The sequence below is a fragment of the Erinaceus europaeus genome, chromosome 17 (genome assembly GCF_950295315.1).
Source record: "Erinaceus europaeus chromosome 17, mEriEur2.1, whole genome shotgun sequence".
Lineage (NCBI taxonomy): Eukaryota > Metazoa > Chordata > Mammalia > Eulipotyphla > Erinaceidae > Erinaceus > Erinaceus europaeus.
Window position 1 is genome coordinate 66,369,772 of NC_080178.1, and position 70,652 is coordinate 66,440,423.

The 70,652-nt window shown below is 39.9% G+C and overlaps 7 protein-coding genes and 1 pseudogene across 7 annotated transcripts; 1 reads left to right on the top strand and 7 right to left on the bottom strand.

The window, feature by feature from the left end:
- Positions 1-2,242: 2,242 nt before the first annotated feature.
- On the bottom strand, positions 2,243-4,462 carry LOC103122871 (olfactory receptor 51I2-like). The gene is made up of 2 exons (XM_007533489.3): positions 4,283-4,462; positions 2,243-3,247 (listed from the first exon to the last, which is right to left on the bottom strand). The coding sequence occupies exons 1-2, from the start codon at positions 4,310-4,312 to the stop codon at positions 2,243-2,245; spliced, it is 1,035 nt and encodes a 344-aa protein (XP_007533551.3). The 5' UTR covers positions 4,313-4,462.
- Positions 4,463-11,823: 7,361 nt separating this feature from the next.
- LOC103122872 (olfactory receptor 52Z1P-like) lies at positions 11,824-12,786 on the bottom strand. Its single transcript, XM_007533490.1, has one exon. The coding sequence runs from the start codon at positions 12,784-12,786 to the stop codon at positions 11,824-11,826; it is 963 nt and encodes a 320-aa protein (XP_007533552.1).
- A 10,542-nt stretch (positions 12,787-23,328) lies between these two features.
- LOC103122873 (olfactory receptor 51V1) lies at positions 23,329-24,252 on the bottom strand. The gene has a single exon (XM_007533491.1). It carries the CDS (start codon positions 24,250-24,252, stop codon positions 23,329-23,331), a length of 924 nt encoding a protein of 307 aa, XP_007533553.1.
- A 10,742-nt stretch (positions 24,253-34,994) lies between these two features.
- LOC103122804 (hemoglobin subunit beta-like) lies at positions 34,995-36,510 on the bottom strand. The gene is made up of 3 exons (XM_007533423.3): positions 36,352-36,510; positions 36,024-36,246; positions 34,995-35,246 (listed from the first exon to the last, which is right to left on the bottom strand). The coding sequence occupies exons 1-3, from the start codon at positions 36,441-36,443 to the stop codon at positions 35,118-35,120; spliced, it is 444 nt and encodes a 147-aa protein (XP_007533485.1). The 5' UTR covers positions 36,444-36,510; the 3' UTR covers positions 34,995-35,117.
- Positions 36,511-38,769: 2,259 nt separating this feature from the next.
- LOC103122805 (hemoglobin subunit beta-like) lies at positions 38,770-39,323 on the top strand. Its single transcript, XM_007533424.3, has 2 exons — positions 38,770-38,917; positions 39,023-39,323. The coding sequence occupies exons 1-2, from the start codon at positions 38,832-38,834 to the stop codon at positions 39,306-39,308; spliced, it is 372 nt and encodes a 123-aa protein (XP_007533486.2). The 5' UTR covers positions 38,770-38,831; the 3' UTR covers positions 39,309-39,323.
- Positions 39,324-48,738: 9,415 nt separating this feature from the next.
- LOC103122806 (hemoglobin subunit beta) lies at positions 48,739-50,235 on the bottom strand. Its single transcript, XM_007533426.3, has 3 exons — positions 50,081-50,235; positions 49,753-49,975; positions 48,739-48,994 (listed from the first exon to the last, which is right to left on the bottom strand). The coding sequence occupies exons 1-3, from the start codon at positions 50,170-50,172 to the stop codon at positions 48,866-48,868; spliced, it is 444 nt and encodes a 147-aa protein (XP_007533488.1). The 5' UTR covers positions 50,173-50,235; the 3' UTR covers positions 48,739-48,865.
- A 4,822-nt stretch (positions 50,236-55,057) lies between these two features.
- LOC103122874 (hemoglobin subunit beta-like) lies at positions 55,058-55,555 on the bottom strand (annotated as a pseudogene).
- An 8,406-nt stretch (positions 55,556-63,961) lies between these two features.
- On the bottom strand, positions 63,962-65,254 carry LOC103122807 (hemoglobin subunit epsilon). Its single transcript, XM_007533427.2, has 3 exons — positions 65,149-65,254; positions 64,808-65,030; positions 63,962-64,208 (listed from the first exon to the last, which is right to left on the bottom strand). Exons 1-3 carry the CDS (start codon positions 65,238-65,240, stop codon positions 64,080-64,082), a joined length of 444 nt encoding a protein of 147 aa, XP_007533489.1. The 5' UTR covers positions 65,241-65,254; the 3' UTR covers positions 63,962-64,079.
- Positions 65,255-70,652: the final 5,398 nt, after the last annotated feature.

The window sequence follows — 70,652 nt, forward strand, 5'->3', positions numbered from 1 at the left end:
TTAATTCTTTAATATAACTTAAGGCATATGGATAGAATTTTGTCAAATAAATACTTTCACTGTTAAGGGTCTGGGTGGTGGCACACCAGGTTCAAGTCCCTGGTTGGTCACCACCTGCAGGGTCAAAGCTTCACTAGTGGGGAAGCAGTATTGCGGGTGTCTCTGTGTCTCTATTTCCCCATTCCCTCTGTCTTTATTTCTGTCTCCATCTAAAAAATAAATAAAGGTAATACAAAATTTAAATAATAATTTTATTGTTAAAATTTTTATTTTAAGATTAAGATATTGAACTAACATTAGACATAAAATTTGACTATGTGATTCATACATCTTAATCAAATTGATTAACATAATAATATCCTAGTATGTGTTGAATAAATTATATCAAGAATTTTTAATTGCTTTTAATGAATATCATTCCGCTTATTTTATGCCATCAAAGTTAAATCCTGTTCTCTATATACAAGGAATGTAAAATCATGTAGCTCAAATCACAAGTAAGCTTTGATATTAATAGCGAGATAATTAGCATTTAGTCTGAAGTACATCTGATTTAACTGACCAATATCAGATTGCAGCTAGGTTCTTGAAAATATAGCTTTTTCTTTTTCTTCTTCTTTTTTTTTTTTTCCTTTTTTCTTTTTTTGCCTCCAGTATTGTTGCTGGGGCTTCGCGCCTGCAATCCTACATTAGGAATCCATGGTTCCTGGAGGAAATTTTTTCCCATTTTGTTGCTCTTGTTGTTGCTATCATTGCCATTGCTATTGTTGCTATTGGATAGGACACAGAGAAATTGAGAAAAGAGGGGAAGACAGATAGACACCTGCAGCCCTGCTTCACTGCCTGTGAAACGACTCCACTGCAGGTAGAAAGCCAGAGGCTGGAGCCTGGATCTTTATGCCAGTTCTTGCACTTGGCATCATATGCACTTAACCGCTGTGCTACTGCCAGCCCCCCCGAAATTACAGCTTTTTATAAACACATGTCTTATATCAATTTAACTAGTTCCTTTGATTTTTTTATTTGTACATAGAGAATTATACAATTTAAAATATTTTCATGAAGATGGACATTATTTTAACAGAAAGCCACCCAAAATAATCTGAAAAATTAAATCTGGGCTATTAAAACAATTTAATCCTTCTCCATACACAATTTTCCATGTTCAAAGACAGATACAAGACAGAGCTTGTTTCCATAAGTTGAATTAATTACACAAGAAAAATGTGATATATGTCACTCTGTCCAATGCCATATACAAATACACATCCTACAAACATACATACATACATACATACATAGAGTATATAGCCACAGATGTGGATATTACACAGAGCACATATTTTTGAGTTAATTCTTTCTATTCATATGTATACTTTATAAATTGCACATGCCTGAAAACACAAACAAATTTTCATAAAATGAGAAGAATTTGGTAGGTAAACGGTATGCTCAACAGAAAAAAAAAGTTCAGGTCTTAGTTAAAAACTCAATTAATTGATTTTTAATTCAACATAATTTCATTAGTGACTTAATATTGGCATAAATCACATCACATTCATCACCGATAATCTGTGTCTCTGCTCCCATTAACTGACTACCACAATTCTCACAAAGCCTTAAAGATGGTTTGGCTACTTCATGATATATTTTTTTCAAGTTCAAGTGTGCAATGCTTTATTCTACATACTATTGAAAACATCTAGTAGTTGTCTTTAGCTTCCTTACATCAATTAATAAGTATAATCATATGCTAACAAGTCAATTTTGTCTCAAAGAATACAGTATCTTCTCTTTTTTGTATTTCAGAATTCTATTCCATTGAATAACTCATTAATCTGAATGAACTAGACATATTTCATAGTGACAGTTATATAAGAATTTCCTGGGCTGAGGAGACAGCATAATGGTTTCCATGCCTGAGACTCCGTGGTCCCAAATTCAGTCTCCAGCGCAACTATAAGCCAGAGCTGATCATTACTCTGGTCTTTCTCTCTGTGTTTGTATCTCTGTCTCTCCCTCTGTCGTCAAAATAAAAATAAATAAAACATGCACTTTTAAAAATTTCCTTGCTTCCTTCTAAGAACTACTTCAGCATAGCAATAGTCTCTATTTCCATGAAGAAAGGATGGGATTGTCATTATTCATCTACTAACAACTCATTCATAAGCAGTAATAAACTATGGGATATTTCCCATTTCCAAGACAAATATCTAGACAACCAGAGCGATAGATGCCTCTCTTAGACTTCACCCCTCCTTTTAGATAGTGTACGAACAATGCTGTGGCGAATTTCTTTGGTTTTTATGCTGTAGACAATGGGGTTAACCACAGGTGGGAAGAAGAGGTAGACATTAGCCATGGATGTCTGGAGAAACCGAGGCAAATGTCGCCCAAAGCGATGAACCAAGGAGAGACTGACCATGGGTACATAGTACACAAGGACAGCAAATATGTGTGACACACAAGTGTTGAGTGCCTTCTTCCGCCCCGCCCCAGACGCTATCCTCAGTACTGTATGAAGAATAAGTATGTAAGAGACCACAATGAGCAATATATCTGGCCCGAATGTGAAGGTAATGACAAATAAACCCAGAATGCTATTGGGGCGTGTGTCTCCACAGGGCAATTTGATTAAATCTGAGTGGAGACAGTAAGAGAGTGTGAGGGAGTTATGGCCACAGAAAGGTAGACACTTCAGGAGAATGACAAGTGGTAGCATGAGCAGGAGACTGCGCACAGCAATGAAGCAGCAAATCCCAGCAATTCGGGGAACTGTCAGAATGGCTGTGTAGCGTAGTGGGCTGTAGATAGCTAGAAAGCGGTCTACTGACATAGCCAGGAGCACGCCTGACTCCATGAGGGTGAAAGAGTGCATGGAAAACATCTGGAGCAGACACCCACCAAAACTGATATCGTTGATACCAAATAGGAAGATGCCTAGCACAGTGGGCATGGTAGAAGTAGAGACACTCAGTTCAACAAAGGCTAGCATTGCCAGGAAGAAGTACATAGGCTGGTGCAAAGCTGGATCCGTACGGATGACGTGAAGTATGGTGCCGTTCCCTAGGAAGATGATGGTGTACATTACGCAGAAGGGGATAGATACCCATCTATGCTCTGCTTCCAGCCCAGGGATTCCAACAAGAGTGAATGTTGCAGGTGAGAACTCCGTGGAAATATTAAAAATGTCATGGTAAGACCTCATTGGAAGATACTGGGAAGCTGTAGAAGATATCACTGGGAACTAGAAGAGAGAAAGAACATGTCTGTTACTATACATCAACTTTTGTGCTCTTGACAGCTACATTAAAGACATTTCCATACAAAAGAGACAGCATGTTTCTGAAGCAAGAGTTATGTAATACACATCACTGGGAGTAACACCTCATCACAGACCCCTGCAAGCGTCAACCCGGCTTTGACCTAGCACGTTATGATTGGGCCCTCCTCAATCGCTATCAAACAGGCCATGGCCGGTGCACTGCTATGCTCCATCGCTGGGGAGCCAGAGACGACCCGAACTGCCCCTGCGGCTACAGACAGACTATGACCCACATAGTCAACGACTGCCACCTCTCCAGATTCAAAGGAGGTCTCGAAACTTTACATCAGGCTCAACCTGACGCTGTTAACTGGCTACGGAAGAAGGGCAAACACTAGAAGAAGACTGGGAGTAAGAGAAAATATTTGTATGAAAAATGTTCCTACATGAACTACGTGACAAAATGTTTTTAATTTTTCTCTTATTACCTTTATTTATTTATAGGATAGAGACAGCGAGAATCTAGAGGGAAGAGGATGGTAGAGTTAGAGAGAGACAGAGAGATATCTGCAACACTGCTTCACCACTCGTACAGCTTTCCCCCTGCAGGTGGGGACCGGGGCCTCAAACCTGGGTCCTTGCATTGTAATATTTGCGCTCAACCAGGTGTGTGATCATCCGGCCCCCACAGTATGCTTTAGCAGAACTCTGAGCTGATGGATCATTTGTGGTAGTGAAAGACAACTTTCTGAATAGCTTTATAGAAATGACTGAATAGCAAAAGAAATATAATGAAATTATAAATGCAACCCATGTTCTAACAATTCAAACAGAATTCTAATCTTGAGAAGACAGTTAAGTCATCCGTGATCCCAGCATTTGATTAATACTAGTGACATGAGATCATTACATTTTTAGCACCGTAAATATTGAACACTTGAAATAAATATACATGTCAGAAAACAGATATACTTTCTCCCAGTTTTTTGCATTTTCCAATTTATTTTAAAAACTTACTTGTGCACTCTTTTTCCATCTGCTATCCATGGGTGAGGTAGAAAGCTTCTCTGTATTTTTAGGACAGTCAGGATCTCCTGCTGAGAGCGATGCTAGATATCAGGGTTTCATGAGCTGAGTATGGAACTAGGGCTTAAGACCTACTGTTATTTATTGAGTTCTATGTTTACTGATATTAAAATCCTACTCAGAAGGACTTTGGTTGTCCAGATTGGAGGTCAATGATGAAATTCAGGATGAGTAGGGCTCGGGTACAGAGATGGTGACTGAAAATGAAGTCTTCTTTGCCTAGTAGACTAACGGCTCCAAGTCCCACCTGCAGGGGGAAAGATTTGCGACTGGTGAAGCAGGCTTGAAGGTGTCTTTCTGTCTTTCTCTATCTCCCCCTCCCTTCTCGATGTCTGGCTGTCTCTACCCAATAAATAAATAATGATACTACAAAAAAAGTTAAAATAAATAAATAAAATGTCCTTATGATGCCAATTTCATTTTTATTTATTTTCCCTTTTGTTGCCCTTGTTTTATTGTTGTAGTATTATTATTGTTGTTGATATTGATGTCATCATTGTTGGATAGGACTGAGAGAAATGGCGAGAGATGGGGAAGACAGAGAGGAGGAGAGACAGACACCTGCAGACCTACCTCATCGCCTGTGAAGCGACTCTCCTGCAGGTGGGGAGCCGGGGGCTAGAAGGGAATCCTTACCCTGTCCTTGCGCTTTGTACCACGTGCGCTTAACAAGCTGCGCTATTGCCCGACCCCCCAGTTGCCAGTTTCTTTCATCTAAATGTTCCAGTCTCCAGCTAGCACCAGGAAAACTGAAATGCTCATGATCATATTTCCAAGTTGGTGCAACCAATCCCAGTGTAACTTCAGATTTAACTACGGTTGATCTTAGCTAGGAAATGATTACCTATCCAGGAGAAATTGCGAGCAGAGACATCCATGCGTGCATTGCCCTTCTTGTTGCTTCCTTTAAATAGACTTTGGTGATAGTAACTATCTCTCTTCAGAGGCGCACTGCAGCCCAGCAGATGAGGCAGTATTCTTCAAGGAGCAATTAACAAAGAATAAGTGTTCTCAGCTGGGCCTCAGTGAAAGAAAAAGGATAATTGATTTCTTCAGTGTATCTTTTTTGTTTGTTTGTTTAGGATGATGAAAACGCCTTGGAATTTGTGCTCATGTTTACACAACATTATGGCTATTATTGCCACTAAACTGTACAAGTAAAATTATCAATTGGGATGCCTGAGAGCCCAAGACCACAGGCCTGATACCCTGCACCACACTGCACCGAACTGAGTGGTTCTTGGGCAATCTCTTTCTCTCTCACTCTGTCTCTCTCCTCATTATTCTTTCTCTCATAGTATAAATGCATAAATAGAATTTTTATTGAGGGGCATTAATGCTTCATACTGCAGTCATCCTCACATATATTTTAGCACAATAAAATTGGGTTAAAATTAGCATGTAAAGTGCAACAAATTATATTACTACCATGGTTTTCTATTGGGAGAGAAATGTCACTACAATGCACAAGATGCAGAGAGCAATTTCTATGTTTGTTTCAGTTACTTAAGCATTTATTACCTATTACCATTTTGAATTAGATAACTTCATTTTCATTTTCCCATTCATTATCATTATGGTAAAACATGATTGATGTTAACTCCAGCTTTATTCAGGTATAATTAATAATCAGAACTTATATGCATATTCAACCTGTAAATAGTATAAAATAATGTTATTTTTACATTTAAAACAGGTATATATTTAACACATTCAGCTTGATGGCTTGATATTGTGAACGATCCACCCAAACTGAAAACGATCAGCATATCCATCAATTCACATATGTACCATTTTCCTTTCCTTGTGTATTGGGATAATCTAAGAGCTACCCTGTCAACAAGTTCAAATACATAACACAAATATAGATCATGATACGTATAGTGTTCCTGTAGAAATAAGTCAATTTTATTAAAGTTTATAACTCATCAATCATATAATCTGCAAAATAAATAATAATGTCAATAAACAAAGTTCACATTTGCCCTTCCCCTTAAATTCTGTAATGATTTGATTTTACTGTAGGTAAAACTTCAGGTATAACATTATATCAAGGATTCTCCTCATAGTATCAGTCTTTTAGCTTGCTTAAAAATATGCATGGGGGGCTGGGCACTGGTGCACCCTGTTAAGCACACATAGTACTGAGTAAAAGGACCAGCTCAAGGATCCAGGTTCAAGGCCCCAGTTTCTCACCTGCAAAGGGGAATCTTCCCAAGTGACAAGGCAGGTCTGCTGCTGGTGTTTCTCTTCCTCTCTCCTTCTCTCCAGCTTCCCTCCCCTCTCAATTTCTCTCTGTCTTATCTAATAATATGGGGGGGAAGGCCACCAGGAGCAATGGATCCATACTGCACAGCTCTAAGCTCCAGTATATTTTATATACACAGGTATTGAAAAGCATGCTGGTTTTTGACAAATTCCTTCAGAAGTTTATACATCCATGTTGTGATAGCCTATCTTTCTCATGGCTAACTTGCAGATTTAGTGGTCAAGAAAAAAAGATATATATATATATATATATATATATAGAGAGAGAGAGAGAGAGAGAGAGAGAGATTGAGAATGGGATATGGGAAGCTTTCTTCAGAGATTCTGGGGCTGCAGTTCAGTGGTAGCATTCTGGAGCTAAGTGTAAATGAAATATAACGACTTTCAGAATCAACGAAGTCCTCCTGAACCCTCAATCAGAGCTTTTGGTTTGTTTGTTTGTTTCTTTGTTTTGTTTTTTAACAGCTTTATTCAAAACTACCAGAACCCGAAAGCCACAAAATGTCCTGCAGGTGGTTAAGTGGTACAACTGTGACACATCCAAATAATAGAGTATTATTCAGGGCTAAAAAGCAATCAGCTAACTATCAAGCCATGAAAAGACACAGAAGACACTAATGAAAATTACTAATAGAAAAATTGACCTACCAATGCCCATATTCAGCGTGGAAGCAATTACAGGAGCCAGACCTTCTACTTTCTGCATCCCACAGGGACCTTGGGTCCATACACTCAGAGGGTCAAAGAATAGGAAAGCTATCAGGGGAGGGGATGGGACCCAGAGTTCTGATGGTGGGAATTGTGTGGAGTTGTACCCCTCTTTTTCTTTAAAAAAAAAACACTTTTTTTTAGTTTTTTTAAATGTTTATTTATTTATTCCCTTTTGTTGCCCTTGTTCTTTTCTTGTTGTAGTTATTATTGTTGTTGCTGATGTCATTGTTGTTGGATAGGACAGAGAGAAATGGAGAGAGGAGGAGAAGACGGGGGCGGGGGGGGAGATAGACACCTGCAAACCTGCTTCACCGCTTGTGAAGCAACGCCCCCCCCCCCATGCAGGTAGGGAGCTGGGGGCTCGAACCAGGATCCTTACTCTGGTCCTTGTGCTTTGTGCCAACTGCGCTTAACCCGCTGTGCTACCCCCTGACTTCCCGGAGTCGTACCCCTCTTATCCTATGGTTTTGTCTGTGTCTCCTTTCTATAAATAAAAATTAAAAAGAAAAGTGAAACAGAAGATTACACCCTGAATGATTCCAACTAGATAACACTCTGGAAAAGGTAAATTTATGAAGAGCTTAAAAATATTGGTGGTTGTCACAGATTAGAGGGGAAATAGAGCCAAACAGAGGATTTTTTAGGACAATGAATCTATCAATACAATAGTGGATACATGCTATTTATTCCATTATCAAAACCCAGAGAATGTATAAGACTGAATAAATCTGAAGTGGAGTGTGGACTCGTGGTGGTTGTGATGTGTGGACAGAGGCTCACCCAAGTAGCAAGTGCACCATTTTGGTTGAGCATTTGATAGTGGACAGTGTTTTAGAAGTAGAAGGAATGCATAGCAACTCTGATTTATCATTAAATTCTTCTAAAACTGCTTTAAAAATAACACTTATTAGAGTTGGTCGGTAGCGCAGTGGGTTAAGTGCATGTGGTGTGAAGCGCAAGGACTGGTATTAGGATCCTGGTTCGAGCCCCCGGCTCTCCACCTGCAGTGGAGTTGGTTCACAGGTGGTGAAGCAGGTCTGCAGGTGTCTTTCTCTCACCCTCTCTGTCTTATCCTCTCTGCATTTCTCTCTGTCCTATGTAACAACAATGATATCAATAACAATAATAACTACAACAACAATAAAAAAACAAGGACAACAAAAGGGAAAATAGATAAATATAAATTTTAAAAATCAACAAAATAACACTTATTAATAGTTTATATAAAAAGAGGTAAGACTGGTAAAATTCAAGTAAGGTCTGTAGTTACTAGAGGTGTACCAAGTTTAATTTTCTAGTTTGGTAATATTTTACAGGTAAGGAAAAGGTCACCACTGGAGGACACCAGGTGATATCAACAGAAGACCCAAAAAAATTCCAACTTTTTGCTAAGTCTAAAATCTGATTATTACTTTTTAGTTTCAAAGGTAGAAGTAAGATTTAGCAAATGAAAATATCTACTATCTATTATTTAAAAACTACTGAACCAAACCAAGCCAAAGCAACACATTATATATAGATATATTATTTATTAGTGTTTTAAAAGATTATAAAATCACAAGGACATAGTTCCAAATCGCACCCTACCACCAAAGTTCTCACAGAGTCTTAGAGACCATTTTCTAATCCACTGTTTATTCTCCATGTTTTAGGGGGTGGGGGGAATGGAAGAGACAAGGAAATACAATTCTTCTATCCATGGAGTCCCTTGGTCTGTGATATTTCCATGTGGAGACCTAATACCTTTAAAAAAAAAAATCAGAGTGCTTATCAGCTCTAGCTTAAGGCAGTGTAAAGACTTGAACCTAGGACTTCAGAGCCTCCAGCATGAGAGGCTCTTTGCATGACCATTATGATAACTACCCCTGCCCATGACCACAGGCATGGTAAAGCATAATAACTTACCTGCTGAGCCATCTCCCAACCCTCCTGTACTTTATTCTAGAAGTTAGTAAAACAATAGAAGACTTACTACCTTATTCAAAATTTTCTCATCTTTTATATCAGAAACCTAGAAGAGTTTATTCTGAGCCTGTAGAAATTAGCTCTGTTGTATTTTTTTAAAAATTCAGATTTTATTTTTTAATTAAATTTGTCAGGTTAATTGCTTTTATTCTTATCATGTTTCAAATATTCTGTAAATGTATGTAAATATGGAAGTGACATTTCTGATTTCACATATACCAAAAAAAAAAAAAACATAAAAGTGGTCTTGTTGAAGACTAGAATCAGTAAATCAAATATTGTGCTGTCATGATGAAATCTATTTACTTTCCTACTGCCCTTTAGTATCCAAAGCTTTTCCTAGACACAACTTAATTTGCTGAATTTTACATTTTTATTAGTTTTTAAAATTTATTATTATTATTACTATTATTATTCCCCCGGGTGATCACTGGGGCTTGGTGCCTGCACTACAAATCCACCATTCCTGGTAGCCATCTTTTTTTTTCCCCATAGTAGTGGTTGCTGTTATTATTGCTATTATTATTTTTGTTGCTGCTGTTGTTGTTGGACAGGACAAAGAAAAATCGAGAGAGGAGGGGAAAACAGAGGGGAAGAGAAAAAGATAGGCACCAGCAGACCTGCTTCACATCTTGTGAAGCAACCTCCCTACAGGTGGGGAGCCAGCTGGTGGCTCCAACTAGGATCCCTGCTCCAGTCCTTGTGCTTTGCTGCTTTTTTTTTTTGTCAATATTTAATGTTGTTTTTAGCATGTGTGATGACGGCCCTTTCCAACCACATTTTTTTTAAATGCAAGATTTATTTTTTTTTTTTTACCTTTATGAGAGATCTTGGAAAACGAGAGGGTAAGAAAGAGAACAGAACCTTTCTCGGTTCTATCATATGCAGTGTTTGGAGTTAAACTTGAGACCTCAGGCTCCCAAGCTCTAAGCTTTACCACTGAAGTATTTCCCAGGCCCACAAAACATTTCTGTGAGTTGTTGGCATCAGAACTCAGTTCAGTTCTTTTGGGCAGACTTCTTTATTCTCCCTTTGTAAAGATTGCCACCACCATAAAAATATTGAAGATGTTTATTAAATTACACATATATTTAGGACATTTTTAATTCAATTACCAAACAATGAGGAACATACTAAAATAATGTCATTTTGCCAGTTGAGACTAATAGTTACATAGCATGCCAATTTCATACAGCTAGTATGTAATAGCCAAACCAGAATTTCTAGTACAGAATTTTTTTAAAACCCTAAAATAGACTTGTTTAAATTAAACACACACACACACACACACACACACACACACACACACACATATCATGCACTTCAAGCCAAGAAATCCTTAATTTTTTTTTCTGACATGAAGATAATATCTGGAGACAAACTTATAGATAATCATTGAGGGTGTGATTAGAGATATTCATATTAGATTCTGAATAAATATTCAGCTTAGTCTCTTACTGTCTTTTTAATTTTTTTTTGGCTTGAGAAGTGAGTTTTTCAATATCTTAGTTCCCTCAGTAAGGTTTCTGTCGATATCAGGTTGTTCCACTAATGATTTAGGGCAAAAATACGAATGTGGAGGAGAAAAATAAACTATTGAGCATTTCTAATTTCAGTATTGTCAGTTCACTCAATAAATACATATTGTATGTCCATTCCATCACAGACTTTGAGACATCAATGAATTGGGGAGAAAGAAAATATATCTGACCTAAAATTCACAACTTTAACTTGAGAACTATGTGTAAAGAGAGAGAGGATGAGAGAGAGATTATGATATGATGGTCCCATGCTACTGGTCCATGACTTTGCTGATTACAGTAGGAGCAATTCAAGTTTCAGAACAAATTTTACTGTCTGTAAAAAAACTGATCAAACCACTTCCCAAATCTAAAAATGCATCTGTAGTCAGCCCTAGAATATACCAAGATTTTCTAGAGTTAACTTTATGAATTCTTAAGAATTGACTAAAATGAACAATAAGGAAATACCACTATGACTTTATATTATCATAAGCTACATTTAGCATATTTTTTCAAGATCTTTCCTTGCTTTAGGAAAAAAATATTGGAAATATCAGTAGGTAATAACATTTTAAATGGGGCTAAGGACTTTATATGGGCTTTGTTTATTCCTATTCCTCACTGAAGAAGCCTTTTTTTTTTTTTTTTTGTCTCCAGGGTACTCACCAGAGTTCAGTGCCTGCAGTATGAATCCACTGCTCTTAGAGGTCATTTTTACCATTCTGTTGCCCTTGTTGTTGTTGGGTAGGACAGAGAGAAATCAAAAGAGGAGGGAAAGACAGATGGGGGAGAGGAACACACCTGCAGACCTGCTTAATGGCTTGTGAGCAACCCCCCTGCAGGTGGGGAGTGGGGCAGGGGGGGGGGAGAGGTGCTGGAACCAGGATCCTTACACCTGGCACCATGTGTGCTTAACCCACTGCACTACTGACTGGCCCCCTGAAACAGACTTTTAAGAAGAACTTATGGGCATGTTTTACTGAAAAATGTCATGTAAATTCTTCTTCATTTTAACAATGTGATGATGGAGGAAAAAAGTGAAATTGCTCGATCCTTGATCTGTTTGGTTTTCACCCCGTAGATGATGGGATTTAGCATAGGGGGCACCACCACATACAGGTTGGCTACTAGAATGTGAATATGATGAGGGATGGTTTTCTCCCCAAAGCGATGGGCAAAAAATGAAAAGAAGGCTGGGGCATAGAACATAAGGATAACACAGATGTGGGAACCACATGTGTTAAGAGCCTTGAATCTGGCAGACCAGGAAGGTATCTGAAACACCGTGCAAAGGATCATGGTGTAGGAGGTAATGATGAACACTATATCCAGTCCTGTGGACAGCAGGGCCACAGTCAGGCCGTAAATGATGTTGACTGTGATGTTGTCACATGCCAGCCTAGCGATGCCCATGTGCTCACAGTAAGAATGTGGAATGACATTTTTCCCACAATATGTAAGTCTGTATACTAGGAAGACAAATGGAATGCAGATGAAAAAACTCCGGAGCATGGCCGCTATGCCAATCTTTCCAATGACAGAGGAGGTTAAGATGGTGGTGTATCTCAGCGGATAACAGATGGCCACGTAGCGGTCAAATGCCATGGCCAGTAGGACAGCAGATTCAGCTACAAAGATGAAATGTATGAAGAACATCTGGGATACACAGCTACCGAAGGATATAGTCATGGATTGGAGCCAGAAGATGGCCAGCATCTTTGGGGCTGTGGCTGTGGAGAGGAGGACATCCGCAAAAGCCAACATGGACAGGAAAAGATACATGGGCTCATGGAGGTTGCGCTCTGTCATAATCAAAAAGATCAAGAAGATATTGCCCACAACAGCCACAGCATACATAAAACATATGGGGATGGAGATCCAGATGTGCAAATCTTCCTTTCCTGGGATTCCAATCAGGACATACCACATCTCCTGGGGATTGGTGTGATTCGAATAGAAAAGGGCCATCTGTGGATTCGAGAACACTGCCTTAGTCCAAAAGATGTCTGATAAGCTTTCCCCGCAAATGTTTTCTCTGTGAAAGGATAATAAATAGGTTTGTTAACTTGAAATTTCACTCTGACACTTTCCATGGAGGATTTAACTCTGTATTCTGAAGTGAAAAATAGGTAATGTTTATAAGTGCTTGAAGTGTGTCATAGACCTTTACACAGACTAACTCATACAACCTTCACAGTAACTAGTTGAAAAGACCTGTATACAAAAGAATCTATGACATAAATGCTGCTATTACTCTTAAAGGTGAATATATATTTGTCTCCAGGGTTATTGCTGGGTTTGGTGCTGGCATTACAAATCCACTGCTCCTAGTGGCCATTTTTGTTTGTTTGTTTGTTGTTTTTGTTTAATTTGACAGGACAGAGAGAGATTGAGAAGGGAGTGTAAGACAGAGTGTGAGAGAGAAAGACACTTAGAGATTTTCACCACTCATGAAGTGTTCCACTGCAGGGCAGTGGGGGCTCCAACCTGGGTCCTTGCACAATGGTGTTATGTGGCTTAGCCCGACCCTCTCAATCTTTTTTTCAAGTCCCAAAAGACTCAGAATCAGAAAGGGGAAAGTTGAAAACTCCAGTCCTACCCATTATCTATCACTGCCCCTAAAAATGAAGCTGAACAAGCCAAACATGATTTATGTGGTGGGAAACAAGGCCCTGCCTTGTGCACAGCACTAGTTCATGTCCCAGCACCAAGCAGAAGTGCCACAACACTGACTGAGGGACAATTTAGTGCTACAGTCACTTGCCCACCTCTCCCTATCTCTGGTTGCAAAATAAATCTATAAAGAAAATGAAAGATAAATATTAAACGTATCAACAATTTTTCATTGATCATCTCTTGGAGTAAAAGAGATAGATGCATGTTGAACTGAACTCTGTGGGTTAGAGAAGAGTAAGGAGTTGGCTTTTGATAAATTACATTTTAAGCAATGTAGCAGATATGCTCTTTTCAACATAAATTAGCCAATCAACTGACGCCAAGCTCTGTTCCAGGTGTTGAGGTACACAGTTGAATTAAACTGATCTCTGTTCATCAATGTAGGTATTAAAAACTGTAGGAGGAACATTCATTGCCTAAACTATTTTCAGTGGATATGTCCATTCAAATGGCTATGTCCAGCATGTAATAAAGGAAAAAAAATCAACTTCTTTTAGATTAGAAACTGAATAGGATTTAAACAATTTATACACCAAATTCTCAAATAGCACCACAGCAGCAAAGACCAATGCCTTCACATTAAATTAAAAACAAACAAAATAGGGATTCATACTCCTTCAATAAAAGGAAAGCAGAATAATTTTCTTAGTAGTAAATTTTCTAATTCTAAAATAATTTTGAGTAAAGTAAACAAGATGCTGAGTAAAAAGGAAGGATAAAAATTATAATATTAGGTCATATATATTACATATGTGTGTATGCATAACTGTCACATGACTTCTATACCTCTCAACACAACATTCACATCTGCGTATCAAGTCCAAGCCAGTTTTCACATAAACCATATTCTAAGCAAAATACTTATGCTTTCTTTGCAGATGACACATTTAATAAAATAATGCATAGATTCTATATACACAACAGCAGACCCAGGCAAATTAAACCAATACAATATTTGTCAGGGCTGGGGGAAATGGCAGGAAGAATGAACAGCTTCTGCAGCCTCCTGACTTAATTTTTATGGGGACTTTTTCTAAACGTCTTCACTGAGCTCATGCTTACTTACTTAGTCCTATTTTCTAGCGTGCTGAAAAGATTTAACTGACTAGGCGGAGAAAAGATAAATGCAAAGTGATCCTAAGACACAAATAGAGAATCTGGAAGTGTCTATTTATACCTGTTGGCAAGCATTTCTCAAGATCTTCTGCCCCCAGAGGACTGAATTATATTTATTTAATGGAAAGAAAGGTTCTAATTCTAGCTTCTGATACATAGGCCTCGGGAGCCCTATTCTTGGTCATGGTTTTTCCTTTTCATTCACTTGGAATTAGAAGTGATTTTGTTGAATACGACCAGACTATTTCATTAGTGACTATACATGTAATGCAAACAGAAAACATGTCATTTATTTAGTTTTATTTAAATAACATGCATCACAGAAGTTTCAAAAATACATCATTTTACGTCAGCATCTCTATGTACTAAATTTAACTCACTGTGGATACTTCAGTTTTATGAGTTAGCATCCAATGGACCACTTTACCCTAATTTGTCCATTTTCCCCTTCTGATCTTACTTTTAGCTGTTAATTTGGATTTTTGATCTAAAAGTTTTGAACTATTTGCATCTTTTTGTTTATTTCCTCAATTTTTAGCTGTTAATGCCCCCCCCCCCGTGACTTATTTTTAGCATTGTCTTTGATTGGGAAAATGTTTTCTAATTCTCCCAATGTCTTGGGTCAGATTTATTTTTTTTAATTTTTTTATTATGTTTATTTATTTTCCCTTTTGCTGCCCTTGTGGTTTTTACTGTTGTTGTTGATGTTGTTGTTGGATAGGACAGAGAGAAATGGAGAGAGGAGGGGAAGACAGAGAGGGGGAGAGAAAGATAGACACCTGCAGATCTGCTTCACCGCTTGTGAAGTGACCCCCCTGCAGGTGGGGAGCCAGGGGCTCAAACCGGGATCCTTACTCTGGTCCTTGCACTTTGTGCCAGGTGAGCTTAACCACTGCGCTACTGCTGTTGGGTCAGATTTCTCCATGTACTTCAGCATTTGAGATATTATTTTATGGGCATAATCCCTCTCCTTTACACATGGCAACTCACTCCCAAGCATCCTTTTTACTGAGTGTCCCTCTATAGGATTCTTATTTGAGTCTATTAAAATAGAGATTGATCACTTGGCCTAAATTAAGGAGTGTATTCCTGAGCTTTAATAAAGAAGGCTTACACAGATGCTGGGCTTTTCTGGCACTCTCATTCCCACCCCTCACCAACATCTTGTAAGTCACACCTTTTGAGGTTTGCTTTGTGTAAATATATTTTTTAATCTATTTCTAACTGGATAGATACAGAACTGGAGAGGTTAGGGAGAGACAAAGGGAGAGAGGCAGAGAGATACCTGAAGCCCTGCTTCACCACTTGTGAAGCTTTCTCCCCTGCAGGTGGGGACCAGGGGCTTGAACGCAAATCCTTGTGCATTGTAATGTGTGTGCTTAACCAGGTGCACCACCACCTGGCCCCTCAATCTTTATTTTTTTCTTATTGACAGATCCTCTTGCAAGCTCCTAGACTTTTAGATTCACCTATGTTGTTTTATATTTTCAGAATGATCTCTACAATTTATGTGTTTGCAAAATATATTTGCATATAGTCTGCAGTCATTTTCCCCCCTCTGGTTCTCTGTGTATACACCTTAGTCCTTGCATTTGAAATCAACCAGGTACACCGCCACCACCTGGCCCCTACACCTTAGTTTTAAGAGATTAAAGTAAGAGACATAAAAGGTTTAAAAGTCAACTAAAGCAAATACTCAATTTACAAAGTTCCTGATAACTGATACTTTCACGTTCTTTTTTTTTTTCCTTTTTAGTGGGTGTCTGATGGTTTAAAGCAAAGCTGTCCATGGGCACAATCTTTCAGCTCCACTTGAGGGGTAATCTGCAAAACACTCTCACCCCCAAGTCAGAATCCCCAAACCTCCCCCTGCCCCAACCTATACCAAAAACAAACTAACAAACAAACAAACAAAAAACCACCAGGCCCAGAACTATTATAGAGTCTCATTAACTTGTACTGAACTGGAGCCCAAGGCTTTGCATTTCTTCAGATTTCCAGATGCTGCAGAAACTACAGGATCAGAAATCAAATTTGCGGTAGCAAATGTCTAGTGTTCCAATCCTCTATTCAAAGGACTTCTAGACTAAGCTGCTGTTATTTTTACACTTTGCACGAAAGTCAATTCCAGTTTATTTCCCTCATTTAGAACACTCTCTTTTTTACTCTAGCAGATTCTCTATTTTACAAATAGTAGCCACAGATACTCTTAAAGAGACAAAAAAAAAAAAAAAAAAGCCTGAGCTAGCACACTTTTACAGTGTATTAGAGAATAAAATGTTAACAGGCTTGGCAAATGAGTATTGACTCTGTTTAAAGGAGCAGTGTGCAGTGACAGAGAAAGAAAATTCTGGTTTCTCCCAAAGTCAGTGTTCGTTTGTGTTTTTTTAGTCTCGTTCCCTACCCAAAGTTGTTAATAGTCTTGAGAGCTTTAGAAATAAATGTGGTTAACTTCTATAATGTGAATATTCCTCATTGTTCTTCGGGCCATGACATTCACAACACCCCCCCCTCCTGGAAATGTCTCACTCATGAATAATAGTTTTCTTGTGTCTTAGAAGATGGCTTGGTGCATGATGGTGGAGGGAGATCTAAGTGGGGGATGGGAGAGTGTTTTTCAGACACTTATTATGAGGAGATGAAAAATTGTACCCATGTGTCAATAATTGTGCTATAAAGCATTATCCTCCCAGTAAAATACTTTTTTCTTTTTTTAATTTATTTATAAAAAGGAAACATTGAAAAAATCATACGATAAGAGGGATACAACTTCACACAATTCCCACCACCAGAACTCCATATCCCATCCCCTCCCTTGATAGCTTTCCTATTCTTTATCCCTCTGGGAGTATGGACCCAGGGTCATTGTGGGGTGCAGAAGGTGGAAGGTCTGGTTTCTGTAATTGCTTCCCCAGTGAACATGGGTGTTGACTGGTCATTCCATACTCCCAGCCTGCCTCTCTCTTCCAGTAAAATAATTTTTTAAAAAAGAAGTTGGTTTGCTGCAACCTATGGAAAGTCATGTCTACAGAGTTCCTAAAAAAATACTACAAATGGCAAATGATAATTTTAAAAATAATGATGTTTATCTATTCTCAGCTAGAATCAGTCTATGAGATCTGGCTCTGCTTAACTCAGGAAAAAGTCTTATTCGCTTATACTTTAATCTGAGATAAAAAGCATTATAGAACAAACACTTAAAAGCACAATCTTTCTCAGCTTGGTCCATTCTATGTAAATATCAGTAATTGTAGAAAGTTTACTTTCTAGGGCACCAAAGTAAAAACCCTGTGGTGAGGGGTAGACATGCAGCTTCCTGGGCCAGTGGGGGGTGGGAGTGGGTGGGAGGGATGGGTCACAGTCTTTTGGTGGTGGGAATGGTGTTTATGTATACTCCTAGTAAAATGTAGACATATAAATCACTAGTTAATTAATATGAGAGGGGGAAAACCAGTTGTATGTCTCAAAGTTTTTCAAAACACAAACTGAATCTTTTTAATATATAAGCTGTGTATTTGATATGCAGACTCTCTCAAAAGCCTAGACCAAGTAGATCAGAAGCATCCAATAGCACAGCTATATACAAGATACTGGGTACTGTACAGCCAACCCTAACAAAGGGACTTTTCAAAGTTAACCCAATTACCAAATAACGTGATGATAACATGCACTATCGATTGTCTTTTTGAACCCTAAGACAGCAGGAACCTCACATCTCCACTATAGAGTCCCTACTTCCCCCAGTCCTAGAACCCTTGGATAGGGCCCACTTTCCCATATGCCTCTCCCAATCCATATCAAATAATATTGCATCCGCCGATCACAACCTAACCAACACAACGATTGCCACCTCAACATGCTTCACCTCAGACTGTGTCCAGAGACTTCACGTGTGGAATGACAACCCTTCAGCTTCATTACTCGGGTGACACCTTTCCTTTCATAGTATACTCTAATTTCATCTCAGGTGGTTCACTTTCTAACAAAGTCCCAAAACCTAGATATACACCAGTTTCTGTGAAAGAGAGCATATGTTCACACGTATCTGTAAACTACTGCAAAATATATACCTGAAAGCAGAAGTGCATAGAGTTTGCAGTGAGTACCTCCCTAACACTTCCTCTCCACTATTCCAGGCTTTGGGTCCATGATTGCTCAACAATTTGTTTGGCTTCATATGTTAACTCTCTTTTCAGTCACCAGGTTCCAGATGTCATCAGGATGCTGGCCAGGCTTCCCTGGATTGAAGACCCCACCAATGTGTCCTGGAGCTCAGCTTCCCCAGAGACCCACCCTTCTAGGGAAATAGAGAGGCAGACTGAGAGTATGGACCGACCAGTCAACGCCCATGTTCAGCGGGGAAGCAATTACAGAAGCCAGACCTTCCACCTTCTGCAACCCACTATGACCCTGGGTCCATGCTCCCAGAGGGATAGAGAATGGGAAAGCTATCAGGGGAGGGGGTGGGATATGGAGATTGGGTGGTGGGAATTGTGTGGAGTTGTACCCCTCCTACCCTATGGTTTTGTTAATTAATCCTTTCTTAAATAAAAAAAAAAAGTTTACTTTCATCTGTTCTGTTTGCGCATCAAGTCACAGGTTTTTATAGATTCTGAAATTCTTCATAAATCTCCTCATCACTGTATTGTTAAATAGTTCTAAAGTAGGCTGTTACATCTATGAATAAACTTGATATTCTCATATCTATTTTTTCTTTTTTTGTCCTTGATTTTATTAGTGGCTTACAAAATCGTAAGTGATCACACAAGATCACACTATACAGAATGTAATTCCAGACCATACTCACCACCAAAGTACTTTAACTTACAAGGAAAAAAAAGACAAATCAAAACAAAACAGCAACAACAACAACAAATAGCCAAACTGCAAACTGTCTCTAAGATTTTGTGAGAATTATCTCATAAATGTGTGAAAGGAGACAGAAAACTAGCACTTCCAGAGGTAGGGCCGTGGGCTTCAGACCTATTTTGCACAGTTATAATTTCCAATTATTTTGGTCCTTAATCTATACCTTCTCAAATCTCAGATTCACATAGTCACACTTGGAGGCACCAATAAATCTCTCACTCACCATATTAACCATGACTCTCACAACAATGATCAGCTGTGTTCGACATGTGATTCTCCTTTATCAAGCCAACATTTTTTTTTATTGATTTCATAATTTTCGACGACCATAGGATAAGAGGAGTACGAGTCCATGCAATTCCCACCACCAGAATTCTGCATCTCATCCCCTTCATTGGAAGTTTTCCTATTCTTTATCTCTCTGGGTGCATGGACCCAGGATCATTATGGGGTACAGAAGGTGGAAGCTCTGGCTTCTATAATTGTTTCTCCACTGGACATGGGTATTGACAGGCTGATCCATATGCCCAGCTTGTTTCTATCTTTCCCTAGTGGGGCAGGGCTCTGGGGAAGTGGGGTGACAGGATGCATTGGTGGGATCGTTTGTCCAAAGAAGTCAGGTTGGCATCATGGTAGCATCTGGAACCTGATGGTCAAAAAAGAGTTAAGATATAAAGCAGAGTAAATTGTTTAGTAATAAGGAATCTAAAGAATAGAGCAAACGAGATTTGGGGTCTCCATTTTGGAAAAAGCTAGGAAGTCCACTTTAGGTATTTTCCAAGAGGCCTATGACTTTACTGATTTTACACAAACACTTATATAGATGTTCTCATCACACCTCACTGTTGAAACACATATCCTGCTACTAAAGTGATCCTGGATTTCCTCAAGTTCATGTCAGTTTGAAGAGATGATTATGCAGTATCAAGATTGCACAAAGATTATCATGTGAAGACCTTGGAGGGCTTCTGCAGGCTGCATAGCTATTTGGTGCTTTCTTTCCAAAGCTGTATCTGGAATGGGGAGATAGCATAACAGTAAGACAAAGTATTTTTCATGCCTGAGGATGGATGTGAGGGCGATCTGGCTGTGACATCTGTCACCCCATTGATTGCCAGGGTTGATTCTGCTGATCTGGCTGGATAGGTGGGTATCCAATAAAAATGAAAAAAAATTGTCACCAGGAGTAGTGGATTCACAGTGCTGGCACCAAGCCCCAGAAATATCCCTGAAGGCAAAAAGGGAAAAAAATAATACAAATAAAGTAGTGTCGTATGCTTTACATTGGTTTGTTCTAGCCCTCCCCCGCCAAGAGAATTGGATCAGTCCAGTTAATTTCGTGGGCCCGCTTGGCCCCGCCCCAAGGAACCCCGAGAGAGGGTTCCTGAGTTCGAGAGTGCCAGAGTTTCAGAGGGTTCCCCAGTACGAGAGTTCCAGAGTTCCAGAGTTGGAGAGTTCCCGAGTTCCAGAGTAAGAGAGAGTGCTTGTGCCACCGCAAAGAGACAGCAGAGTTCTGTTGGGTGATTAGTTTGTCTTAGTTTATGAATCGTTGTTCCTGAATAAAGAAATACAGCTTCCCTGCCCAGCCGTTGTCTCCGTGTCTCTGTTACCCGCCCGTGAAGCAAGCCAGCCCAGCCAGAGCCTCCGAATTTTAACAACAAAGTAGATAGGGTCAAGTTGAATCCAAAGCTGTATTTTTCTCTTTATAGTCAATACCAGCACTATGGTATTGACTTTATAGTCAATACCATATAGTATATGTTCTCTTTATAGTCAATACCAGCACTATGCAATACAGTAACTACTGCACTGTTCAGTGCAAAGACCTTTTCCATTTGAATATAAATTAATGACAGTTACACATGATTAAAAATGTAGTCTTCCAGATGTAACAACTACATTATAATTGCTCAGTAGTCATACACAGCCTTGATTTTCTAGTGACAGTGTTTTAATTAATTATTAATGTACTAATCTACATGACAGAGTATCTCTGTCAATCAAATATACAATATATATGACATATATATTATGATTATAGGCATGTAATTATCATAACTTTCCTGTGAGTTGGACATTAATCTCACTTTAAAGATTAAGTAGCTTTCTGAGAATTAAAAAGGATTTAAGTTAAACACTTGAAACTGTAAAGGGACTAGGATAATAGCATAATAGATATGCAAAAAGGTTTTTTTTTCGGGGTCCAAGCGGTAGCACAGCGGGTTAAGTGCACATGATGCAAAGTGCAAGAACTGGCTTAAAAATACCAGTTCGAGCCTCCAGCTCCCCATCTGCAGCGGGGGTCTCTTCACAAGCGGTGAAGCAAGTCTGCAGGTGTCTTTCTTTCCCCATCTGTCTTCCCTTCCTCTCTCAATTTCTCTCCATCCTATCCAACAACAATGACAGAAATGACAACAATAACAATCACAACAATGATAAAACAACAAGGGCAACAAAAGGGAAAAAATAGCCTCCAGGAGCAGTGAATTCATGGTGCAGGCACCGAGCCCCAGCAGTAACCCTAGAGACAAATATATATATATATATATATATATATATGTATTTTTTTCTTTTTTTTAATTATTTAATAGTGATAGGATTTCCTAGCTTTTTCCAAAATGGAGAACCCAAATTCTTACCTTTAGATTCCTGATTATTAAACAATTTGTTCTGCTTTATATCTTACTGCCTTTCAGCCACCAATTTGCAGATCCTACCTTGACGCCAACCTGAATTCCCTGGGCAGACAACCTCAGCGATGTGTCCTGGAATCTCATCTCTCCAGAGCAAAAAAAATAATAATTATTATGCCTGTGGTAACAAAAGCCTCAGGTTAAGTCCCCAGCACCACCTTAAGCCAGAACTAAATAGTTCTCTGGTAACAACAATAACAATAATAATATAATAATAATTCTGGTGGCCTGGCAGTGGTACACCTGGTACAACAAACTTGTTATAGTTGACAAGAACTCAAGGATAAAGTCTCAGGTTCAAGGCCTCGGTCCCCACTTGCAGCTTTTAAGTGGTGAAGCAGTGCTACAGGTGTCCCCTTTCTCCCTCTCTATCTTCACCATCCCTATCAATTCATCTCTGTCTCTATGCAAGAAAATAGATATATAAAATATTTTAAAAGAAACTAGAAGACCTAGAGTTTATATAAACATCCATTTACTTTTTGTAGAAGTAGTATTGAATGTATGTGCAGTTTCACTGCCCAAGGGCACTTTTTTCTATTGAGAGAGAAACACACACACACACATACACACACACACATACATACACACCAGAAACACACACACACAAGAAACACACACACACACACCAGAAACACACACACACCATAATACCGAAAGTTTTCTCTCACCGTAGTGTTTTCTGTATGGTGCCAGAGCCAGAGCCTGGGTCTTAACAGAAATGCAGGAACCCCACCCAGCTTAGTACCTCTCTGGCTTTGTCTTATACAAAGACAGTGCTTGAAAAACCTATCTTGGTTACAACTAATTCTTATACTTCCCTGATTATGGTCCTACTACTGGCTTAAACTACACATCTTCTTATACACAGATCAACAGTTGATAAGAAATGTATGACATGTTTTGATAGCATTTCTCTCAAGTTGATCCCAGAACATTTATCTAAAGGAAACATGTTTGTAGATAATTCTCTGAATACATTCAGTTGTGTTTTTAAAATCAGGGCTCATAGACTAAGGGCTAAAGTTCTCATTCTATGGAAGTGTATTCCCGTAGTGATTTTTCTGTGAGTTTATTATTACTGTCATTGTTTTGTTCACTAAACCAACAGTATGCACTGTAGACAACCCCCCACACAGGTTCACCCAAAGACATATCAGTATCTTTTCAGAGAGAAGAGTCTGAGCATTCTGCGTCGAATCTGATGGGTCTTGACACTGTAGATGATGGGGTTCATCAAAGGCGGGAAAAGGATGTAGATGTTGCCCATGAGGACATGGACCACAGGGGAGAGATGCTTGCCAAAACGGTGGACCATTGTTAGGCTGATGATGGGGATGTAGAACACAAGGACAGAGCAAATGTGAGAGATGCAAGTTTGAAAAGATTTATGTAGCTCCTCCTGAGAGGCAATCGCCAGTACCGTCTTGAGAATCAAAGCATAGGAGATAAGGATAAGAACAGAGTCCAACAGTAATGTGCAAATTACCAGCATCAGGGCATAGTAGCTGTTGAGTCGGATGTCTGAACAGGATAGGCGGAGAAGGTCCTGGTGCAGGCAGAATGAGTGAGAGAGAATGTGGGGATGACAGTAATGGAAAAATTTCAGACGGATTATAGGAAGTATGGTAAAGAAGAAACTCCTGCAGATGATAGCCAGCCCAATTTTGACAACCCTGGAGTTAGTCAGAATGGAGGAATAGCGCAGTGGGTTACAAATTGCAATATACCTATCAAGAGCCATAGTGAGTAGAATGGAGGACTCCATGAAAGAAAGACTGTGGATAAAAAAGGACTGGACAATGCAGGCATCCAAGTTGACCTCCTGAATAATTCCCCACAGGATTCCCAGCACTGTGTGCACCGTGGATAACCCCATGGACACGTCAGTGAGCGCCAGCATGGCCAAGAAGTAGAACATTGGCTGGTGCAGGCTTGGCTCAGTCCAGATCACGTGGAGAACCATACAGTTTCCCAAGAACACCATGACATAAATGGAGGAAAAGGGAATGGAGATCCAGAGATACTGCTGCTCCAGGCCAGAAAACCCAGTGAGAAGGAAGGAGGAAGAATTCATCATGGGGCCTACAGAAGCAGTCGTTCTAGGACCGAGACTCTTCTTCCAGGAAGCACACAACTATTTCTTCATGGAAACACACATGCCCCAATGGAATTTCTACATGAACAAAGTTATGCTAAAGGTGAATCTATTTCACAAAATAAAAATGAGCAACTCTATTTTTAGAGGTGTATTATCAGCTACCTGAGAAACAAGGTCTTTCAGAACCATTATTCGTCCATTGACAAGTTGCAGAGCGATCCTTGGAAGCAACTGGTGAAAACAAAAAAAGCAGCAAGTTAATTTTCAGAAAGAATGTGCTTGTTACCTGGGATGCTGTGGAGATAGAGTTACTGTAAAATTGAAAGCTGAGGTCCTAAAAATAATTAGTAGCTTCCTTCTTCCAATGCATTAAACATTTACAAAATTAAAAGAGATAGTTGACCTTTAAAACTCAAAATCCATGTAGGCAATCCTTTCCCCATAATTTTCTAGTTTGTACTGTTTCCAAGGGTATTCATTCTCCAAACACTACTTAGTGAAAATGTCCCTCTTGTCAGACAGTCCAAATGACTAACACAAATACTATCTTTTTTCTCCCTTGGTAATGGGCAGAGGGAGAGAACTTATGCATGAGACCTTGGGCCAATGATTTCCCACAGGAACTCTACTCCCATGAGATGTTCAGCTCAACAACTCTCTTGTGACATAGAAACACGGACTGAGATACTAGACCTCTGCTATCAAGCCATAGTTCTCTACCCACTTGTTTATTCATTTTATCAGTGGTTGCACGCTATTTTAATGGGCCTCTATTGAGATATGAACCATTGTTTTTTATTTATATATTTTTGATTTATAAAATGGAAATATTGACAAGACTATAGAATAAGAGGAATACAATTCCAGACAATTCCCACCCCCAGAACTCTGTATCCCATCCCCTCCCCTGATAGCTTTCCTATTCCTTTTTTTTTTAAAGATTTTATTTATTTATTAATGAGAAACATAGGAGGAGAGGAGAAGAGAGAAAAGAACCAGGCATCACTCTGGTACATGTGCTGTCAGGGATTGAACTCAGGACCTCATGCTTGAGAGTTCAATGTTTTATCCACTGTGCCACCTCCTGGACCATATAGCTTTTCTATTCTTTAACCCTCTAGGAGTATGGACCCAGGATCATGACGGGGTGCAGAAGGTAGAAGGTCTGGCTTCTGTAATTGCTTCCCAGCTGAACATGGGCATTGACAGGTGGATCCATACTCCCAGCCTGTCTCTCTATTTCCCTAGTGGAGTAGGGCTCTGGGGAGGCAGGGCTCCAAGACACATTGGTAGGGTCCTCAGCCCAGTGAAGTCAGGTTGGCATCATGGAACGTGGTGGCTAAAAGAGTCAAGTTATAAAGCAGAACAAATTGTTTAATAATCATGAACCTAAAGGCAAGAATATTGCAGATGAAGATTTGGAGTCTCCATTTTGGAAAAAGCTAGTAGGTCTCTTTTAGGTATATTCCAAGGGGCCCATAACCCTACTATTTTTTGGCTGAATCTGTCATCTAACGTGCAGGTGGACCCAGGTTATTGTCTGGGGAGATGGAGTCATAGTTGGAAAAAGGGCTAGAAAGCTGGATCAGGCAAGAGAGTAGCTCCAAAATATGAGGAAAATGTATAAATGTTGTTAACTGTAAACCCCATCGGTTTGATCTGAGGCCCATAGTCAGCACAGGGACAGGGCCATATGTAACCTCTGCATCGCTGTATGTCTGAGTTCGTATTCTGTGGTCACGACTAGGAACATTCCAGGCTGCACTAATTTCAGGACAAATGAACAATTGTTTTTTATCTCCTTCTCTTCCTCTTCCTCCTCCTCCCTCTCCTCCTCCTCCTTTTCAGTTCCCAGGCAAGGCTGTATTGGGTGTTACATTCAAATACAAGGAGATGCAACTCTGGAAACTTGGACTGGATCCCTGAGATAAGCCCACACTAGGATGATAAAAGGCAGATGTGTTTTGTTTTTTAATCTTACTTATAAACTGCCACCCTAAAGACCAGAAGGTCAATATTGAATAGCTAATAATAGAACTCTAAAAAGCCTTATTTCATGAAAATGTAATTGATTTCTTCTTACACTATTTTCCTACATTGATCTCTGGCTCTTGGACTCATTGCAAAGTGAATAAATATTTTACATTAAAAATAAGTACTTGGGGAGTCAGGCGGTAGCGCAGTGGGTTAAGCGCAGGTGTCACAAAACACAACAACCAAAGTAAGGATCCCGGTTTGAGCCCCAGGCTCCCCACCGGCAGGGGAGTTGCTTCATAAGCGGTAAAGCCGATCTGCAGGTGTCTATCTTTCTCTGTCCCACCCCCGTCTCCCCCTCTTCTCTCCATTTCTCTCTGTCCTATCCAACAACGATGACATCAACACAGTTTGGTTGTAGATGAATGGGTACCATCCCTTTCCCCTCTCTTCTGTTGCCCTTGTTTTATCGTTGCTGTGGTTATTATTATCATTGCTATTGATGTTGTTGTTGTTGGATAGGACAGAGAGAAATGGAGAGAGGAGAGAAAGATCACCTGCAGACGTGCTTCACCGCTTGTGAAACGACCCCCTTGCAGGTGGGGAGCTGAAGGCTGGAACCAGAATCCTTACGCCGGTCTTTGCGCTTCACACTATGTGCGCTTTACCCGCTGCGCTAAAGCCCGACCCCCTGGGTACCATCTCTCATCTCCCTGTAATAGTAATTTTATTACTCTCTGTCTTCCCTCTGCTGTCCATTATATTATCTTACCTTCCGTAAAACATGCATGGACCCTGCTCAGATTTCACCTATACTGGCTAACATCAAAACCATCTGCTCCTTGTTTATTACGCTAATTTACTGGCTTCTCTGATTTCCTTAAAAAAAAAAAAAAAAAAAAAAAGCAACAATAAAAGTCTGCTTTCCAAAGACACCAGGGCTGTTTTTCTACAAACATCTACTTTATCACATCTACTTCTCATTTCATGTCCAGCAGGGGGCAGAAGTACTCTTTGGGTTTTCGAATTCTTCCTAGAAGTTTAAGCCAGGTTTGTCTAAGAACTTCAAAGTGTTTAACTGAAGGGTTGCCAAAAAAGAAAGAGAAGGGAGAGGGAGAATGGGGGAAGGGGATCAGGAAGGAAACGTATGTAGTTAGAATTCATATGGTCATCTTAATATGCTAACATTAGAGATATATTTATCCCCTAGAATGGACTTAAAATTCTGGCTTCCATGAATGGTTATTATTATTATTTTGTAATGATCTGTTACTATATACTTTTGCTTTGCTTTTTACTATCAACTATCTACTATGAATTTTATTTGTAACATATTGTATGGAAGGCCTATAAATAATAGCCCAGTCATGTTTGAAAATGTACAGTACATGGTGCATTTGTCTTGCTTTGATGATGCAGTTATTTGAGCAGTTCCCATCAGGATGATATTGTTGGATTTTAACATAAAGTTTTATTTATCAAGGGACTTTATCTGTTTTAATATTTTCCCTATGTGTAAGACAAGGTAAGATAAATCAAATGAGAGGCAGATATGATACAATGACAGGCACTAAATATAAAATGAACAAAGAAGAAAAGTACAAGACAGATGCAACTAAATCTTTAGTTATACCAAAATAAGCATTTGTATGTTTGAATATAAATACTTGAAGTGCTACATATATTTAAAGTTATTTCTGGCCTGAGAGATAACATAATAATTATGCAAAAAAGACTTTTTGTGACTAAGGCTCCCTGGTCCCAGATTCAACCCTCAACACTACCATACACCCAAGGTAAGTAGTGCTCTGAAATAAACAATACTAGTAGTAGTATGAAATGAAGTAAAAAATTATCTTCTAAAACTTGAAGACAAACCAAGACAATTTAATTCACACCCCTCATTTTCAAAAAATATAAACTGGTAAGAATTTTCTAAGAATCGAAGTCCCAAAACCCAGACTGCCATATTCCAGCGACATTTCTTCACTGAAGTCATCCGTAATCACCATTTTCATCATTTCTCTTATTTTCTGATCCTTACACAGTAGAGACTTATAACTTTGCCAGCTACAGAAACATTGGCTTATAAAACTACCAAGGTTTAAGAGGGGTACAACTCCACACAATTCCCACCACCAGAACTCTGCATCCCATCCCCTCCCCTGATAGCTTTCCTATTCTTTAACCCTCTGGGAGTATGGACCCAGGGTCATTACAGGGTGCAGAAGGTGGAAGGTCTGGCTTCTGTAATTGCGAATGTGGGCTTTGACAGGTTGATCCATACTCCCAGTCTGCCTTTCTCTTTCCTTAGTGGGGTGGGGGCTCTGGGGAAGCAGGGCTCCAGGACACGTTGGTGGGGCTGTCTGTCCAGGGAAGTCTTGTTGGCATCCTTCTAGCGTCTGGAACCTGGTGACTGAAAAGAGAGTTAACATATAAAGCCAAACAAATTGTTGGCTAATCATGAACCTAAAGGCTGGAATAGTTCAGATGAAGAGTTGGGGGTCTCTGTTTTGTAGATAGCTAGTAGGCCTATTTTAGTTATATTCCAAAGGACCTGTGACTAAATTAAAAACTAGCAAGGCTTTCCAAGGGGATCTAGGAAAATTATTATTATCCAGAGTTATGTTGATATCTGGAATCAAGATTTATTTATTGAAACTCACTTTAATTACCATGATCATCTTTACATGTCTGGTGGAAATGTTACTAATGCTACATTTTTAGTTCATATACTAGCATTAAATTCTAGTTTCACCCTCTTCTTCAAAAGGATGACACAAATGTAAATCTGTCACTTCACTTTGTCCTCCTCATCCCCTACAGAAACAGCAGTAGGCTTCTGAGAACAGAGTCTAGCTTGTTTTCAAGCAGATGCAAAGAAGAAAACCTCATCATCTTAAACAGATGTATAGTATTTCATCATGTATACGTACCACTATTTTTTTTTTTAGCTGCTCATCTTCTTCTTCTAGCGTTTGCCCTTCTTCCGTAGCCAGTCAACAGGTCAGGTTGAAAGCTGTCAGGAGCTGCTTGTTGCTGGCTTTAAAAGTGACTGGGATCCATGTGGATTCAGTCGGCTAGGAAGGATCGTCAGTTTCCCCAATGAATGGGTACTCATGGGATGCACCACGAGAAGGTCGATCCAATGCTGCTCATCTGATGTTGGGTATCTGGGTTGCTTCCAGGTTCTGGTAACTACAAACTGTGCTGTCATGAACATAGGTATACAGAGATCTTTTCTGATAGATATTTCTGTCTCCTTTGGGTAAATCCCCAAGAAAGGAATTACTAGGTGATGGGACCAGGTCCATTCCAAATATCCCAATAAGTCTCCAAATTGCTTTCCACAATAGTTGGACCATTATGTGCTCACACCAGCAGTGAAGAAGTAGTGTCCTTTCTTATCCAATCCTCACCAACATGTGTCCTTTCAGATGTATGACATTCTCACAGGTATAAAGCGGCAGTAGCTCTTTGTTGTCTTTATTCTAATTTCTCTGATGATCTGTGACTTTGAGCACCTTCTCAGATAGCTGTCGTCCCTCTGGATCTCTTCCTTGGTGAAATGTCTATTCAAGTCCTGGCCCCATTTTCTAATGGGGTTAAAAATTTGGTTTAAATTTTGTTAAATGTCTTAGCATCTGTGTTCATGAGGGATATTGGTCTATAGTTTTCTTTTTGCTTTTGTTATTTGCACATCTGTCTGCTTTTGGTACTGGTGTGAATTTGGATAAAAAGTGTCCTTTTCCTGCATCTTCAATATTTTAGAAGAACTTGAGATTGTGGAGGAAAAGGGACACTTCTGCACTTCTGCTGGGAGTGCAATATGGTTCACCAATTATGGAAAGAAATCTAAAGATTTACCAGGACACTAGAAATGGCCTTACCCCACAATCCAGCAATTCCTCTCCTGGGGACTTACCCAAAGAAATGAGAAAACGCTGAAAAAAAGAAATATGTCTATATCTATGTTCATAGCAGCACAGTTTGTAATTGCCAGAACCTGGAAGCAACCAGATGTCCAACATCAAATAAGAGATTTAAAAAATTGTGGTGTATATACATGATAGAATACTACTCAGGTGTTAAAGATGATGAAGTTGTAGGACTGGAGACACAGCATAATGGTTATGCAAAAAGACTCCTGCCTGAGGCTCTGAGATCCCAGGTTCAATACCCAGCCCCACCATAACCCAGAGCTGAGCAATGTTCTCATCTCTCTCTTTCTCTCATTTACATAAATAATATATATATAAAGACACATGTCACCATGTATAAAGACCTGGTTTGAAGCCCCTGCTTCCTGCCTGCATGGGGGAAGCTTCATTAGCAGTGAAGCAGATCTGCAGGTTTCTCTCTGTCTCTCTCCCTCTGTGTCTCCCCTTCTTTCTCAGTTCCTTTCTGTCCTGTCAAATAACACATAAATAAAAAAGAAAAAATGATGAAATTGTCTCTTTTGAGTGCTCTTGGATAAAACTGAAGACAACCCAAAAAGAGAAGGATAAATACCAGATGATCTTACTTATTATCAGGAATTAATAGGCAGGGATGGGGAGAGAAACAAAGTGAAGTATGGACTGAACATGGTGCGTTGCACCAGAGCAAAGGACTCTGGGAAAGGAGGAAGGGGGGCAGGGGGAGAGGAAGAGAACTTTTGGGGCTGGGTACACAGTGAAACTACTGTCAGTGAACTTACTGTCAAGCATTAATGCCCTCAATAAAAAGAAAAGAGAAAGACTTCCAAAGTGTATATTTTTTACTCTTTCACTTAGCAGATGCAATGAAAGAGGGAGAAACAAAGTATGAATTTCCTGAATCCCATAGTATATGTCTTGCTTTATGTTACCTCGAACTCTGGTGTTTTCTCCTCCTGCTTCGTCTCATTTTCTTCCAGAAATTAAAAGGCTGTACACATCACCACTGTCAGCAGCATCATTGAGGTTGCCACTGTCATTATTATTATTTTTTCATCTTTTTTTAAATCTTTTTTAATATTTATTTATTTATTTTCCCTTTTGTTGCCCTTGTTGTTTTTTATTGTTGTTGTTGTTATAGATAGGACAGAGAGAAATAAAGAGAGGAGGGGAAGACAGAGAGGAGGAGAGAAAGATAGACACCTGCAGACCTGCTTCACCACTTATGAAGCGAATCACCTGCAGGTGGGGAGCCGGGGGCTCAAACCAGGATCCTTAGGCCAGTCCTTAGGCTTTGTGCCACGTGCGCTTAACCCACTGCCCTACACCCGACTCCCCTCCACTGTCAGTATTGTTATTATTATCGTCACCACAATTGTATCTGTCACTGAGACCCAGTTCTAGCAGGGATCTACTACTCCCAGTGGCCAACTTTATTTATTTATTTTTTTTTCTTTTAGCTAAAGTGTGAGAAAGAAGAAAGAAAATTAGAGAGATAGAGGAAAGGCAACCACAGTTTCCTTTAGTGCACTAGTTTCCTCTCTAAAGGAGCTCTGTGTGGTAGCCTAGGTCACAGACCTGAGTCTTTGCACATTGCAGGGCATGTGCTCTACTGGATGAACCACCTGAGGGCCCCACCATAAGCCCTTTATTTATCATCTTCTCCTTACTTATACACCATAGTGTCTATAGTCACTTTTCTCCTTTACCTTGAATGGCAACAAATATTTAGTAGAATTCTCTTAATCTTTCACATTCACACTCTAAAATTGCCTCTATAAAAAAGACATTTTAGGTAAACCCCAGAAGAAGGGGTTTCCCTAGTTCTTAATTCACATGCATTCACGATGTTCTCACTTTCACCATTCCATTCCCCCAAACTTTCCTTCCTATCTCTATCTCTCATCATCAACCAAAAATAAAAAGGAAAGGAAAGGAAGTAAAGATGGCTCCACCTGGAGCTGTGGAGTCCTTGTGCAGGCACCAAGCACAGGCAATAGCACTGGCATCAGAAGATCTAATGAAATGAAAACTATTCTTTTTGATGAATGTATTGCATGGAAAACACCTGTATTTCTCCCCTTTCAGGAGACTTTTCTTTTTTTTTTAATTTCTTTATTGGGAAATCAGTGTTTTAAATTCAACGGTAAAAACAATAATCTGTACATGCATAACATTTCTCAGTTTTCCACATAACGATACATCCCCCACTAGGTCCTCTGTCACCCTTTTTGGACCTGTAGTCTGCCCCCCTACCCCACCCCACGCCAGAGTCTTTTACTTTGGTGCAATACACCAACTTCGGGAAACTTTTTTAATCCTTATTGAGGATTAGGAGAACGTTTCCACCTAGAGAATTAGCAGATGAGAATAGAATCAGCTCACTCCCAATTTGCGGACTTCAACACTTGACATATACAGCAATTGCTTCTGCTTGGCATGACCCCACTCAGTTGATGTTTTCACGAATTCTTCTTCTAACGGATTTTTTTGTTTTTTGCCAAAGTCTTTTCTGCATTCATTGGACAATTGCAGGGATGAAGAAAAAAGGGAAATATGGTACATCCTTAAATAAATGTGTGCTTTTCATGACTTTCTACTGGTAAGAAACTTAGTTTGGTTCTTTATTTTATCTCCATGACTCTCCCAAATAACTTCTACTCTTAGACAATCTGAAAATTCTTCTGGTGTGTGTGTGTGTGTGTGTGTGTGTGTGTGTGTGTGGTGTGGTGTGGTGTGGTGGTAGTGGTAGTGGTAGTGGTAGTGGTTGTGGTGGTGGTAGGGAGTTCTCAAGTATGCTCAATTCTGCTGCTCCCTGGGTAGCTTTTCATTAGAGAGAGAGAGAGAGAATCTCCTGGTGCTAACATCTGAAACTTATGTGAAATTTTTTGTACTGAAAAAATTAAAGGGAAACGTCCACAAAAATGTTCCTGATATCTATGCTTCTGCGATAAGAGACAGTGGTTCTCCTTAGTGTGTACTATGTGGAAAACAAGATAAGAAAAAAAATGAGGGAGTCGGGCTGTAGTGCAGCAGGTTAAGCGCAGGTGGCGCAAAGCACAAGGACCGGCATAAGGATCCCGGTTCGAACCGGCTCCCCACCTGCAGGGGAGTCGCTTCACAGGCGGTGAAGCAGGTCTGCAGGTGTCTATCTTTCTCTCCTCCTCTCTGTCTTCCCCTCCTATCTCCATTTCTCTCTGTCCTATCCAACAACGACAACAACAATAATAACTACAACAATAAAACAACAAGGACAACAAAAGGGAATAAATAAATAAAATAAAACAAAATGAATATAATTGTTTTGGTAATTCAAACTATGACCATGGAAACATAAACTGTAATGCACTGCACTGTTTTATATGAAGAGTTATTTTTAAAAATGAAAGAAGTTTGATACAGAAGGAAGCAACAGATTATGTTTCAAACAGTCCAACAAGTCTAACATTAACATGTTAAATATTCAAGAAATGAAGACAAGGTAGAATGCTCTAGAAATTGTTTTACTTTTCAAGAGGAAAAAATAATGCTCAAATATATTTTACTGACTAGGACATAATATATATGTTATGTATTATGACATATGTTATAAATATAATAACTGGCTAGTGCTTTAACTACCTTTAAATAAGAGATCATTATTTTTCTCCAGTTTATATTGTAGGTTTTTAAATTTTTTTTCTTTAATTTTTATCCACTCTATTAGGGGTTTAATGTTTTACAGCACAACTGCTAAGACATAAATACAACATCCCTTGCCCCCAATTTATACTCTTGAAGATACTCTCTCTCCCAGCCCAGACTCCTCTCAGTCATTCTGCTTCAGAAACCCAGTACCTCTCCATCACACTGTGTTTCCTCTTTCCCCCAGTCATTACTTTGCTGCACTATGCTATACCCAGTCTGAGTTCCACTTTATGGTTTCCCTTACTGCCTTTGCTCCTTAATTTCCATCAACAAGTGACATTCTCCCAAAAGCACCCTTCTCCTTAACACTAAAGTTTTAACGACGAAGGAAATGGACTTTTCTTGGAAGTATTCTCTCTGAGTTCTAAGGCAATGATTATCTATCATTCACAGATGTCTGCCCTTAATAAATATTAACTTACAACCTACGGATAAACAAACAAGGCACAGGAGTCAGGGGAGATACTTAGGGAAAAAAAAAAGGCTTGTGAAAATGAAATGAATGCAAGAGGTCTGGGTGCAAAGATAAGGAAGGCATTACAGTGATCAGTGGGATCAGAAAAAAATATATATGCTCTGAAGATACTACAGTTTCCGAAATGTATTGGGGGTAGATGAAGAGGAGCTGAAAGTTTGTGAATAGGCACTTAAGGGAGAGGCACGTAAGGGAGAGGCACATAAGGGAGAGAAGCTATTCTTTAGACTAGGGACACTTGTTGGGGTGCAGTATTGTGGGCAACAGTACACAGTGCAGGTTGGTAAGATTGCAGGGAACATTAGACACTTGACTAACAAGCATGTCTCTAATTGTCTGCATCACTAATGAAAGTGGATCAGAAAATTATTCCGCAGACTATGGCATGGGAATGAGGTCACTCATGCACTCCCTAAAGTTCCAGCATTCATTCTCTACATAGAATTTTTAACCTCCCTGACCCATGCCATACTCTCTTCCCAATATTTCAGCTCTTCTTGACAAATGCTACTTTATGGGTAGAGGGTCACCCATTTAGCCATCTTGCTTGACCCACACTCATTTTCTCTCATATCCCTTGACCCCCTAGGACAAAACCATTCAGAACCCTCCAGAGCATTCCCTAGTGTCCCAGAGGAGAACACTGAATGAGCAAGATGAGCAGACGGTTGAGCTGAATGCTTTTTATTAGGCACACCCACAGCCCTTATGACAGACATTACTACCCCAAGTTCAGATGACCAATGTTAGGGAAACTGAAGGTTCCAAGGCCAGCAGAAGAAAACAGGATCTTAGTGGTACTTGGCAGCCAGGGCATTGGCCACGCCAACCACCACCTTCTGAAAGGCAGCCTGAGCGGCAGGGGTGAAATCCTTGCCAAAGTGGCGAGCCAGCACACACACCAGCACGTTGCCCAGCAGCTGTGGAGAAGAAGCAGATGGGAACACAACCAAGTAAATAACTGGAAACTCCAACAGGATTCTCAGAAACTGGGAAATACTAAGCTTGTTCTATCCACAGTAGAGCTCAGCTCATCCAAACATTATCCCTTATCAAGGCTGCGTGCATAAACAATAAATATATACCTTACTACATAAATAATTGTTACATAATTGAAGAATTATTGTGAGAATGGACTATCACTTAGCAACTCCTGCTGCCTGGTGCTGTCGTCTAGGAAGTGATCTTCAAACACATTACTTTCTTTTAATATTGACACTATGATGTTCCATATTTTTCAATTATAAATCTAAAATCATTCATCTGCAATGCATTTACAACATATATATATATATAAAACTGAGCATCTCCTCTTTCAGGAGGCTGGATAATCACCATAATGAGTATGAGGAGAAGATTTCACAAGTAGGAGTAGCAGATGGGAGCCGGAATGAGTAATGTGAGAACCAAATGTAGTCAAAGAAAAGGAATTAACAGGAGAAAAGTCAAAGAAGGGGAAACATAGCAAAACAAAAAAATAACAAATTTGTTGAAACAAAAAGCAGACATGTGAGAAAGGAAATGGGTGAGAATACTTAAGAGAAACACTGTAAAACTGCATGAAAATATTTCAAGCCAATATGAATGGAAGATGTGGGGAAAAGTCAGAGGGAGGTGCAGAGAGCACAGGTTGATCACAGACCAAAGGGGGAGACCCCCACGTGGAAAGGAAGCAGTGGCCCTTCTCCTGGACTCACCCTGAAGTTCTCAGGATCCACGTGCAGCTTGTCACAGTGCAGCTCACTCAGCTTGGAGAAGGTGCCCTTGAGGTTGTCCAGGTTTTTGATGCCATCACCCATGGACTGGAGCACCTTGGCGCCATGAGCCTTTACCTTGGGGTTGCCCATGACGGCATCCGCAGAGGACAGGTCCCCAAAGCTGTCAAAGAACCTCTGAGTCCATGGGTAGACAACCAGCAACCTGAGTGGGGAGCAAAAAGAAACACATAAGAGAGAAGTCAGTCACTCTGAACGTCCCAGCTCCCATTCAGCCTCCCTCAACCTGCCTTGCAACTTGGATACCAACCTGCCCAGGGCCTCACCACCAAATTCATCCACCTTGACCTTGCCCCACAGGCCGGTGACCAGAGCCTTTTCCTCAGCAGTCAGATGCACCATGTTGCCTCTTTGTGTGTTTGCTCGTGAGCACAGTTGTGTAAGAAACAAGTGTAAGTAGCAGCTTGTCCTGCTCTTTCTTTTATGCCCTGCCCTGGCCCTGCCCTCTAACTTGTAAGCAGATTGGTCATGGCCAGGGCGTGGCTCTGCCGGGTGAAGTACAGATGTTAAATTGTCAGAGCAGCCCTTGGCATTTCTGACACAGCTTATTGGGCTCATCATCATACCTTCATCCCTTCTCAAATTTACTCTGGGTTCTACTCAACACTAGAGATTGCTACCAAATTCATTATCCTCAGTCAGCTTGATTGTAATGTTTTCAGAACCACAAACTGCTAATTATGAAAGGATTGATTTCTAACAAATATGAGGATTTCTAGGTCTCAAAAGTGGAATGGGTTTTCTTGCTGTATTCCGTCCTGTAAGTCCATAGCTTGATCTCCTCCTATGTCTCAGAATAGGCAAAATATGTACAAGGACAGCTTGGAAGACTCTTCTGTCCTGCTCTAGCCATATTTTTCTTACCTGGATTTTCCAATTAAAAGGTGAATATACTGAAAATAAATATAAACAGAGTATGTCCTGCCAAATAGTTTCTGTCAATCCTTGGGAATCCACTAGTAGAAACATTAAGTTTTCTCAATGCTCTAAACAAAGTTAATAAGCGAATAATCAGTTAAAATTCAAAATTGTAAGTCACAGAGGGAAGATGTATTTTCAAAGGCTAGCCATTGAAATATTCTTGTTGTTCTGTGAACTGATCAGGGGGGTGTCAAGCACTGGAAGACTTTTTCTGTGACTCAAAAGGAAGCATCATAACAGTCTAAGATCAAATGTTTTTGTTTTTTTGTTGTTGTTTTTTGTTTTTTCCTTTTAGGCCACAATGAATTCTGTTTGTATAAACATACCTTTGCATTAAGTTCACCACCCATAAGCCCCTTTGTCTCTGTGTTTCATTTGTGTAAAAGTTATTAGCTAACATTCACTCTCCTGTGGATACAGAGTGTTCATCCCCATGTAATAATAAGTCTAGTCAGTCTCTTGGGGTAAGGAAAAACTTCTGAAGTGATTTTTGTCCCTTCCATTACCAGACAAAATGATGTCAGAGCAAAAACATGTGATTCTGAGCTGAGCACAGGCATGCAGACTCTCTGGTGACCTTATATTCCTGGTTTGTATCACTTCTACTTGCCCTCTACTGTTTATTCCCATTTTCTGTAAGTAAGCAAAAGATCAATAGATTCCTTGCCTTACAATCTTCTGATTTCAATTCCATGAGGTCTACATTCAAGTTTCTCTTTCTTTATTAACAGCAAATATTTAATAGAAATGTTTTCTCCCTAATGAGTACCTCCCTAATACTTCCTCTCCACTTTTCCAAGCTTTGGGTCCATGTTTGCTCAACAATTTGTTTGGCTTTGTATGTTAACTCTCTTTTCAGTCACCAGGTTCCAGGTGTCATCAGAATGCCGGCCAGACTTCCCTGGATTGAAGACCCCACCAATATGTCCTGGAGCTCAGCTTCCCCAGAGACCCACCCTACTAGGGAAAGAGAGAGGCAAAAAAGGGAGTATGGACCGACCAGTCAACGCCCATGTTCAGCGGGGAAGCAATTACAGAAGCCAGACCTTCTACCTTCTGCAACCCACAATGACCCTGGGTCCATGCTCCCAGAGGGATAGAGAATGGGAAAGCTATCGGGGGAGGGGGTGGGATATGGAGATTGGGCGGTGGGAATTGTGTGGAGTTGTACCCCTCCTACCCTATGGTTTTGTTAATTAATCCTTTCTTAAATAAAAAAAAAAAAGAAAGAAAAAAAAAAAAAAAGAAATGTTTTCTCCTTTCTGTATTAAATATCTAGAGTTCCCACTATAAGATTTTTAGGTATTCAAATGAAAATGTGTTCTCTATTTCTTGATTCAAATATATTCACAGGATTTTCACAACAGTAATTCCATTTACCAAAATATGTTTTCATAATTCTAGATAAATAGAAGCCCTTCATCCCTACTATTATCTACCACAAAGCACAAATAGGTACTTTAAAACAAACTCTATGGCTAGTCTTAGATAAGTAAGAAATGTTTGGTTATAGTTCTGAAAATACTACAATCAAGCCAGCTGAGGATAATGATATTGGTAGCAAACTCTAGTGCTGGGTAGATCCTGGGGGAAAACTGGAAGACGATGATGAGCCCAATAATCTGTGTCAGAAATGCCAAGAACTGCTCTGACAATTTAACATCCGTATCATACCCTGGTCATGACCATGACCTGTTTAATTGAGAGGGCAGGCCCAGGGTCGGGTATACAAAGAAGAACAGGCCAAGTTGCTGTTTACACTTGCTTCTGACACAACTATGCTCACGAGCAAACACACAAAGAGACAACATGGTGCATCTGACTGCTGAGGAAAAGGTCACTGCCCTGTGGAACAAGGTGGACGTGGGTAAGATTGGTGGTGAGGCCCTGGGCAGGTTGGTATCCAAGTTGCAAGGCAGGTTGAGGGAGGCTGAATGGGAGCTGGGACGTTCAGAGTGACTGACTTCTCTCTTATGTGTTTCTTTTTGCTCCCCACTCAGGTTGCTGGTTGTCTACCCATGGACTCAGAGGTTCTTCGACAGCTTTGGGGACCTGTCCTCTGCGGATGCCGTCATGGGCAATCCCAAGGTGAAGGCTCATGGCGCCAAGGTGCTCCAGTCCATGGGTGATGGCATCAAAAACCTGGACAACCTCAAGGGCACCTTCTCCAAGCTGAGTGAGCTGCACTGTGACAAGCTGCACGTGGATCCTGAGAACTTCAGGGTGAGTCCAGGAGAAGGGCCACTGCTTCCTTTCCGCGTGGGGGTCTCTCCCTTTGGTCTGTGATCAAACTGTGCTCTCTGCACCTCCCTCTGACTTTTCCCCACATCTTCCATTCATATTGGCTTGAAATATTTTCATGCAGCTTTACAGTGTTTCTCTTAAATATTCTCACCCATTTCCTTTCTCACATGTCTGCTTTTTGTTTCAACAAATTCTTTATGCTTCATTGTGTTGTCTGTTTTTCCCTTCTTTCACTTTTCTTCTTTTTTTTTCTTTTTTCTTTTTTTCTAGCTAATTCCTTTTCCTCATTACAGTTCAGTTCTTAAATTATTCAGTCTGACTTCCTTCTGATACTCCTATTTGTAGAAAGACTATTATCTTTTTTCTCAATATAGTCATTATAAAGTTTCCTCAAATATGAGATGCAAGATGTGTTTTTAAAATGCTTCACAAATGAGTGATTTAAAGTGTAAGGTTACAGAGTTAAGGAATAATATAGAGTCAGCATTAGAAAGAAACCAGAGTCTTTGAGGATGCCTTTCTAGAAACAGGAAGATGGGCATCAGAAGTTACTAAGTTATAATCCATTATCACAGTAAGTATTCAATTTTTTAATGTATGTAAGGTATATGTTTATTGTTTATGCACTCAGCCTTTGTAAGGGATAATGTTTGCATAAGCTGTGTTCAACTGTGGGAAGAACAAACTGTGTGTTTCACAGTTTCTGAGAATCCAGTTACATTTCCCAGTTATTCACCTAGTTGTTTTCCCATCTGCTTCCTCCCCACAGCTGCTGGCTAACATGTTGCTGAATGTGCTGGCTGGCAACTTTGGCCAGGAGTTCACCCCTCAGGTTCAGGCTGCCTTTCAGAAGGTGGTGGTTGGTGTGGCCGGTGTCCTGGCTGCCAAGTACCACTGAGATCCTGTCTCTGTTCCGCTGACTGTTGAACCATTGCTCTCTCTAAACTTTGTTGTCTGGATTTTGGTTGTAATGCCTGTCTTCAGGGCAGTGAGTATGCCTAATAAAAATAATTCCACTCAATTTCCTGTTTATTTAGCTGATTTACTGATATCCTGTAAAAGCAACAGGGGAACACGTTGAAGGACTCTGAAGGATCTTATCATAAGACATCAAGGGATATGAAAGAAGATGGGGTCAAGGGTCAATAAATGGATAACTGTTCTACCTTAAAGTAGTATTTGTCATGATGTTTTGAAATATTAAGAGGAGGATATGAAATATAGGTCAGTAGGGTTGAAAAATAAGTTTGTTGGAGTAGGGCACCAAAGTAAAAACCCTGGGATGAAGGTGAGGGTGGATATTCAGCTTCACAGGACCTGGATGGGGCCAGGGGGGGGGGTTGGGGGGGCTGAGATGGGACACAGTTTTTTGGTGGTGGGAATGGTGTTTATGTACACTCATTAATTTGTAGTCAGATAAATCACTAATCAATATGAGAGAAGAAAATCTGATTGAATGTCTCAAACTTTTTAATCACAGACTGAGGCTTTTTAATACATAGGCTGAGTCTTTAATAGATTGACTCTCTTAAAATCTTAGACCAGGGAGAACAGAAGCAACTGGTGGTTCAGCTATATACAAATAATGTCAAAGGACATAAATTATGGTGATGATGGGTATTATACAGCAAATCCTAACAAAGGGATATTTCAAAGTTAACCCAATTGCCAAATAATATGAATATAGCAATAACTATCTATTGTCTTCTTAAATCCTAAGACAGAAAGAGCCTCCCATTTCCTCTATAAAGCTTGTATTTCCCCCAGTCCTGGAACCCCTAGGGTGGGACTCACTTTCCTGCATGCTTCCATCAATTCATACCAAATGATATTGCATCTGCCGATCCCATCCTGGTCAACACAACGAGCGCCACCTCAGCATGCTTCACTTCAGACTGTGTCCAGAGACGTCAGGCATGGAATGTTAACCCTTCACCCTCATCACTCAGGTGAGACCTTTCCTTTCATAGTATTCTCTAATTTCATTCCCGGTGGTTCACTTCTAACAAAGTCCCAAAACCTAGATATAGACCAAGTCCCACAAGATAGAGCATATGTTCACATGTATCCATAATTTAGGGCAAAATACACGCCTGAAAGCAAAAATACACAATAGTCTGTAGTGAGTCAAGTTCATAATGAAATAGTGTCTACTTAGATACCTTCCTCACCTACTTCCTACTACAGTTCCCTCACTCACTCCAAAGTTAACCTTAGCAAAGCAAGGACTGCAAAAGCTGAATAAGGCAAGAGACTGGCATCCTTTAACAATGACTCTTTAGTCACTGTCAGGCCGCCTCATTAGCTGGGGCCCTAATCAGGGACTCCTGAGATTCCCAAACAGACATGATGGGCCTAGACCTCAAATAAATCCCTCTCTCCATTGTTACCAGTCATCTATATCAGGAACAACAAAACAGACTCCTTTGTGGACCCCCATAGGACCTTGCCCTCAACTTAGATAAACAATGGTAGAGAATGTTCCATCCTCCAAGGGGAGGCTGGACAACATACTCTATGCTACACCTGAGGAAGATGGGTCCTGAAATAGGGGCAACTTGGAACATTCCTACTTATGACAGAATGTGAGCTCAGATCTATAGGGATGTAGAGGTCACATAGGCTCCTAAGCTGAATTTGGGCCCCAGATCACATCAAATCGATGGGGTTTACAATCAACAATATTTATACCCCTTTCCCATATTTGGGAGCTACTCTCTTCCCTGATGCATCTTTCTGGTCCTTCTGCCAGCCATGACATCATCTCCCCAGATAATAACTTGGATCCACTTGCATATCAGATTTCATGCTCAGGCAAAAAAAAAAAAAAAAAAACAACTAGTATAGCCACAGGCTAAAATATGCCTACTAGCTATCTACAAAACAGAGACCCACCCCAACTGTTCACCTGCACTATTCCAGCCTTTAGGCCCATGACTGGTCAACAAGTTGGCTTTGTTAACTCTTTTTTCAACTACCAGGTTCCAGATGCTAGCAGGATGCCAACCAGACTTCCCTGGACAGACAACCCCACCAATATGTCCTGGAGCTCTGCTTCACCAGAGCTCTTCCCCAAGAGGGACAAAGAAAGATAGGCTGGGAGTATGGATCGACCTGTCAACACCCATGTTCAGCAGGGAAGCAATTACAGAAACCAGACCTTCCACCTTCTGCATCCCATAAGGACTCTGGGTCCACACTCCCAGAGGGTTAAAGAATAGGAAAGCTATCAGGGGAGGGGAGGGGTTACAGAGTTTTGGTGGTGGGAATTGTGTGGAGTTGTACCCCTCTTATATTATGGTTTTATCAATGTTTCCTTTTTATAAATAAAAAAAATTTTTGAAAATTTAAAAAAAGAAAAATAAGTGTGGAGAGAATTTGGGATCTATAGTGACTTCATGAATGATGTCAATCCAATGCTATAGCCTGTAGAATACTGTTCTGATCCATTTCTCTTAAGGATGTAGATAGAGACATACTAATTTCTCAAGACCTTTTCTGCATATTGTACTCCACAAGACTGCACCTCTACAAGTGTTCCTACTGTAAGACATTACTTCTCTCCCATATTTGCCTCTTCAACTCCTTCAGCCCTTCTTGTTCCTAATACACATTCCAGGCAAACTGCAGTATCTTCAGATCAGCTGTGATATTTCTTTCTTCTGATCTGATTGATAATTTTAATACTCTAAGGAGGTATTTGTACTCATTCCTCTTCTGACATTCATTTTTGACTTTTTCACTAGGCATTATTTAAAAATTCTCCATGATTTCTGTCAGTGCTTGATACATGTGTAAAATGTCTCAGTTTTTCTCAAAACACTCTTATCCACAGCCTACATGTTCCTCCACCATCATGCACCAGGACCTGAAATGCCCCCCCCCACACACACACACACACACACACACGAGTCCTTTACTTTGGTGGAGTATACCAGACACAAAGCTTTGTGTTTTCCTTTTCTTTTTTGTTAATTTTAATTTTTATTTATTAAAAAGGAAACACTGACAAAAACCATAGGACAAGAGAGGTACAATTCCACACAATTCATACCACCAGAACTCTGTAACCCTATTCTTTATCTCTTTGAGAGTATGGACACTGGGTCATTATGTGGTGCAGAAGATGGAAGGTCTGGCTTCTGTAACTGCTTCCCAGATGAACACAGCCATTGACAGGTTGATACTCCTGTCCTGTCTCTCTTTCCCTAGTGGAGTGCAGCACTGGGGAAGCAGGGCTCCATGACACATTGGTGAGGTCATCTGCCCAGGGAAGTCTAGTTGACATCATAGTAGCATCTGGAACCTGGTGGCTGAAAAAAGAGTTAACATATAAAGCCAAACACATTGTTGACTAATCGTGAACCTAAAGACTGGAATAATTCATATGAAGAGTTGGGGGTCTCTGTTTTGTAGTTAGTAGGTCTATTTTAGGTATATTCCAAAGGGCCTATGACTATACTAGTTTTTTTGTTTGTTTTTCTGAGCCTGACATCTGATATGCAAGTGGATCCAGGTTATTGTCTCGTGAAATGATGTCATGGCTAGAAAAATTACCAGAAAGCTGGGTCAGGGAAGAAAAGATCTCAAATATGGGAAAGGTGTATAAATATTGTTGACTGTAAACCCCATTGATTTTATCTGATCCTGGGCCTATACTCAGCTTAGGAGCCTATGTGACCTCTGCATCCCTCTAGATCTGAGCTCACATTCTGTGGTCATGAGTAGGAACGTTCCAAGCTGCCCCAATTTCAGGACCCATCTTCCTCAGGTGTATTATAGAATATGTTGTCCAGCCTCCCTTCGGAGGATGGAACATTTTCTACCCTTGTTGATCCACAATGATGGCAAAATCCTATGGGGCCAACAAAGTGGTCTATTGTGTTGTTCCTGATATAGATGACCGGTAACAATGGAGAGAGGGATTTATTCGAGATCTAGGCCCATCATGTCTGTTTGGAAATCTTTCTGTTCTTATTTCTCAACTTCTCCCTATGAGTGAGATTATCCCATCTACACCTTCCTCTTTCTGGACTATCTCACTTAACATGATTCCCTCAAGCTCTATTCATGATAGGTGAAGAAGATTAATCCATCATTCTTAATAACTGAGTAGTATTCCATTGTTCATATATACCACTTCCTTACGCACTCATCTGTTGTTGGACACCTACTTTTTTTTTTCTTTTTCTTTTTCCCAGGTTTAGCTATTACAAATTGTGCTGCTATGAACATCAGTGTACACATGTATTTGGATGGGTGTGTTTTATTCCTTAGACTATAACCCCAGGTGAGGAATTGTGGGGTCATAGAGTAGGTCCATTCTGAGCTTTGTGAGAGTTCTTCAGACTGTCCTCCACAGAGTTAAATCAATTTGCATTCCCACCACCAGTGCAGGGGGGTTCCTTTGCCTCCAAAAAATCTCTTCAGCATTTGTTGTTACTATCTTTTCTGATGAGTGACATTCTGACAGGAGTGAAGTGGTATCTCATTATCGTCTTTATTCCCTAACAGTTTAACCTGGATCTGATCTGGTGAAGCATGGTCACTTCTCACTTTACTCTCCCAGATGTACAATCTCTTGGTTATCTCAGCTTAGAATCCTTTCAGATATCAACTCAAAGATTAGCATGATGTAAAAGAGTAAACATATATGCAGAATATTTTGTTAGGTACAGTATGTCTTTCTTAAAAGGTCGCATATTCTCTGAAAAGCAAAAAAAAAAAATCATTATAGTAGTAACTTAAATTAGTTGTATTCTACATGTTACAGAGGAATTCAAGTCTTTATCAAAAACAGCCACACCCTTATTTTCTTTCTTTGAGACTTTTCACCTAGATTTGCTTTTTGTGTCTGTCTGTGTGTGTGTGTGTGTGTGTGTTCACTTAATTCTGATGTTGACTTATGAAGAGCAAAGTAGCGTTTCTGAATTTAAGTGTCAAACTGGAGATTTTAAAGTATAAGTTTTGGTGTCAGTGTGAGCATTCATTTTTATTTATTTTATTCCTTGCGTATGAGAGACAGTTTCACATGAGACAGAGATGGAAGCCAAGAAATTGCTCTGGTACAGATGGCACCTGGGACTTTAGGCAGGTAAGTTCAATGCTCTGCCAATTACATGTCATCTCCCCAGTCACATGGGTGCTCTTGACAAAGATGTATGGTGTCAGTTCCTAAGACAGAAACCATATCGCACTGCTCTGTGTCTCAGGTAGATGTCATGTGAAACTTTTGATAATAACATGAATATTTTGAAATATTATTAAAGTGGTCCACAATATTATTTTTTTCTGTCTCCTTATTCCTTTTTCTCTTCTCTACTTCTTCCCGTGTTTCTATTACTTTATCTTCCTCCTCCTTCTTCTCCTTCTTTCTCTCTCTTTCTGTCTCTCTCACTATCTATTTCTCTCTCTCTCACTATTTTTCTGGGTCTTACACTTCAACCCCCAGTCATACTGGGTCCATTGCCAGAACAGAGAGAGAATAGGAATAATTATTGGCTAAATTATTAAATGAATTAAAATTGAAATTGCAAATGTAAGTCCACTCTTAGAATTTTATAAAACCTTTACTCTATAGAGAGTGTGAAAACAGTAACAGCTGCTAAGTTTCTTTCTATTCCTTGATCAGCTCACTACCAATATGAAGATATCAACACCTGACATATAGCAACCGCTTATGTGTGACATACCTAAATTCAGTTTATGTTCTTCTGAATTCTTCTTATTATTCACTTTGCCCAGTTCTGGTCTGGGTTAAGGGGTCAGTTTCATGAATAAAGAAATAAGTAAAATATAATATGCCCTAATGCAATTGTGTTCATTCTATGATTCTCTACATAATAAACTTAATTTGTTTCTTCTTTTATCACTAGGAAACCCACAAAAACTTCTACTCTTGGGACCAGGCGGTGGTGCACTTGGTAAAGCATGCACATTACAGCGCTCAAGGAGTCAGGTTCAAGCCCCTGGTCCCCACCTGCAGGGGGAAAGCTTCACAAGTGGTGAAGCAGGGCTGCAGGTGTCTCTCTGTCTCTCTCCCTCTCTATCTCTCCCTCTCATTTTCTCTCTGTCTCTATATAATAATAAATAAATAAATAAAACATTAAAAAAGAAAATAAATAAAGAAAAATGTTTAAAAAACAAAAAAGTTCTGCTCTTAAATTTTCTGATTGATTGTGTGTGTGTGTGTGTGTGTGTGTGCGTGTGCGTGTGCGTGTGCGTGTGCGTGTGCGTGTGCGTGTGTGTGTGTGTCTCGTCGGTAGTCGTAATGGGGAGGCCTCAACTATGCTCAAATATACTGCACCCTGATTAGCTTTTTTGTTAATATTATTGAAGATAGAAGTGATATATATGAAAATAGATGAGGAATAGCTCTGTCTTAACAACTGAATCTTATTCAGGCTTTTTTTCTGTGCTGAAAAGAGTAAAGATATTACTTCCTCAAAAATGTTCTGGGTATATGTGCTCCTGAGATATGAACCAGCAGATATTCTCAGCATACACTATGTGGCAAAAGCTTAGATGAGAAAAATGAATGTAAAAATTTTCTGCTCTTAAGTAATTGAAAAAACTAAGCAGGAAACAGTAAACTATAATGCACTAAATTGTATTACCTGCAGATTTATAAAGAAAGTTTATGCAGAAGGAAGCAGCAGCTTATGTTTTAAATTGTACTTTAAGTCTAACATTAACAACAACATGATGCACATTTAAAGAAATGGAAGCATGGTAGAAGGTTCTAGAAATCCTAATTTTAAGTCAGGTAAAAATAATAGGGACCAGGTTGTGACGCACCTGGTTGAGCAGGTGGTGGTGAACCTGGTTAAGCACACATGTTAGAACGTGCATGGACCCGGGTTCAAGCCCTAGGAAAGCTTCATGATCGGTGAAGCAGGGCTACAGCTGTCTTTCTGTTTCTCTCTCTTTCTCTATCTCCCCCCTTCTTCTCAATTCCTGTCTGCCTCTACCAAATAAAGATAATTAAAAAGTTATAAAAAATAATCGTATTCAAATATATTTTACAACCTACAATCTGCAATTATAAAACAGTAGCTGGCTAGAGTTTTAATTACTTTTAATTAAGGTACCTTTGCTCTCATTCATATGTATTGTAGTTGGTTTTTTTTTCCCACTTCATTTGGGCATAACAGTTTAAAGTACAGCTATTGACAGGTACAACCTCACTTCTCATGACAAGCATCTGAAAGATTATTTCCCCCAACACAACTTCCTGTCTATAATCATGCCCCAGAACCCCAGGACCCCTGATCCAATCTCTTTCCCTCTTTTCCCAGAGCCATTTATTTTGGTGCAATATACTTCACCCAGTCCAGGTGTCACCATATGTTGTCCCTTACTATCCTTGCTTCTCAATTTGTGTCTATGAGTAAGATCATCCAGTACATACTCTTCTACTTGATAGTATAGGTTTAACAGCAAAGGAAATATGTGCAATAGTCATTTGCTAGAATAACCTCTAATCTGGGGCCAGGTGGTGGCACACCTGGTTGAGCACACATGCTACAGTGCACAAGGACCCAGGTTTGAGCCCCCAGTCCCCACCAGCAGGGGGAAAGCTTCACGAGTGGTGAAGCAGGGCTGCAGGTGTCTCTCTGTCTCTCTCCCCCTCTGTCACCCACTTCCCTCTCCATTTCTGACAGTCTTTATCTATAAAAAAAAAAGTTTTATTTTGTTTTTTTAAAAAAGAATAATCTCTAACCTATAAATTCTAGGACAGGGGCTTATCAACACTTACTCACGGATGTCTCCATCACTTACAACTTATGGGTAAACTAAACAAAAGACATGAGTCATGGGAGAATTTTTTAAATAATGCCTTGTGAAAATGTGGGAAATGAATGGAGGAGGGATGGGAGCAAATATCTCCTTAAATGGGACATTAGAATCACCAATTGGATCAGAAGAAAGAAATGTTACAGCTGATCTAAATATAATGCAGTTTGCCTAGAATGTATGTGTGGGGGCAAGAAGGGCTGAAGAAGTTTGAAGAGGCAAATATGGGAGAGAAATTACTTCTTAGAGTAGTAGTAATACACTTAGAGAGGCGTAGGAGTGTAGGTCACATTATGCATAGGTGTGTAGATGGCAGGCAATATTATAGACTTGAGAAATCAGTATGTCTCTAACTATCTACATCCTTAAGAGTAACCCATCAGAACACTATTCTGCAGGCTGTGACGATGGATTGATGTCATTCATAGTCACTAAAGATCCAAAATCCCCCCCCCCTATTTCTGACCTATTCTCCTACTCTCCTCTCAATGTTTCAAAACATCTTCACAAATCCTACTTTAAGGTAGAACAGTTATCCATTCAGTGACCCTGAATGTTCTGCCCCCATTTTCTCTCACATCACCTGATGTCTTATGATAAGACCCCTCAAGAGCCCTCTAACATGTTCCCCTGTTGCCCTAGAGGATAACAGTAAATCAGTAAAATAAACAGGAAATTGAGATGAATGGTTTTTATTAGGCACACCCGCAGCCCTGATGACAGACATTACTACCCAAAATACAGATAACAACAATGTTTAGGGAGAGTAATGGTTCAACAGTCAGCAGGACGGAGACAGGATCTCAGTGGTACTTGGCAGCCAGGGCATTGGCCACGCCAACCACCACCTTCTGAAAGGCAGCCTGAGCGGCAGGGGTGAAATCCTTGCCAAAGTGGCGAGCCAGCACACACACCAGCACGTTGCCCAGCAGCTGTGGGGAAGAAGCAGATGGAAACACAACCATGTGAATAACTGGAAACTCCAACACGATTCTCAGAAACTGGGAAACACTCAGCTTGTTCTATCCACAGTAGAGCTCAGCTCATCCAAACATTATCCCTTTATCAAGGCTGAGTGCATAAAAAATAAATATATACCTTACATTAAAAAAATTGAAGACTTACTGTGATAATGGATTATAACTTAGCAACTCCTGTGCCCGTCTTCCTATTTCTAGAAAGGCATCCTCAAACACTGCTTTCAGCTGAATACTGATTCTATATTATTCTTTAACTCTATAGTCTTATACTTAAAATTATTCATTTTTGCAGAGTTTATGATTTTTAAAACACATCTCTTATATGAGGGGTTTTATAATCACTATGTTGAGACAGAAGAGAATTTTCTTTCTATAAATAGGAATAGTGAATGGGAGCTGGACTGAATAATTTAAGAACTAGATTGTGTTGACTGAACGGAATTAGCTAGAGAAAAGTAAAAGAAAGAGAAAAAAACATAATGAAGCATAAAGTATAGAATCAGATGAAACATAAAGCAAACTTGTGAGAAAGGAAATGGGTGAGAATACTTAAGAGAAACACTGTAAAGCTGCATGAAAATATTTCAAGCCAATATGAATGGAAGATGTGGGGAAAAGTCAGAGGAGGTGCAGAGAGCACAGGTTGATCACAGACCAAAGGGAGAGACCCCCACCCGGAAAGGAAGCAGTGGCCCTTCTCCTGGACTCACCCTGAAGTTCTCAGGATCCACGTGCAGCTTGTCACAGTGCAGCTCACTCAGCTTGGAGAAGGTGCCCTTGAGGTTGTCCAGGTTTTTGATGCCATCACCCATGGACTGGAGCACCTTGGCGCCATGAGCCTTCACCTTGGGGTTGCCCATGACGGCATCCGCAGAGGACAGGTCCCCAAAGCTGTCAAAGAACCTCTGAGTCCATGGGTAGACAACCAGCAACCTGAGTGGGGAGCAAAAAGAAACACATAAGAGAGAAGTCAGTCACTCTTAACGTCCCAGCTCCCATCCAGCCTCCCTCAATCTGCCTTGCAACTTGGATACAAACCTGCCCAGGGCCTCACCACCAAATTCTTCCACCTTGACCTTGCCCCACAGGCCGGTGACCAGAGCCTTTTCCTCAGCAGTCAGATGCACCATGTTGTCTATTTGTGTGTTTGCTTGTGAGCACAATTGTGTCAGAAGCAAATGTAAGTAGCAGCTTGTCCTGCTCTTCCTTTTATAACCAGCCCAAGCCCTGCCCTTTCAACTTGTAAACAGATTGGTCATGGCAAGGATGAGATATGAATGTTAACTTGTCAGAGCAGTCCTGGGCATTTCTGGCCCTCAGCCTTTCTTAGTTTTCTCTGGGTTCTACCCAGCCCAAGAGGTTGTTACCAATATCATCATCTTCAGTCAGCTTGATTGTAATGTTTTCAGAACCACAACTTGATAATTGATTTCTAAAGGGTCTTATAACAAAAATGAAGATTTCCTGGAAAATGAAAAGTGGAATGATTTTCTTACTGTGGTCCATCTTGTAAGTATATAGAGATTGATCTCCTATGTTTCAGAATATACAAAATATTTACAAGGGCAGTTTAGTTTGGAAGATTTCTCTGCCCAGTTCTAAGTACATATATATATATATATTATATTATATTACGATAACTATATATATTTCTTTTTGGAGGGGTTAATGGTTTACAGTCAACAGTAAAATACAATAATTTGTACATGCATAACATTTCCACACAACAATTCAACCCCCACTAAGTCCTCCTCTGCCATCATGTTCCAGGACCTGAACCCACCCCCCAACCCCCAGAGTCTTTTATTTTAGTTCAGTACACCAACTACAGTCCAAGTTGTACTTAGTGATTACTCTTATGTTCTTGTTTCCAATTCTAATTATATTTTTCTTACCCGTTTATAAAGTAAATTATCATCTTTCATGGACCAAATTATAGATTATAGATAATAGAAATAGTTGTTCATCATTCAGAATCCACTAGTGAAATCATCAAATTTTATCAATGTTCTAAACTAAGTTAATAAGTGAACAATTAGTTAAAATGCAAACTTGTAAGTGACAAAGGGGAGATATATTTTCAAAGATTAGCCAGAGAAGTATTCTTGTTGCTTCGTGAACTCATCAGAGAGTGTCAAGCACTGAAAAACTTTTCTGTGACTCAAAAGAAGACATCATAACAGTCTAGGATCAAATGATTTTTGCCTTTTAGGACACAATGAATTCTGTTTGTATAAACATACCTCTTCATTAAATTCTTCATTCATAAACTCCTTTTCTCTATGTTTTATTTGTTTAAATATTATTAGCTAACATTCACTCTCTTGTTGATATGGAGTGTCCATCCCCTTGTAATAAGTCTGTTCAGTATCTTGGACTAAGGAAAAACTTCTGAAGTGAGTTTTGTTCCTGCCATTACCAGATAAAATGATGAGAGTAAACACTAACATGCAGTGCTGAGCTCAGCACAGAGATGCAGACTCCTTAACCACCTTATTTTCCTGAGTTATATCTCTTCTAGCTGCCTTCTTCTGTGTATTCACATTTTCTCTCCAGTAAACAAAGGGCCCTTCTTAGCTTACTTCTCTTACAATCTTCTCCTGATTCTGACTGCCTGAGGTCTACATTCATCTTTCTCTTTCTTTATTACAGCAACTGTTCAGTAGAAATATGGCATCCTTTCTTAGTGACTAGCTAAATTCTCCACTGTGAGAAGATGTTTAGGTACCCCCAAAAGAAAGGTTACTCTCTATTTCTTGTTTCAAATATATTCACAGGATCTTCACTTTAATAATTCAGTTTCCCAAAGTTATTTCCTAACATTCTAGATAAATAAAAACCTTTCATCCCTGTTGTTATATATCATAAACCTCAGTAAGTACTTTTAAACAAACTCTATGGTTATTCTCATATAAATAAGAAATGTTTGGTTCTTTTCTAATTCTCTAAGTTTATATATGAATTATATACCCACAAAAGACTTGAAGATCCTAGAGTCTTAGAAATTTTGGAGACTATGTGCACTAATTACTCTCTATACGTCAGAAAAGTAAAGTCTTTAAAGTTGATCTAATATTAGGAGAGTTTTCACATGTCAACTTCCAGAGGATGACTTCAGATATTTTTAAATAAAATTATTTAGTTTTTATGTCATGAGTTTATTTAGAGCCTGTGAACACGGTGACACAGCATATCTGCTCTACATTGATTCCAGCCTCCCTGAATATCTGAAGACACATGCATTCACACACAGTCACAGACACACTCACACAACTTCTTTTCTCTCATATACTCACAATATAGTCCTTGAGCGATAGTGAAAGTGCATTCTCTTTATTCTTGTCTTCCAGTATTGCACAAGGTGTAGTACATACAAAGATGGACCCTGTTTGAGTGTTAATTAAAGGATGGTTGTTAACTTCCTTCAAGAGAACCATCGCATGTGTGAGAGGTTTGTGGTCATTTGTTTCAAAAATCGCTTTCAGTGAGAATGTTCATAATGTTCTAGTATTCCCAGTATTCAGTTTTAAATCCCCTAACAATGTTTAGTTGGGGGACTCTTAATGATTTATAGTAAATACAGTGGTTAATACATGTCTAAAATTCCTCAATTTTCTGCAAAACACTCTTCTCCCCAGCCTGCATCCTCCTCCACTGCCATGAATCTGACCCTGAATCTGCCCCTCCCCCCAACTCCTTAGCCTCTGAGTCCTTTGTTTCGGTGCAATACAACAAACCAAGTCCAAGTTCTACTTTGTATTTCCCCTTTCTGTTCTTATTTCTCAACTTCTACCTATGAGTGAGATTATTCATCTTCCTCTCCCTTCATCTTCCTCTTTCTGAACTATCTTGCTTAACATGATTCATTCAAGTTCTATTCATAATGAGTGAAGATGAATTGATCATTCTTAATAACTGAGTAGTATTCCATTGTGTGTATATACCACAACCACAGCTTAGTCACTCACCTGTTGCTGGACACCTATGTTGCAGGTTTTGGCTCTTATAAACTGTGTTGCTATGAACATATAGGAACATGTTGCTATACATAGATATATTTGGATGACTGTGTTTGTTTCCTCAGGATACATCCTCAGGAAAGGAATTGTTGGGTCATAGCACAGGACTATTTCAAGGCTTCTGAGAGTTCAGACTGCTCTCCACTGGGATTACATCAATTTTCATCCCCCCCTCCCCCAGTAGTGCAGGAGAGTTCCTTTACCCCCAAAATCTCTTCAGCTTTTGTTGTTACAATTATTTATGATGAGTGACAATCTCACAGGAGTGAAGTGGTATCTCATTATCGTCTTTATTCCCTAACAGTTTAACCTGGATCTGATCTGGTGAAGCACGGTCACTTCTCACTTTACTCTCCCAGATGTACAATCTCTTAGTTATCTCACCTTAGAATCCTTTCAAATATCAACTCAAAGATGAGCATGCTGTAGAAAAGAAAACATATACACAGAATATTTTGTGGGTAAGGTACAGTATGTCTTTCTTAAAAGGTCACATATTCTCTGAAAAGCGAAAAACAAAATCATTATAGTAGTAACAAATTAGTTGTATTCTACATGTTACAGAGGAATTAATGTCTTTGCCAAAAACAGCCACATCCTTATTTTCTTTCTCTGAGATTTTTCACCTAGATTTGCTGTGTGTGTGTGTGTGTGTGTGTGTGTGTGTGTGTGTGTGTGTGTGTGTTCACTTAGTCCTGGTGTTGACTTATGAAGAGCAAAGAGTAGGTGTCAAACTGGAGATTTTAAGGTCTAAGTTTTAGTATCAGTGTGAGCATTCATTTTTACTGATTTTATTCATTGCGTATGAGAGGCAGTTTCACATGAGACAGAGACGGAAGCCAGGGAATCCCTCTGGTACTTGAGATGGAACCAAGAACTTTAGGCAGGTAAGTTCAATGCTCTGCCAATTATATGTCATCTCTCCAGTCACATGGGTCCTCTTGACAAATATGTATAGTATCAATTCGTAAGACACTCTCCAAAGAGAGCCTGGGACACTCTCCAAAACAAGCCTGGGACAACCTACATTGTCACTTGAGCTAGATTTGTCCTGACATGAGTGGAACCTAAAACGTTCCTAGCTGTGACCATGGACTGTAAGCTCAGACTGACAGGGATGCAGAGGTTACACAAGCTCCTGCACCAAATATGAATAGACATGAGCCCTAGGTCAGATCAACTGGGTTTACACTTAATGGTATGTATATACTTTGCTCCTGTTTGGGAGTTACTCTCTGCCCTAATCCAGCTTTCTAGTCCTATTCTCAACAATGACACTAGCTTATCAGACGATAGTCTTAACCCACCTGTATGTTAGCTATTGGGCTCAGGAAAAATGACTAAAGCCATGAGCCCCTTAGAATAGGTCTAAAATGGACTTCCTAGCTTCTTCTCACACCAAAACCCTTAGTCTCATCTGCTCTATTCTGATCTTTAAGTTCCTGATTATTAAACAAGTTGTCCTGCTTTCTATCTTAATGCTTTTCAGCCACAAAATTGCAGATGCTACCATGATGACAACTTGACTTCCCTTGGCAGATGACCTCACCAGTGTGTCCTGGAACCCCATCTCCACGGCGCCCTACCCCAGTAGGGAAAAATAGAGACAGGCTGGGAATATGGATTGTCCTGCCAATGCCTATATCCACCTAAGAAACAATTACAGGGCCAGACCTCCCACCATCTGCATCTTATAAAGATCCTGGGTCCATAGTTGCAGAGGGATAAATAATAGGGACTCTTCCAGTGGAGGGGATGGGATACAGAACTCTGGTGGTGGGAACTGTATGGAACTGTTATCCCACAATCTTGTCAATTATTATTATATCACTAATAAAAAAAAGAATTTGATGAAACAAAAAGCAAACTTGTGGGAAAGAAAACAAGAGGGAATGCTTTAAGAAACATTGTAAAATTGCACAAAGACCATTTAAAGTTAAGTGTCAATTGAAGTTGTGGAGAAAATTCAGAGGAAGGTGCAGAGAGCACAGGTTGATCACAGACCAAAGGGAGAGACCCCCACGCGGAAAGGAAGCAGTGGCCCTTCTCCTGGACTCACCCTGAAGTTCTCAGGATCCACGTGCAGCTTGTCACAGTGCAGCTCACTCAGCTTGGAGAAGGTGACCTTGAGGTTGTCCAGGTTTTTGATGTCGTCACCCATGGACTGGAGCACCTTGGTGCCACGAGCCTTCACCTTGGGATTGTCCATGACGGCATCCACATAGGACAAGTCCTCAAAGCTGTCAAAGTACCTCTGAGTCCATGGGTAGACAACCGGCAACCTGACTGGGGGAAAAAAAAAAAACATGGACAGAAATCAGTGACTACGGGAGCCTCGGCTGACTGCAAATGTCCAACTCCCATTCACCCTCCCTCAACCTTTCTTAGACCCTGGATACCAACCTTCCCAGGACCTCAGCTTCAAACTCATCTGCGGTGAATTGTATAAACAGCTTGATGACCAGACCCTTGTCTCATCAGTCAGATGCACCATGATGTCTCTTCGTGTTTTTGCTTGTGAAAACGTTTCTGTCAGAAGCAACTAACTGTAAATAGCAGCTTCACCTGCTCTTCCTTTAATGCCTAGCTTGTTCTTGACTTTCTTTTCCTAGGAGCAGATTGTCTCATGATGTAGAGGAAATTCATCGGTTTATAAGAAAGTATGTTACAACCTCTTCCTCCTCCTTCTTCTCCTCCTCTGCAGTTTACTTAACCTAGACCTGATTTGGGCTATCTTTTATCCCTACTCAGGAAACTTGCTCTTCCAATGCTTATCTTCACATATCAGTGTCTCAATGATTCTGTTAATATTTTAACATAACTCACGTAACACAATTCTCACAAAACTATTTTATGTGTTATAATGGACTGTTTGAATTTCTTATTAATTTCACTTTATAACTAAGGAAAGGGAGAACTCTGAGGTAGAAGTTTAATCAAAATAATGTGTGAAATTACTCTGTTGCAAGAGCTATCTTTTAAGTGCTTGAACTAAAGAAATATTTTGTCACATTTGATTTATTTTCTTTCTCCTTTTCCAGTAAACACTTTCAGTCCCCAATCTCTTTTGTATGTGTCTTCATTAAAATACACGTTTATCAAAGAATGAAAAGATATTGAATATTGTCTTTCCACCAGCTACTGTAATGGGTTTTTGGCACATGAATTATATGGCGAATGATTTTATTTGAAGAGGAGGTATATCCTTACCTTTAACATAAGTGCTTAAAACTATGGCATGACTAAAAAGAAAGTATAGAAAAATTCTAAGGAGGTTCCATTTATATATCAATTATGAGGACCAGGTGGTGGTGCACCTGGTTTAGCACACATGTTACAAAGCACAAGGACCTGGGTTCGAGCCCCTGGTCCCCACCTGTAGGAGAGAAACCTTGGTGAGTGGTGAAGCAAAGATGCAGGTGTCTCTCTCTTTCTCTCTCCCCCTTCCTTCTCAATGTCTGGCTGTCTCTATTCAATAAATAAATTAACATATTTTAAAGAAAATATTGCAGGGATTTGGGAAAAGGTAGTGAAGTACTTTGCATAGCTGTGTCCTCAGGATAAATGTGAGGTTGGAACCAAGAGCAAATGTCTAAAATAAACGTTGTTCTTAATTTCAATGTTGTATCATGACATGCAGATAAGTACCCACCATCCTAGTTGGAAGGAAAGTAGTAGACAAGAAGAGAATGGAGTGAGTAGCAAGCTGGAGTAAAAGAAAGAGAGGAGGAGGAAAATAATGAAAAGAAGAACAAAATGGTTGACAATAAAAAGGTGCTATTGATGCGTATCAGCAAAGTCTTTTATACTCCATAAGAGTACAGAATAATTAAATTACATTGGACAACTTTGGTAATATTTGCCTTCAGGTTTATTGTCGGGGTATGGTGCCTGCACCATGAATCCTCTGCTCCTGGAGGCCATTTTTCCCATTTTTGTTGCATTTGATTTTATTGTTATTGTTGTTAGAGCTGTTGTTGTTGTTGGATAGGACAGAGAGAAATCGAGAGAGGAGGGGAAGACAGAGAGTGGGAGAAACAGGCACCTGAAGACCTGCTTCACCACTTGTGAAGCGACCCCCCTGCAGGTGGGGAGCCAGGGACTCGAACCGGGATCCATTCACTGGTCCTCGTGCTTTGCGCCATGTGCGCTTAATCCGCTATGCTACCTCCTGGCCCCCTGGTAATATTTTCTAAATCAGAATACATGCAAAATATTAACATAGCAGTTGTTCATATCTATAATATTTTATGTATTTCAATAGGTGATATGTAAAAAATTCAACTAATTTTTCATGGCTAGTAATGTGATAGAATGTACAGAAAAATTATTAAAATATCTAAAGACAGTAATTTAAATGCTGTGATCTGTGTCAAGAAAGAGGGCTTTATACGTGTGATTCAGAAGATAAGGGGATATGCTACATGCCAGGATGTGGAAGAGTTATGAAAAAAAATTAAATGATTTCACAAGTTACATGTATTCATTGTTTTTAGAAGATGTGTATTTATTTCTTAGGAAAAAGAGAGGCCAAAGCACTGCTTCATGGTACCGGAGATAAAATGCGCATAACACTAATTTTCTTCCCTTCATCAGCTGTTCTCCATCACAGCTTTCAAATTTGATCATGTAACTCCTGTAATATTAAAGAGTATCCACCCCTGGTATGAGTATTCTTAAAATTCACACTTTAAATGTGCTATAAATTTCCTCACTAAAATAGTTTCTCAAAGGCTAAATATCATATAAGATAAAAATGCACTATTTACAAACAAATGTACATGTCTGTGTTAATAGGTAGCATAAATAACACAAGTATTACTAGTAAAATATTTGATTTCTCATCATCATCAAAGCTTCACAGGTCTGGGTTGATGTTCTCAGATTTTAAAAAAAGGTGCATAGTAGACAGAGAGACAGAAGAGTGTGTGAGAGAAACCACAGCACCAAATCTTTACCCAGTATAGTGGGATGTTAATTTGAGCATGAGTATCATGTCTAAAAAAAAATAGATGGGAACTGTGTGGGGTTGTACCCCTCCTACCCTATCGTTTTGTTAAAAAAAATAAAAATAAAAATAAAAATAAAATAAATAAATAAATTAATTAATTAATTAATAAAAAAATAGATGTCCTCACTAGACCTCTAATAGATCCCTCTCACCACCATCACTGGTCACTTCCATCAGGAATGCCACTAAAAGTCCTCTTGTGGGTCTTACCAGGACCTTGCTCTCACTATTAAGCAGCAATGATAGGGACTGCCCCAGTCTCTGAAGGGAGGTGGGGTCATCCTGCCCTGCCACTCAAGGAAGACTGGTCCTGAAATGAGTGAAGCCTAAATTGTTCCCATCCATGACCATGCATGAATTGTGAGTTGAGACCAACATAGACTCAAAGGTCACACAGGCTTCTGTGCTAAATATATATATTGGGTCAGGTGGATGGGGTAAAGCTAATTTTATTCATAGATTATTTTTTCCAAGATTGGAAGCTACTCTGCCCTAATCCAATTTTCTAGCCCTTTTTCTAACTTTGCCACAATCTTCTCAGACAATATTTTTGTCTAGCTCCATGTTAGCTATCAAACTCAAGCAAAAAACTAGAATATTCAAGGACCCCTAAGAACATGTCTAAAAAGACTTCCTAGTTTCTTTCCACCCTAAGATCCCTATTCTCATCTACTCTGTCTGTACTTTTTGGTTCCTGTTTATTAGTAATTTTTTCCTACTTTATATCTTGCTGTCTTTTAGCCACCAGGTTGAAGACTGGATCATGTTGCCACCCTAACTTCCCTGGGCAGATGGCCTCACCAATGTGTCCTGGAAACCCACCCCTCCTAAGTCCTACCCAACTAGGGAAAGATAGAAACAGGCTGGGGTATAGATTGAACTGTCAATGGTCATGTCCAGTGGAGAAGCAATTATAGAAGCTGGAACTCCCACCATCTGCACCCCAAAACGAATTTTGGTCCTTACTTCCAGTCAAGGAGAAATGATGGGGGAAGATGACTAGAGGGCTCTGAACTCCAACACCATCAGCAACCGGAGAGAGAGAAGGAAAAAGCTTGAGACAGTTGGATGTACTAATAGGTACATGTGTGACTTGGAAAAGAAGAGAAGATAGGACCATAGAAAAAAAAGCAGGGGGGGGGGCAAATATAGACAGATAGTTATGGAAATAATAGTTAACCACTGTCTGCAACCTTACAAATAAGGACTACTGGAGCTTACAGTGGAAGGAATGGTGATTCAGAACTTTGGTATTGGGAATGGTGCTATGTTATAACCCTGTTATCTTATAATTTTGTAAATCAGTATTAGATCACTAACAACAATGTAAAAAAAGAAAGGATAAAAATAGGTGTCCTCCAGGTGAGCTATGTTTCTACTCCAATATATTAAATTTATATAGAGAAGTAACTTGCCATATTTAGTGATTAAGAAAATCTATTACATCCTAACAGTGTACTAAAGACAATACATGTATTCATTTATTTAATCCTCACAGAGAAATGTTTAAGAAACACGGTAAGGAGATGAAAGACTAATGCATTTGATAGAATACTCTAGGTCATAGAACTTACAGGTGATGCTCAGATTAAAGATAAAGGCCTTACGTCTCGATGTCATTGGAGATGGCTTCCAATTACAGCACAGTGAAATACCAGGATCCTGCTCTTGACTTATTGTTCAGGAAGTGCATTTACCCTCAGCACAACAAACTATGCCTCTTAACGTAAACACAATTGACTATAACCCCAAAGTAAGCTCTCTTTTTTAACAAAATTATTTTTACAAAAAATTAGCCAAAGATAGTAATTGAAATGCTGTGATTTATGTCAAGAAAGAGGGTATAGGGGCCAGGTGGTGGTGCACCAGGTTGAGTGCACATGTTACAGTGTGCAAGGACTCAGGTTCAAGCCCCTGGTCCCCACCTGCAGAGGAAAAGCTTCATGAGTGGTGAAGCAGGGCTGCATGTGTCTCTCTGTCTCTGTCTCTCCCTCTCTATTTCCCCCCTTCCGCTCAATTTCTGGCTGTCTCTATCCAATAAATAAATAAAGACAATTAAAAAAGATTAAAAAAAAGAAAAAGGGGATAATAAGTGTGATTCAGATGATAAGGGAAAATCTAGGCAAAACCTATACTTTGTGGAAGTGTATACCACTAAACCACCGATAATGTTCAAGCTGCCATGAGTGTATATGCCAGCAAACCACCGATAATGTTCAAGCTGCCATGAGTGTATATGCCAGCAAACCATGGATAATATTCAAGCTGCCATGAGTGTATATGCCAGCAAACCACCGATAATATTCAAGCTGCCATGGGTTCCTTCATTCTCAGCAGATATTCAAAGACCTGGATACAGTGAATTCATCAAGGCTGCCTACTAATTTTGAATCGTCTTTGATAGTTTCATAAAAACACAGAGCACCACTCCTGAACAGTCTTACCAGACCAATTTTTTTTTTAATCTTTATGTTGATCTCCAGAGGTAGGGAAAGACAGCACGGTCTACAGGTTAAAGGGCTTGTCTTTTACTATTTTTTTTTTACTCATTTACTATTTTCGACTTTCTGTCATTTCTCACTAGATATAGACAGTCTTTACTGAAAATATTCTACATGCTATTGTACTACAGAAAATATACCTTGTGACCTAGATACTTTGGTCTCAAGCATTTATAGGTAGATGCTGAGTGGGGAAATAAATTATTTATCTGTTATTTTTAGTGTTCATTATTCCTGCACATAGAGTTCAACAGGATGTTTGCTTTCTCCTTAGATCAATGCTTTAAAAAACATGATTGAGTAGCCAGAAATGTGACACAGTGGTAGAGCCCAAGACTTGTATGTATGTATGAGGTCCCAAGTTCAATGCCAAGACCACATGTGCTGGAGTGATAATTCTAATGTTCTCTCTCTCTCTCCCTCCCTCCTTCCTTCCCTCCCTCTCTCCTAAATATTTTTCAAAAGATAATTCATATCTATGTTCACATAGTACTCTGAATTTTTTTTATTTCATTCATAAAAAGGAAACACTGACAAAACCATAGGATAAGAGGGGTACAACTCCACACAGTTCCCACCATCAGAACTCCATATCCCATCCCATCCCATCCCCTGATAGCTTTCCTATTCTTTTTTTAATATATATTTTATTCTCCCTTTTGTTGTCCTTTTTGTTGTTGTTGTAGTTATTATTGTTGTTGTTACTGATGCTATTTGTTGTTGGATAGGACAGAAAGAAATGGAGAGAGCAGGGGAAGACAGAGGGGGAAGAGAAAGATAGACACCTGCAGACCTGCTTCACTGACTGTGAAGCGACTCCCCTGCAGATGGGGAGCCAAGGGCTCGAACTGGGAACCTTAACAACAGTCGTTGCACTTTGTGCCATGTGCGCTTAACCCACTGCACTACCACCCGACTCCCAGCTTTCCTATTCTTTAACCCTCTGGGAGTATGAACCCAGAGTCATTGTAGGATGCAGAAGGTGAAAGGTTTGGCTTCTGTAATTGCTTCCCTGCTGAAATTTAAAGCTCAGTCTAATACATTAGAGCGGAATTTTTGCTATGAGAGAAGTAACCACTTCAATCTACTTGCTAAGTTTCCTTTGCTTTGTTTTGTTTTGCTTCACTTGGTTTTGTTTCTATTGCCACTAAGGTTACCACAGGGGATCCATGCAGACACTTCAAATCCACCACTACTGACTGCCATTTTTTCCTTTGTTCTTTATTTCCTCCCTCCCTCCCTTCCTCCCTTCCTTCCTTCCTTCCTTCCTTCCTTCCTACCTTCCTTTTACTAGATAAGACATATAGAAACTGAGGGCTGGTGATAGAGAGGGAGTGACAAAGAGAGTTACCTGCAGATCTGCTTCACCATTTGTGAAGCCTCCCTCTTCTGTGAAAGCAGCAGTCCTCAAACCTGGGTCCTTGTGCGTGCTAACCTGTGTGCTCAGCGGAGTGCACCACCTCCTGTATCCTACTTGCTAAGCTTCAAAGGTTGTTCTTTGCACTTAATATTTAACATCCCAGTCACCTAGAACTGTAGACGTGTGTACTAATTATGAAGTTATTTCAATTAACTTATCTTCAACTGGCTTTATCTAAATCTAAACATATCTAAACAGAAATCATAAGGGATACACTTATACCTTCTCACCACTCCATCATTATTCTCATTCTCATTATTATCATTATTGATGTGTTGCCATTCAGAGTCTGAATAATAGTTGGGGGTGTGGGGAGGAAAGTAGAAAAAAGAATTTACCAGCATGAGGTTCTGGTTTCAGTCCCCAATATCACATATGCTGGAGTGATACTCTGGGTCTTCCTTTCTCCCTTACGTACCTCTCATTCATTAAGATCTTTTGAAAAGATAACCTAAAAATTAAAATACACATTGCCCTCGCAGGTAGAAAAATAAGTTAGTGCCATGAATATCTTCTGGTTAGGGGAATAAAGAGAATTCATAGGGCTCAGAGAGACCAATGTTTTTGGTGGCTTAAAACTAACACAATAATCAGCGATCTATCACATAACTTAAATTAAAAGGTCAGTAACAGGAAAAACTCCTGGTAATGACAGGAGTGGGTGCAGGGCCCAGTAGAATTAAACTTGTTAAATTTAATAACACTTTAACTGGTAAAGTGTGAAGGTCTCAAAAGCTACTTTGAAGGGAGTTGGACAGTAGTGCAGTGGGTTTAGTACATGTGGTGCAAAATGCAAAGACCAGCGGAAGGATCCTGGTTCGAGCCCCCGGCTCCCCACCCACTGGGGAGTCCCTTCACAGGCAGTGAAGCAGGTCTGCAGGTGTCTATCTTTCTCTCCCCATCTCTGTTTTCCCCTCCTCTCTCCATTTCTCTCTGTCCTATCTAACAATGATGACAACAATAATAATAACTACAACAATAAAACAACAAAGGCAACAAAAGGGAATAAATAAAATAAATATATAAATATTAAAAGAAAATAAAAGGCTAACTTTAGTCCATGTAGAATTTTTTTCTGGAAAATGCTCAGTCATCCTCAACTCACCCCCTGACTCCATTTCAATTCACAAAGTGCACTACAAGTTTGATTCAAAATATATTTTAAAAATTAACCCTAACATATACCTGGCTGGGGTCCACACAAAAGAGATTTTTTTTTTCCCTTTAACTGAGTCATGGCCTGTAACCCAAGCCTATACTTTTTTTTTCCCCTTTGGTCTCTTTTTACCACCTCTTCCCCTTTGCTTTCCAGTCAAATTTTTGTTGTTTTTGTTTGTTTTTGATGCATCACTAATAATAATAATAAACTAACTTAGTAACTAACAGTTCCCTCTGCAAGACTTTTTTCTTACTATCTAACCATCTCCAAACAGCCTAGAACCTTCCCATAATCTATCTCTCCCTTTGCTGAATCTCTGGAATCTTCTCTAGTGTCCTCATTTCTTTCTATATGCCTGCAAACATATTATCAACAAACCTTTTCTTTTTTATTTATTAGTGATTTAATACTAATTTACAAAGCCATGAGATAATAACCCATACTATTCCCACCACCAGAGTTCCATGTCTCCATTCCCTCTATTGGAAACTACAGAAGCTCCCCAAGGTCACAGATATGGACTATTACTTCTTATGACTATCTATCTATAATCATATATCTGTATCTACAAATATATATATAAACATATATTCATTCTTCCTATGGTTCTACCCCCCTTTTCCTTCCAAGTCACACCTAAACCCACCACTACTAGCGAAGTCCCTCCTTTTCCTCCTCTTTTCTCTCCATGTGCTGATGGGGTTGGAGTCCTGAGTCTCTTAGGCATCTTCCCCTAATAACAAACCTTTTCTATTGTAACTCAAGAGAAAAATATGGAGATAATGAAACAACACTTCTTTTAGGCTGAGAAGAATGTACTTTATTGAACAGAAACTGTGGTATTGTCAAGGCCAATTCCAGTCCCCACACACATCAAGAAAGCACTAGGGAAACAAGGGCATTGGAGGAACTGGAAAGAAGACTGACTCAGTGGTACTTGTGGGAGAGAGCAGTGGCCACGCCAGACACCAGCTTCTGCCAAGCAGCCTGCACCTGAGGGGTGAAGTCCTTGCCGAAGTGAGAAGCCAGCACAATCACCATCACATTGCCCAGGAGCTGTTGGGTGAAAGGCACAAAGAGAAATAGGCACTGTGAGCAGAAGTTTCTGTAAAGAACTGCAGACATTAAGATGGCTTAATGCCTATACTGTCTATCAACTCTAAACTGTTAAACCGCAGCAGTAGATGAAGCTACCAAACCACAGGTAAGTTGCTAACCAAAATTTAATTTGGTTTTTTATAAGCTCCCGGTGTAACATTTTACCTCCCAGCATCCCCACTTTCTCTACCATTTTACCTATTGTATTTGCCTCTTCCACTCCCTCTCTCAATTACCAGTTAGACATTTCTGTCACCATATTCCCATTCTGTCACAACGCTCCCATTCATAGATATTATTCACTAGGATGGAAACATCTAGTTTTCAAATATTTCTGACAGCCTGTAAGCAGATTCAAGATGCTATTATAGTCTTGTCAAAAGAACCCTCAAATTATTTTGGTTATGTTCTTGGAACTATGGTCACTAAGCCCTAAGTATGCCTATAGATTGCTGAGATTTTGTGCGTTTTTCTAACCAAAGTCTCAACTTTCTTTATTATCCCAAATAACTATCAAAAAATAAGAATCAAAAATAAGGTTCAGTTCCCAAACTTACCCTGAAGTTCTCAGGATCCACGTGCAGCTTGTCACAGTGCAGCTCACTCAGCTTAGCAAAAGTGTCCTTGAGGTTGTCCATGTTCTTAATAGCGTCTTCAAAGGAGGTCAACACCTTCTTGCCATGAGCCTTCACCTTGGGGTTGCCCATGATGGCAGATGGAGATGACAGGTTGCCAAAAGTGTCAAAAAACCTCTGGGTCCAGGGGTAGACCACCAGGAGCCTGTGAGATGGAAACAGAGTAAGTGGAAAGGCAGGTGCTCAAGCCCTTCTTCACGACTGTCCCAGTCAGTCTTCCACTGTCCTCCCCCTCCAGGCACTGACCCCCAACTCCCTCCTACCTTCCCAGGGCCTCTCCGCCAGTCTCTTCCACATTCACTTTGGCCCACAGGCCAGTGATAGCAGCCTTCTCTTCAGTAGTCAGATGCACCATGGTGAGTGTTCTGGATGTTTGTGAGTATTCACAGAGGTAGCAGAAGCAGGTGTGTGGGGAGGCTGGAGGCTGTGGTCTTTTATTCTGTAGCGCTGGACTTCTGGCCCCCTGTGCCTCTTAGTACTGTGAAGTCATTGGTCAAGGCTGAGCTCTGTCCCTCAAGGGTGGAGTCCAGTCTGCAAAGGGTTAGTACTGATTGTGTGATAAAGATGGTAGATACCTTTCGTACCCTTCCAACCTTGTTGCCTCTTCCTGGCTTTCACAATTTTTCCCTCTTTTCCCCTTTACACCATTGCTTGCTCCCATGTTTTGCTCCAGGGAAACTAGCTTATGCTCTTATTGCTAATGAGCATCAAAGAGAGAAACTATACCTAAAATAGAAAAAGAAAAGACACAAAAAGAATAAGTTAAACTTAAATTAAAATTGGTGACAGTGTCAAAAATAAAAATCAAAGAAAGAAAATACAACAGTTGACACTGAATCTCAACCACTTCTAGCTGTCTTATGGAGTGGACTACACTGAGGCTTTGATCATTTTTTTTTTGAGACATAAATCACATAAAAGAGTTACTTTCAGAAGGTGGACAGAAGAGCAGGTGATCTACTCTAGGACCAAGACCTCCATCCAGAGATAATAAAGGTTAGTTTCTTAGAATGGATCAGCAGAGTAGGGTCTGGTAGTGGTGCACCCAAGTGAGACACATGTTACCATGCTCACAGATGCAAGTTCAAACCTCTACAGTACCACAGTGCTCTCTCTCTCTCTCGCTCTCTCTCTCTCTCTCTCCCCTTATCCGAAATAAATAATTTTTAAACCAAGTATTTCTCTTTATCCCTCTCTGCCTCCCTCTTTCCTTCTGAAATTCTCTTTGTCTCTATCAAAAAAAAAAGGAAGAAGTTGGCTGTGAAAACAGTGGATTCATTTGTAAGCTCCAAGCCCCAGTGATTACTCTGGTGGCAATACAAAAGCAAAGAACGAAAGGACCAAAAGAGTAAAAAAAAATTGTGCTTTAAGGATTCTATTTCTGTCCATTTCTCAGTGGCTACATGAGAACTTGAAACTTGGGCAGATTCCCCTGGGCTCTAGTCTTGATTTTCTGTCCTACTTACACTTCTTTATATCTGTGAGAACCTAAAGTTCTCTTCCTCTAGCATTAGTGATCAGACTGAGAAATAAATAGCTTGATACAGCAATCAAGTTAGGAATGGTAGTCTGTTTGATGTTAGCTGCTAGAAACTTCAAATGGTCAATGTCCTTGTGTTTTAATGTCCTTCTTTGTCTTGACTACCCTAAGGATTCATCATGAAATAGAACATATCTTGTAAAATGTTACATGCAATCCACGATTGTTATGTTGAGTCTTATTCACGTGGTTAGGACAAGATGAAGAAGCATTCTAGAATAAAATATTAGACTAAGTGGGTGAATGTTCCTGTGTTGTGACTAAACAAAGCATTTTTCCCATTAAGATTTTCACATTATTATGTGAGGAACCAGGTTCAAGTCCTTGTGGATCCCTGCCAGCAAGAGGAATGTTTTGAGAGTGGTGAAGTTATGTAAGAGTCTCACTTCTTCCCTTCTTTTCTCTCTAGCGTTCTATTTCTTTCTGTCTCTATTGCACAAAGAGGGAGGGGGGAAGAAGAAGAAGAGGAAAAAAAAATGTCTGCCAGGAGTGGGAGTGGCAGAGTTCTTGAGTAGGCTCTGAGTCCCAGAGATAACTGGTGGGGGGCAGGGGAAACAAAGACCTTCTGGAGCAAAAGAAGATATACAATCTCTGTGGTAGAATATCAACAAATTGATAATAAACAGCTGGCTGAAAATTGTCCTTAGGTGAATGTGACTAATTTGAATGAATAGACGTGTAGTCTTGGTTTCTAAGGATATTTTTATTTATTTTCCGGGTTATTTATTTATTTATTTATTTCACCACTCCCAACACCAAAGGTCTGTGTCCCCATCCCCACCCCATAAATAATCACTCTAGTTCCCCTACAGTCTTGAAAATAAGCTGACATTTTCTTTTTTACATTTGTACATTCAGTTGTTTATATTCCTCATATGAGGGAAACTATTCTGTAGTTGTCCTTTAACTCCTTACTTGATTCACTAAGCATCATCTTCTCCAATTCCATCTATTTTTTCCCAAAGGACATAATACCCTCCCTTTTCTGTTGCTGTATTATACTCTGTTGAGTTTATGTCCCATAACCTTTTTATCCAGTCATCTGTCAAAGTGCTTTATGGTTGTTTTCAAAGTCACTATAAACATGGAGGTGCTTACATCCCTTTGAATCCGTGTTATTATATGTTCTGGGTACATGTCTAGTAGTGAGATTGCTGAGTCATAGGGCATTTCCATTTCTGTTTGTTTAAGGATGGTCCACATCATTCTCCATAGTGGTTAAGGAAATTTTTATATAAAGCTTCAATGTGAAGACAGTGACTCTATACTTACAAGATAGTAAAGCTCAAATATTGCCTAACTAGGCCTCTTAAGAGCAAGAAACTTTTTTTTAATTATCAGGCTCTTTTTTTTAATTATTGATTTCTTCTTCTAGCGTTTGCCCTTCTTCTGTAGCCAGTCAACAGCATCAGGTTGAGCCTGATGTAAAGTTTCGAGACCTCCTTTGAATCTGGAGAGGTGGCAGTCATTGACTATGTGGGTCATAGTCTGTCTGGAGCCGCAGGGGCAGTTCGGGTCGTCTCTGGCTCCCCAGCGATGGAACATGGCGCACCGGCCATGGCCTGTTCGATAGCGATTGAGGAGGGCCCAATCATAACGTGCTAGGTCAAAGCCGGGTTGACGCTTGCAGGGGTCTGTGATGAGGTGTTTGTTCTTTACCTCGGCTGACTGCCAACTCTGTTTCCAAGAGTCTGGAACAGAGAAGTTCAGTGTAGGCGTAGGGGACCAGATTGGGTGACGAGACGTCAAGTGTTGGACAGGGTGGGCGAAGATATCCACGTATATTGGCAGGTCCGGTCAAGCGTAGATGTGGGAAATGAACTTAGATGATGCCGCATCCCGACGAATATCTACGAATATCTGGCGGGGCAATGTTGCTAAGAACTGGCAGCCATGGAACCGGGGTGGAACGGATGGTTCCAGAAATTATCCTCATGGAGGAATATAATTTGGAATCGACCAAGTGGACATGGGGGCTATGGAACCATCCTGGGGCACAGTATTCTGCAGTGGAATAGCATAATGCCAGAGATGATGATCGTAGTGTGGAAGCGCTCGCGCCCCATGAGGAGCTGGCCAGTCTTGCACCTTTGCTGCAGTTTTTATGAGATGTTCATGAAATGACAGAGTGCGATCGAGAGTAACGCCAAGATAGACTGGCTGGGCTTCATGCCGGATTCTCGTAGCACCAAGCTGCACATTAAGCTCACACGAGGCCGAGGCATGGTGTAGATGGAAAACAGATGATACCATTTTTGCAGTGCTAGGGATTAGTCACCATTTTTTACAGTAATCAGATTATTGATTTAATAATGACTGACAAGATTATGGGATAAAAGGGGTACAATTCCATAAAATTCCCATCACCAGAGTTCCATATCCCCTCCCCTCCATTGGAAGGTTGCCTATTCTTTATCCCTCTGGGAATATGGACCAAAAATCTTTATGGAGAGCAGAAGGTGGGAGGTCTGGCTTCTGGAATTTCTTCTCCGCTGGACATGGAAGTTGGCAATTTGTTCCATACCCCCAGCCTGTTTTCTATCTTTCCCGAGTTGGGTAGGGCTCTGGAAAGGTGAGGTTCCAGGACACAGTGGTAAGGTCATCTGCCCAGGGAAGTCAGCTTGGTGTCATGGTAGTACCTGCAACTTGGTGGCTGAAAATCATTAAGATATAAAGCAGAACAAAGTGTTTAATAATTAGGAACCTAAACATAAGATTAAAGCAGATGAAATATGGGGTCTTCATATTGGAAGAAGCTAGGGAGTCTATTTTGGTTATATTTCAGTGGGCCCGTGACTTTACTAAGTTGTATCTGAGCTCAACAGTTACCATGCAGGTGGGCTAAGAATATTGTCTGAGAAGATGGATTCAGAGTTGAGAATAGGACTAGAAAGCTGGACCAGAAGAAATAGAAGCTCCCCGATATGGGAAAAGTAAATAGATAGCACTAACTGTAAACCCCTACATCTGTCCTAGGGCCCATGTCTATTCATATTTAGCACAGGAAACTGTGTAACCTCTGCATCCCTGTCAGTCATGGCTAGGAACACTCTAGGATGCACTCATTTCAGGACCAGACTTGCCTGAGTGGTAGAGTATGTTGACCCAGCCTCCCTTGCAGAGGCCCACAAGAGGGTTTATGATGTTGTTCCTGATGTGAGGAGCAAAAGATTTTTAAACATGCCTCTTTCTCAAAGATCTTAAGGGGAGAATAGGATATCTTCTTGACATGGGGGATAAACGTGATTGGTGAGGTATATAACTGGAAGTGTTCAGTCGGGATGATTCTTTTTTTTTTATATTTGTTTATTTATTTTCCCTTTTGTGCCCTTGTTATTGTTGTTGTAGTTATTGTTGTTATTGGTGTCATCATTGTTAGATAGGACAGAGAGAAATTGAGAGAGGAGGGGAAGACAGAGAAGGGGAAAAAAGACCGACACCTGCAGACCTGCTTCACCGCTTGTGAAAAGACCCCCCCACACACACACACACACAGGTGGGGAGCCAGAGGCTCAAACTGGGATCCTTCCACCTGTCCTTGCACTTTGTATCGCGTGCCCTTAACCAGCTGTGCTACCGCCTGACTCCCTAGTCTGGATGATTCTAAGAAGACATCATTAATTGGCCTGGAAATCAGTTCCTAATTAATTTATTTATTGAGACAGAGAGAAAGCATGAGTGAGATCATAACAGCAAAGTATCCTTTGGTGAGCTACGAGCTGGGTTTGAACCTGGGTCAAATACATTGGTAAAGAAGTATACTATCCAAATGAACTTATTTTGCTCATCCTAACCTGAGGACACACTAAGTTAGTTTGTGCCAAAATTTTATTCTATTAATGCACCCAACTTCATACTTATTTGCCTTAAATATATCTCCCCAGTCAGCTGTTTGCTACACTGCACAATTAATCTCTGCCCAATCAAAATATCCCTCATTCTGGAGCATCTTCCCTTTTAATTCCCCTTCCTCAAAATTATAATCCTTCAACATGTATCTTCTTTTTTTTAAAAGTCAAAGCATGTAGTTCAAACCTTTAAAAAAAACATATTTATTTATTTATTTATTGAATAGAGACAGAAAGAAATTGAGAGGGGAGAGGGAGATAGAGAAGGAAAGAGACAGAGAGACATCTGCAGCCCTGCTTCACCACTTGTGAAGATTTGTCCCTGCAGGTGTGAAACAGGGGCTTGAACCCATGTTCTTGTGCACTGTGACGCCAATGC

Coding starts and splice junctions, on each gene's coding strand:
- LOC103122805 (XM_007533424.3), top strand. CDS start 38,832: ATGGTGCATCTGACTGCTGAGGAAAAGGTCACTGCCCTGTGGAACAAG. Junction 38,918..39,022: donor GGTGGTGAGGCCCTGGGCAG/GTTGGTATCCAA, acceptor CTCCCCACTCAG/GTTGCTGGTTGTCTACCCAT.
- LOC103122872 (XM_007533490.1), bottom strand. CDS start 12,786: ATGGCCCTTTTCTATTCGAATCACACCAATCCCCAGGAGATGTGGTAT.
- LOC103122873 (XM_007533491.1), bottom strand. CDS start 24,252: ATGATGAATTCTTCCTCCTTCCTTCTCACTGGGTTTTCTGGCCTGGAG.
- LOC103122804 (XM_007533423.3), bottom strand. CDS start 36,443: ATGGTGCATCTGACTGCTGAGGAAAAGGCTCTGGTCACCGGCCTGTGG. Junction 36,247..36,351: donor GGTGGTGAGGCCCTGGGCAG/GTTGGTATCCAA, acceptor CTCCCCACTCAG/GTTGCTGGTTGTCTACCCAT. Junction 35,247..36,023: donor TGGATCCTGAGAACTTCAGG/GTGAGTCCAGGA, acceptor TCTTCTCCACAG/CTGCTGGGCAACGTGCTGGT.
- LOC103122806 (XM_007533426.3), bottom strand. CDS start 50,172: ATGGTGCATCTGACTGCTGAGGAAAAGGCTCTGGTCACCGGCCTGTGG. Junction 49,976..50,080: donor GGTGGTGAGGCCCTGGGCAG/GTTTGTATCCAA, acceptor CTCCCCACTCAG/GTTGCTGGTTGTCTACCCAT. Junction 48,995..49,752: donor TGGATCCTGAGAACTTCAGG/GTGAGTCCAGGA, acceptor TCTTCCCCACAG/CTGCTGGGCAACGTGCTGGT.
- LOC103122871 (XM_007533489.3), bottom strand. CDS start 4,312: ATGGATAGCAGATGGAAAAAGAGTGCACAA. Junction 3,248..4,282: donor GATGGAAAAAGAGTGCACAA/GTAAGTTTTTAA, acceptor TCTCTCTTCTAG/TTCCCAGTGATATCTTCTAC.
- LOC103122807 (XM_007533427.2), bottom strand. CDS start 65,240: ATGGTGCATCTGACTACTGAAGAGAAGGCTGCTATCACTGGCCTGTGG. Junction 65,031..65,148: donor GGCGGAGAGGCCCTGGGAAG/GTAGGAGGGAGT, acceptor TCCATCTCACAG/GCTCCTGGTGGTCTACCCCT. Junction 64,209..64,807: donor TGGATCCTGAGAACTTCAGG/GTAAGTTTGGGA, acceptor TTCACCCAACAG/CTCCTGGGCAATGTGATGGT.